Raw genomic sequence first — 72,089 nt, forward strand, 5'->3', positions numbered from 1 at the left:
CAACAAAAGGTAAGGGGTCAAGGTAAGGATCTGGGGAAGGAAAAAGATGAGGTAAGGTAATTGTGGAATGAGGGGAAGAGGAATATGTGGAAGAAATGAATGGAAAGACAGTATCATGAAATAGGACATCCCTAGAGACAAAAATCCTCTTGGTGGCAAGATTAAGCACCTTGAAGCCTTTAACCCCATAAGGATAGCCCAGAAAAACACATGGTAAGGATCTAGGATCAAACTTTGACCTATTGTGAGATAAGGTAGAAGCAAAACAAAGGCATCCAAACACCTTAAGATGATCATAGGAAGGGATTTTGTTGTAAAGTTTCTCAAAGGGAGTTTTGTTGCCAAGGGTAGAAGAGGGCAGCCTATTGATAATATGCACAGCAGTTAGGACACATTCACCCCAAAAGGTAAGAGGCACATTGGACTGGAACTTTAAGGCCCTTGCAATGCTCAATATGTGTTGGTGTTTCCTCTCCACAACTGAATTTTGTTGTGGAGTGGCGACACAAGAGTGCTGATGCAGAATTCCATGCTTAGCATAAATCTCTGGTAGGGTAAATTCCTGAGCATTGTCAGTCCTAATAGCCTTGATTTTAGTGCTAAACTGTGTGGACATCATATTGAAGAAAGAAATTCACAAGGGTCTGGTTTCAGATTTGTTTTTCATGAGGTACACCCATGTGGATCATGTGGCATCATCAACAATGGTAAGGAAATATCTAAAACCATCATGAGTAAACTTAGCAAAGGGACCCCATACATCACAGTGAATAAGATCAAAAGAATTTGCAGACAAATGATTAAAGAAAGGGAATGGAAAACGTTTCTGTTTGGCAATGGGGCAAAGAGTACAAGTTTTATTGCTATGAACATTGCTTACATCAGGTATACAATCATGTAAAGAAAGAAGCTTAGAATCTGAGGCATGTCCTAGTCTAAGATGCCAAAGAAATGGCTTGGTTATGACAGGAACATTAGAAATATTATTGACAAAAGTACCAAAAACAGAATCTAAAATGGAAGAAGCTGCAGAATCAGATTTGCAAGGAGTTGTAGATAGCAAGTAGAGGTTGTTATGAAGTTTACCCACTCCAATCATTTTCCAACAAGAAAGGTCCTGTATAAAACACAAATTGGACAAGAAAATGAAACAGCAAGACAAACTTTTTGTTAATTGGCTCACAGAGATCAGATTGAAAGTGAAGGCAGGAACACATAACACATTCTCAAGTATAAGACTGGCTGTCACTTGAATAGTGCCAATGTGTGTGACAAGAACTCTTTCACCATTAGGTAATTGGACAAAAGATGAGATAGAACTGGTAATTTTAGTGAACAAATTGATAGAATGGACAATGTGATCTGTTGCTCCAGTGTCAAGGACCCAAGTTTGTTTATCAAAGATTGTTTTACTAGCTGGATTATTGGCAAAATGGAATGTTGCATACTCAAGCAGACAGAATCATGAAAAGAGTCACAAGGATTACCTAAAATGGCAGAATTGGCTGTGGCTATAGCATCATTGGAATTACCAGAAGTGGATGCATGAGAATTCAGTAGAGATAGCAACTGTTGATACTGCTCTGAAGTGAAAGGGAAGGGATTGTTCTGCTGCACAAATTCAGATTGACCTTGGATATCATCTACCATAACTTGATTAGCCTTGGCTATCCGTCCATTCTGCTTGTAACTTGGAGGAAATCCAACAAGTTTGTAACACTTTTCCATAATATGTCCAAGCTATCCACAGTGGCTGCATACAGGTCTTCCTTTGCTAGCATTGCCCTTGAAATTTCTACCATTGCTGTTGTTTGAAGAAGAACCTTGATTGAAGACTTGGTTCTTAACAGCAAGTGCAGCTGATTCAATGGAAGGAGTACCATTAAAAGTTGAAAACCTTTGCCTTTCTTCCTGGATTACCAATGAAAAGGCCTTATCTATTGATGGAACAGGCTCCATCATAAGGATTTGAGTCTTGACTTGTGAATAACAATCACTCAATCCATTGAGAAATTGCATTATTGAGTCTTGATGATAAAGCTGTGTAATCTTATCATTTACTCCACAAGTGCATTTGCCACATGAACAGCTTGGCAAGGGCCTGAGATTCAACAGTTGATCCCAAGTAGCTTGAAGATTAGTGAAAAATGTTGTTACTGTAGAATCTCCTTGCATTATACTAGAAATCTGCTTCTGGAGCTGAGAGATTCTTGGTCCATTTGCTTGTTGAAAACGGATCTTGAGTGCATTCCACACTGCACGAGCTGTGTCTCTGTAAATAACACTAGCCTTGATGTGAGGTGAAACAGAATTTAAGATCCAAGATGAGATCATCGAGTTGCATTTCGACCAAGCTTGCTTCTCAAGCGGTGTAATCGCCATTGCAACAGTGATGGAACCATCTACAAAGCCAAGTTTGCTCTTAGCATCCAAAGCCATTATCATTGCTCTAGACCAGGTTGGGTAATTATCCTCAGTCAGGTGTGGAGCAACGAGGATCGCACCAGGAGATTCACCATGATGCAAAAAGAATGGACTGCGAGGATCTTCCATTGGAGAAAGCTCGCGATGTGAAGAAGTAGATGAGGTAGTTTCTGTGTTTGACGCCATTGATAAAGGCTCAAGCTCTGATACCATATAAGAAAATACAGAAACTATAAAGGAGAAGATAATATGCGAGAGAGAGAGAGAATGAAAATAATGATTTCAATTGAATAATGAATCTGTACAAGCTCTGCCCCTAAATACTAAAACAGAGACCTGGAGAAATATCCCAAATCTGTTACAACCAACAAATCTGTTACTGCATGTGTAGGAGTCTGTTATTCCACGTGTGAGCTTCCTCCAACTTAAATACAATGAAAGCTACAGGTAGTTTTATATACAGGAAATACAAAACTACAACATCATCACTACACTAATGTCGTTTATACAGAAAACTTATTTCTTCTTCGTTGCTTAAACTTATTTCTTCTTCTGCTTTATCTCTTTTCTGTCTTTCTGATGTGAGCTGCAATCTTGATAAAGTTGTGGGCTTGTTGATGTGTTGGGGGAGGAGAGATGGAGGAAAGACTGAAAAAAAGTCAAAGTAATTAAGTAAATGTGAATAAAATAAGTAGTTAAGAACAAATGAGGGGGCAAGTTAGTTTCATTTGGAGGGGTCAACTTTTACAACAATTCTGTATAACCTATTTTTTAGCAGCTATAATAAATTTTTAAGCATTTTTGGCGGGGCCATGGCCCACATTGTAAAACGTAGCTCCGTCCCTGAATGAAATGACGATCAAACCAAACTAACAGTACTCCAACTTTGAATTTTTAATGTGAAGAAGGCTTCCTTTTACAGATTAAAAAAATAATGATAAATAAATTTAAAAAAAAAAAAATCAAACAGTTTAGAGCTTTGACCTGACTGACATTTTAGGCTACCATCACATCTTTTGCATGGTACAATAAGATAATTTAGGCCATTCTTATAAGTGTCACTAATAATAAGAAACAGTAACATGATAAAAGCCCCATTAATTTTCATATAAGCAACATGTTATAATGTATACACTAAGAGCAAGCCTGCTAGACCATCTTGCTTTACACACAGAAAATAAGCACAAAAGGACAAGCTCTTAAAGACCCTCATCTATATACACAATCTCACCTAAAATATTTTTACATAAACCATGGCAGCGAGTTCATATCAAAATACAGTGATGGGAGGCCTAAAATATGGGAAATAGGAGTGTTGTTTCTCACTTTTTTCCATTTGTATTTCCCAATCAAGCTTCTTACACCAAATAAGCTTTCTAAGAATGGTTGGTTGAATAGTTTTTTCAACCATCAATCAGCCATCCCCGTCTGTTTTGGAGATTTGGAGCCTTGACCAAGTTTTGGAGATCTAGAGCCTTGTGCTTCTCCCTTCTAGATGGTTTCAAACATAGAGTTATTGGAGTTTTTTTTTAGCTTGGGCTTCAACACCTAGTACTGTATGGACTTAGGACCTGTGGATGGTTTCAAACATCACTACAGGGATAAGCCCAGGTATATCATATTTCGGGTATATACATCTAACTTCTCACAACATGTGGGTCTCATATGTTGTGAGTAGACATGGCAAAACGGGCAGGTCGGGTTGGGTCAATCGGGTCACGGGTCAAAACGGGTCATTTTAAGCGGGTTGAAAACGGGTTCAGGTCAATCGGGTTGTGGGTCGGGTCAGGTTGGGTTGGGTTGACCCGTAATTTTCACATGAAATTTTTTATTTTTATTTTTTTATAAAGAAAACAATATGTATTTGCCATTTGGATAGTTATGCAACATATTACTTGATGTAAAATGCGTTATTTTGAATTCACTGCTTATATCAAGAATAAACTCAGTTAAACTTATTAATACTTATTCAATAATTTTAAAATTATACAAATCCTAACATTGCTATCTAAAACAAAACAACACAAAGATAAGTAAAACAAATATACAAGTTTTATTTTTACACAATATCAACATTCCAAAAAAAAAAAAATTACAAATGACTTATTGGATAACTCATTTGATAAAGAATAAAAACATATAAGAAAGTTACAATTTTAAAAATTAATTTTATAATCTATTATCAATTGTGATTGACACTCTATTTCAATTTGAGATATACATTAAAGTTTGATTGCTTACTTATTTATACCTAGTCTCTTTTATGAAGATCATATCATTGTTAAGCAGCACACACTCTAGGAAATATCATAATTTATTTTGAAAAGCCGTTTATTTTGAACATAAATTGTTAAAAAAATAGATCTAAGCATTCATAATTTATGCTAATTTGATACTTTGGCTTTACTATTTTCACACTTGTGAATGTGTCTCACACATATCTAAAATTTTAAATCTGTTTTTAACTTTATTGTAACCAGATTATCTTGGCATGTACTTTGCTGTTTTAAAAAAATGGTTCGGGTTCGGGTCAGGTCACGGGTCAACCCGTTTTTGCTTCGGGTTAAAAAAATCGGGTTTAGGTCGGGTATTTTTCGGGTCGGGTCAGGTCAGGTCAGAAAATTCTGACCCGTTTTGCCATGTCTAGTTGTGAGAAGCTAAGCAATGCATTCGAAACATAATATCGTTGACCCAAAGTACCTTGGGCTCTTGTCCTATAATATTGGGCTTAGTATCCAAAGCCTTCACAAAAATCCTATTAAGATTTCTAAATAAATGAATTTTTACATGATAGAAGGTAGTATCAAAGTGCTCTACAAGACTACAATCCTTTGCACTCCCCATATACTACGTACCCCATCCAATCTGAAGATAAACTATAATTATAAGTTGCTATGGAGAGCCAACTACCTTGAAATTCTTTGATTTTCTTTGTCAAGGTGGACTAAAAAATTGTTACGAAGAGCCTTTAGCCCTTTACCAACTAAGGATACATATTAAGATGTAAATTGTGATTGATGTCTATACACATAATAAATAAATAAATAAAAAAATGTTGTGATTGATGAAAATTTTGTCAGAAAACTCATTGAAAATAAACTGAAATCCTGCCTGCCCCAAATATAGAATGGGCTCGGTCCTCATAAATGTCAACTCCTTCCAACAAACTGTCCCTCTCAGTTCTTGGACTTTGAAGGCTGGCAAAGAGTGGTCAATTTTTATTTATTTATTTTAGATATATATATTGAAATCTCAATCACTCCCATAACATTCAGTACAGCTCCACGCCCATTAGCATTTCTCTCTCTCTCTCTAGTGAACATCATCAACGCACTACAAGAATTAAAGCCCTTAAAAAAGTGGAAAAAAAAAAGAAAAAAAGAAAAAAAGACATTTAGGTCTAAATCTCATGGCCAACTCTTTTGGTTGTGAACTCTTTTCGTTATTTCTGAGTTCCAATTAAAAAAGAGAGAAAAAAAAAAGGTATTGGCTAAAAAGAGAGAAATAAATAAAAGGAAGGTGGTTCCCATGAGGTCAGTAACTGTGACATATAGCAAAAATGAAAGATATGATTTTAAAGAGCCATGCCTTAGATGTATGCTTTATTTCATTTCAGGTTTCACCCACCAAAAAAGAAAAGGGAATATACTTCTTTTTCTTTTTTGCATTAGGTGCTAAATAAATAAATAAAAATTACATCTTGAAAATTTACACGTTTTTAGTTTCCACCTAATTTTATTTTCCTATATATCAAGCATTTTGTATGCACAGTCTGTTCAATTGGTCAGGGTATTAACTAGTTGATTCTTGTTAAAAACTTAAAAATTCTTAACACTTTTTACGAGCCAAGACATTCGTACAGGTGCTCCCGATGTTTTCAGTAAATAGTTTCTTATTGAACTTATTGATTGCTCCCCCCTCCCAAAAAAGAAGAAGAAAGGAAACAGCATATCTAAATGTAAATGATCCCTGTTTTAATTAACACAAAAATACGTATTTTAATTGAAAATACAAACATGTAAATTTTCAATCCATAAATTTATATTTTATGTATAATTTTAACTACAAAAGATCAAAATTTAAACGTTTGATTGATAACATAACTTTTGATCTTTGATTTTATTGATATTTTGCAATGGATGATATAAGAAGAAAATGCAATACAATAGTAGATTTATCAAAATTCATATTCAATAAAAGAAATATTAGGTAGAGTTGTAGCTTATTCTACAACCAAGTTTGTTACCAAATTTTGTCCAAAGTTTATTTATGTTGGGCCTAGAAAAATTTAGGATGGTCACAAATATTTTTTTAAAGTAAAAAAATAATAAAATTTTTAAAATTTATATATAATAATTATTTTTTTTTAGGTCAGGGTGGTCCTATGATCACCTTGGCATCAATATAGAGCCATCCCTAGTTGTGAGTGTTGATTAATGTCGTTATAATCCATATCATTGATAATGGATATTTTAATTGGCGTGGACAAAGGCATGAAGTTTGTTGAACTGCATTAATTAAATGTCGTTATCTCTTGTTGATGTTTTATTATTAATTTTTATTATTTGTGTGAATGCGCCTTAGCTAGCCCAAAAAAAAAATATTATATATTTTATTATTTGTGTGAATGCGCCTTAGCTAGCCCAAAAAAAAAAAAATATATATATATATATATATATATGTGTGTGTGTAAAAACACATAGATTTTTGTCTCTCAGGTATGCCATTATTTTATTTATTAGTCGAACAATGTGATAGCTACCTGCTATTAACAGGGTTTAAAGGAATACACAAAATCGTAAACTTCAATCTGAACTTGAACTTAAACTTCAAATAAATTTATATAATAATAATAAAAAGGCTAGCGTCATTCACACTTTCTCTGATATCATTGGCAATTGTAACTCTTTTGGTCTTTTGCCAACCCCTTGGAGTTGAAAGCCCAAATTGCCAAATTTTTTTCTTGGGAAAAAACCAAAGTAAACCCTTCTTTCTTCTTTGCTCTTATTTTTATTTTTTGTTTAGCAACCAAAAGTTAATTGTATTGTTTTTTTCTCACAAAATTTTGGAGGATACAAACTCCGTTCTCTAGTGGAGGAAAGGCCAAATTATGTTATTGAATCACAAATTTCTTGATATCAAAGATGAAACTGTAATTTACACAAGTTACAGAGAGTGCAAGTATGATGTAATTATTTAGGCTAAAATGGGCATCTGCTCCTTTCGCCAAAACTTTCCAGTAAAATGCCCACTGTCTGAAACTATTTAAGAATATGCCCCTGTTTTGAAACTCGATTTTCTAAAAATCGAGTTTCAATTTAAAACTCGATTTTTGGACAATTGAATTATAACGAACTGAAAATTAAAAAAAAAAAAAAAATTGTGAGAACTTGAGTTCTAGAATTTTTTTTTTTTTTTTTTTAAGTCCAAGTTCACTATAACTCGATTGTCCAAAAATCAAGTTTTACATTTGAAACTCAATTTTTAGAAAATCGAGTTTCAAAACAAGGGCATATCCCTAAATAGTTTCAGACATGGGGCATTTTGCTAGAAAGTTTATGAGAAATGGGTAAAACCCAATTTTGGCCTAATTTCTTGTCTACCAAGTCCAATTTACAAGATTTAAGAATATAAAATATAATCTTCTCAATCAAAATAATTGAAGGCAGGCATCAACATGATTACAATCACAACAATTTACTCTTTAATTAATTTAAAAACCTATAAACGCATAATCATTCATCTAATCCACATTAGTCACGCATAAAACAACTAGAATCCATCCATATGGTATCTGAGGCATGGTATTAATAAACCCCAGATTAGGGGTGTTCACCAAATTGCATAAACTACACAAACTGCAAAAACCACACCAAAACTACCCACAAAATAGCATAATCGCACCACACCGCAAGTAATAGTGCACCGCACCGCACCGCACCACACCGCATAGTGTAGTGCGGTTTGCAGTTTTATAATAAGAAAACTGCACAAACCGCATTGCCCCGCATCCTCTCTATATATTAATATATTTAATTATTTTTAATATTAAATATATTATTAATAGTTTAATAACCCTAGTTTTCAAAAAAAAAAAAAATTTGATAACCCTAGCAAGTGTTGATTAGGAAAGTCAGCCTAAAATAAAGAAAAACTAGCTCAATAGTTTAGAACTTGGTTCAAAACAAAGGGAAAAATTAGTTTTGAGCTGGGTAGAAAAAGCCCAAAATTTGAAAAATATACCAACTTCAAATCATTCAAATTGTATCTTATACACCGCACTGCATATGTGACCGCAAAAATGAGGTGCGGTGCTGTTATGGTTTTGGCTAAACTTTAAACCGCACCGCACCACACCACACCGCACATGTGACCACAAAAATAAGGTGCGGTGTAATTATGGTTTTAGCTAAACCGCACCGCAAAGTGCGATGCTAAAAATGGCCCAAAACCGCACCACACCGCACCGCGAACACCCCTACCCCAGATAGCTTGCACATGGCCAAAAAGAATACCCCAGATAGCTAGCTCCTCATTTCTAAATTCTAATAATAAGTAATAATGCTAGGGCTACAATTTTTACCACAACTTTGCTACAATTTGTTCATGTTTTGAGTTGTGAGTGGTGGGCCCATATGCACCCACCATTTTTACTCTACCGCTAACAAATTGCTACATTGGCAAGTTATGACAAAAGTTGTGGTCCTAGTATTTTCCCTTAATATAATCGCAAAAAAAAAAAAAAACACAATTACTTAAAAAAAAAAAAAAATGTTTGTGGAGGGTCTGATGAGAACTAATAAAAATTTGTCATATCAATAATTTTAAAATTGTTATAAAATAGTCTGTATGGTTGTAAAATCACTCATTCAAAATTATTAAAAGCTTACTAACTCATTTGTTATGAAATTTATTAAAAATAATAATAAAAATATTACAAATTTTACAACATTAAAATTACAAAATAATCAATTAATTTTTATTTTTATTTTACTGATCAGTGACACTTTAATTTATAAATTTCATGTAAAAAATTAAAATAGTCTTAACATCATCACTTAATAGGTCAGTAACATTACTCAAATCCTAATAGTACAATCATATAATATGTTTTTATCCAACTTTTCCAAGAGTTGACATTAGATTCTCAGATTTTAGGACTCAGATTCTTATTCTCTGAAACAGCACGCGAAAACTCTCTAGGTATCCAAAGTCAGCCCCAACATTAACATTAAAATAGTTCAAAAACATTAAACAATTTTCTATAAAGTACAAACACAAACTTACTTACCCATCTCTAAAGTCAACTCTCTCACTCTCTCTCTCCTCCTCGCCTTTGTCAGAGATTCTTCATCATCTTCATCTTCTCTCTCTATATCACTCAGAACCACGCAATGAACAAACGCATCGAAATCTAAGTATCTAACGGCTAACGCTAGCTAGGTTGAACTTACTTACAAGTTACAACGAGTCCAAGAAAGAGTAACATTATTATATAACGTACAGAGTTATCATGGGAAACAGTGTAGGAAGAGCATGTTACTGTTTCGCTGGTGAAGCAGGAGAGCTCTCAAAGCGCCACAACGACGTCGCTTTGGACCAGCCTGAGCCTCTGGACGAGGTATTGGACTTTGGTCATTCCTTTTGCTACCCAAAACCCGAACACCAACCAAGGCTGTCTGGCTTCTCGGTCTCCTCAATCTCAGAGGAAGACTATTCATCCACAACGACTACGTTTCCAACAATCTCAGGAGCTTTCTGTGAGTGCCAACACGTTCACGCCTTTGTCACCTTTGCTCTTGGACACGTGGGATTCCTCTATTGGTGTCGAGCGTGCCGCATCGTTTGCTAGCACCGCGTCATTCGCTTCCACACCGCTGCAACCAGTGCCTCGGTGCCCCACTTGTGAGACGAGTTCCGGTTCGGGTCCTGGAGAGAGAGGGTTCATGTCGGGACCGATGGAAAGGTTCGTTTCTGGGCCTTTGAATTCGGATCCTATAGAGAAAGGACATGAAAAAAAGGTACAACAAAACATTTTTCCAAATAATGGTAGAGTGAAGTCTAAGAAACGTTTCATTGTTGATTTTAAGGAAGCAATATCCAGGATGTTTCGAACTAAGAAATTGGTTAAAAGAGGTAGTGGTGTTGGAGTTAAGGAACCGAATTTGGATAAGGAGAATGGGAATGTGTGTGTGACTATTGGTGATGTGAGTTGTCGTGGACATGTGTGTACGAAATATAATGATGGTCATCATGAGGTCAGTCCGGATTTTATGGAGAGAGAATCTTCAATGGGCGCAAGGAAAGGCAGGGGAGGATCGAGTTCAGGTTGTGATTTCTGAGGAACGTGGTTGGCTCTTTGTGGGAATTTATGATGGGTTTAATGGTCCTGATGCACCTGAATTTTTTATTACTAATCTTTATTCTGCTGTGCATAATGAGCTTGAGGGGTTGCTTTGGAATAAGAAGGTTGAGTCCACAGATGCAGAAGGTGATCAATCCCAAACGAGGAATTCTGATAAGGATAATGACATTTTAGGAAGTGGGGAAATGGATTTGGATTCTAAATTTCTAATATAAAGAGAGAGCAGGGGAATAGTCGTTCTAAAGGTAGGAGTGGAAGGGTGGGCAGCTTTGATTTTGAACTTGATGATGGGGAAATTATAGAGCGTGAGAGGAAGTTGAAGAAACAGTCAAATCCAGATGGGTTAGCTGGAGTTAATCATTCAGAGGTGTTGAAGGCTCTCTCTGAGGCTTTAAGGAAGACAGAGGATGCTTATTTGGAGAGAGCAGATGAGATGGTGAGCAACAATCCTGAGTTAGCTCTGATGGGTTCATGTATTCTGGTAATGTTGATGAAGGGTGAAGATGTTTACTCGATGAATGTGGGGGATAGTAGGGCTGTGTTAGCTCAGGAGGATGAACTTGATCGCGGGCCAAGGAAAATGCACCAGGACTTGAAACGGATGAATGAGGAAATTTTAAGCAATCAGTACTTATTGGGTGGTGTTGGATTGAGGGGACTAATAAATTCAATTTCCATTCAGCTCACTACGGATCACAGCTCAGATGAGGAAGAGGTAATTTGGTTGTCTGTTAGTAATATGATCCTCTCTTATTATGATTACACTATAGTGTTTGTACTCTCTCTATTTGATGATAGGATTTTTTCATGACTGACAGGCCTTTTTGGTTTTCAGGAAGTTCAAAGAATCAGAAATGACCATCCTGATGATGCTTCTGCCGTTATAAATGATCGGGTGAAAGGTTATTTGAAGGTCACTCGGTCTTTTGGGGCTGGCTTTCTCAAACAGGTATTCTAATTTCTAAGATTATAAATTTGTGAGGGGATTACCTCAACAAGCATGCGAAATACATATATTTTAGCAAATACTAATTGTGTCTAATTTCTGCAGCAGCTTAGTATCTAAAAACTTGAATATCTTTTTGATCATCAAAATTAGAAGCAAATACCATTTACATTAGAAATATGCTAATCAAATGTACCTGGTTTCTAATTTGGGGATATTTAGATAAGAACTCAATTTGAAGCTGTGCCAGTCAAAAGCTGGCAACTTCTATATACTGAGCTTAGAAGCCTCTTCAATTAGCATAAATTTATTCAATTATGGGTTGTTCTGAGTCAGAAATGTGATTGATCTGCAAAGGTCTTATATATTCAATTCTATCTTCACATATTTGTGTAATAGAAGGATCTAGCTTTGGTTTTGATGATCACAAATTCCTCTGGTTTTTTGGCAGCCCAAGTGGAATGATGCACTTTTGGAGATGTTCAGAATCGACTATATTGGCACCTCCCCTTACATTACATGTTGCCCTTCACTCTACCATTATAGACTTGGTCCAAGGGACAGATTCTTGATACTATCCTCTGATGGACTTTACCAATACTTCACCAATGAAGAAGCTGTTGCTCAGGTTGAATCCTTCATTGCTTCATTTCCAGATGGAGATCCTGCCCAACATCTCATTGAAGTAGTATTGTTTCGAGCTGCAAAGAAAGCTGGTAAGGCCTTTTTTTTTTTTTATTGTTATTTATTTATTTGTGTGTGTGTGTGTGTGTGTGTGTGAACAAGAAATAGAAAAAAGACAGGAAAGAATGATAAAAGAGAAACTAACTCTAATGAGCTTGGGATATTGCAGGTATAGACTTCCATGAGTTGCTTGATATTCCACAAGGGGAACGACGTCGATACCATGACGATGTTTCTGTCATTGTTGTCTCATTGGAGGGACGAATATGGCAATATGGCGTTCCTTTGTGTAAATAAAGACATTGAAAGATACAAGAAACAAATACACTTTTTGTAAAGAAGATTGGCAGAGAGAGTTATGCCTACCTTACTTTTTTTTCTTTTTTTTTTCAATCACCATTTTCGCCGTGACGATCATGAAGAAGTGGTCAGGATTGTATAAAGTTGATCTCATTTAGCAAAAAAATGTGAAAGTGCTTCCTATTTTTCCCTTGTTTATTGATAGATCAAAATGTAAATGACATTCTATATAAAGTTTCCATTTTCCTAGAAAGCACGGTATCCCTAAATTGGGTGTGATGATTTAAAATCAAGGAATTCCAAGAATCTTTTTTAGTATAAATTGCTTGATATAAATTTAACAACTCATGATGATTTGAGTTTCATAGATTTCCTTCTCACAGTGATATTTGGATTTGAAATGACATTTTAGAGCATTCACACAAAGGAGGTAAAAGAGCTAAAAAGCTATTTTATACCCCCAAACACTAAAAACCACCCAACATCAATGGCGTTATAGCTAAAACATTTTGCATACATGCTATAGTAATTTGCTACTTGTAGCAACTTATTGTAGCTTGTTGTTATCAATTTTTTATTATACTTTGTCTTCTCTCTCCTTCACATAATCTCCTCTCTCTCTCCAGTCCTAACTCTTTGATTCTCTCACTCACTCTCCTTTCTCTCGATCACTCACTCTCCTTCCTCCTTTGAAACCCCCAAGCTAATTCACCCTAACCCAGCTTGAGCTCCTCCAATGATCTCTCGGTTTTATCAAATTTTTCTTTGCTTCACCATTAATGGCAAATCATCGAGAGCTTCAAGGTTTAGATCTTGTAGTAGAGTCGTGAGCGGTTATTGGAGCGAGAGCTTTCAATTTCGTCTTATGTCGATACATTGGTTGGCATGGTTGTCATTGATGAGATTCATCCTAATCAAGTTCTTTCTCTGTTCCTTGACACCATAAAGTTGTGGATTTCGCAGAAATTATTAGGTATTTTTGATGATAATGATAGTATGCTAGTTGTGATGTTGTGGTTTCAGTGTTTTGTGAGGTTTTGAGTTTAATTCAAATTAGTATTGGCCAAGTTGGTGAGTTTTTTCTACATTTTTTGAATGATATGCCTTTGTTTTATAAAGTGGTGTTGAGTTCGCATGAGATTGACAATGAGTGTGGTTGGGTTTCGGTGGGTGTGGTTGGGTTTTAGTGGGTTTGTGATGGGATTTTGGGTGGTGGGGGTTCTGATTTGTAGGGGTTGTGGCCCTTGTGGGAGGCAGTGATGGTGGTTTTGGGTGGTTATTTTGTTTTGGGTTTGGCAAGTTGTAATTTGGAGGGATTGTGATGGTTGGGTGTTGCAGTTGTGGGTGGTGGTGGCTGTGCGGTGGTTTCCGTGGTCGTAGTAGTGGTTGTGTATGGGTGGTTGTGGTTGTTTATTTTGTTGGATATATTATTTTATTGTGTTGTTTATATTATTTTAATGTGTTGTTGCTAAAATAAAACCATTGATGTTGGGTGTTTTGTAAAGTAAGGTGGTAAAATAGATAAAGTAGGTTTTTGAGGTGTCAAAAGCTAAAATTTGTAGCTCCTTTGAGGTGAATGCTCTTAGAGCATTTGCATTAGCTCGTGCAAAAATTTATGTCTATTTTAGCATAAGAACCTACCTTTTCTATTATATATACTCACTTTTCAAAACATCCCACATCAGATTATCTATTTTATACTACATTTAACAACCATCAGCTACTCTCCTTCATCCTCAAGATATGTTAAATAAAGAATAAACAACTAAATGCAAAATGAATATTATCAGTGTAAATTTACACGGTTATTGTAGTAAACTTGTAAATTTACACAACTATATACGGACTGATGTAGGTCATTTTTAGGAAAAATTGTGTAAATTTTATACATTTTTTTATTATAAATGGATTGGTGTGAATACTCTTACACACTAATAATAACTTCAAATCTATACGGAATTTAAATAATAAATTAGCGATAATGACATTATTATTAACTAGTTTGTATAAATATAATAAAATAATTTATGGTTCTAGCATTATTATTAATTAGTTGCTAACCCGAGCGATGCATAGGAAAGCTATTGAGTGTGACTTATTATTTAATATGAATGTTTTGCAAATATAACTCTTCTAACCTCTTTGGTTACACATTAGGATTCCAATCTTAAAAATTCAATATGAAATATTAAATTACTAATGTTCTTTTTGTTTTAGCATTTACATTTTCTTGGAAAATATCAATCAAACAAAAAATTAAATAAAAATTAGTATTCAATTATCTAATAAATGTTTCAATGTTAAAATATCAATTTGTATTGTTTTTCAGAAATTTTTGTGATGATAGCATTACAAGTGAAGACAGTAGGCCTTGTATTCAAAACAATGCTGTGAATACCGTTTCGGTATGTCTATTAGAACGGAATATTTTGGTATAGGTTTATTTCCGCATACTATTTATGAATTACTGTTATATATATATATATATATATATATATATCAATAAAAAATTATATTACTTATGACTATTATTAAGGCAAATGATATAATTTAATGAATTTTATTTATTACAATGTTTCAAAAAAAAATCATAATAAAGTGATTAGAGTGGTGGTTATTGAGGAAAAAAAATTCACATTTGGGTTTTCTTGTAAATATTCAAATGTATTGGTATATTTATAATTTTATACACCATAAAGCTTCTCCACTCCCAAGTCCAGCCACCTACCCACGCGATACCACATTCCAATACTTTTGGCTTTTTATATTTCCAAGTCTCATTTGGAGTTTTTTGAGACTTGATGAAAAGTTTAGTTTATTTGGGGTTTTAACTTCTTTTTGGTACTATTTACAGGTCCTATTGCATTTTTTGGTATTATTCATGGGTCCTATTGTACTATTCAGCTAGTTTTTAACTTTTTTTTTCTACACCTTCAGTAAAAAGTTTTTAGTTTTAGCTAAATAAGTTGTTTTCAAATGAACCCTTAGTCATCTCACTATACTAGTTTGAAAACTCAACAGACTTACAAAGTTCAGATGCAAGCCTTGAAGAACCAAATTTTTTTAATGTTTGACCATTGATGTGAGGAAAAATAAACATGGAATGAAATCAAGAACATTAATTCAAAAACGGGGAGTGTCTTGCCACTGCTACTGCGGCATCAAGGTAGAGTTGAGAAAGGAGGAGACGATAGAGACTGTGTTTGGAAGAGTTGGGCTTTTTTTTATGCTCCTGATGATAGCTCTTTATCATCAGACAAAGACACCAATTGGTTTTTGGTATAGACGGGGATTAAATTCCAGATCTCTTATTCAACTATCAGAAACTTTACTAGTTGAGCTAACTAGAACCCACTAATATGCCTTGAGTTAAACCATAATTTAGAGCTGAATATTTTAATATAGAAATAGGAGATAGATAAATACAACATATAATACTGTTGGCATTTGAGCACATAGGAAGAACCAAATAACCGCCTGTGTGGGCGGCCCAAAGTTTTAGAGTTTTGGTGTTTATATTATATATTTCAGAAAATATGTAGCTAAAGGCTCAAAAAAACTCATGCATCAATCTCAGTATTTTAACCCACAATTTTAACGTGGGGTTGTTTCCTCGCCAGACCTAGTGATTCTTTTCACTCACTACACAATAAAAAAAAAAAAAAAAAATCAAACCATGTTTTTATTTTTCTCTCCCTTTCTTTCTCTCTCTTCGCTCACTCTCTGCCTCATTTTACACTGCTCCCTAATTTTACACAAAATCCTAATTTTGCACAAACTCTCATTTGACTTTCTTTAGTCCACTTGCGGCTTCATGATTATATTCTAGAGGTCAATAAAAAGCATAAATTCTATAAAATATAAAATAAAAGAGAATCTAAATATATATACATCACAAAAAAAAAAACAAAAACCCAAATATATGAAGTTTTACAATTGCCTTTTTCATATTTTGAAATCATTGCATGATATCTTTATTATCAACCCTACAAGTTACATCTCTTCCAATATATACAACCAAGTAATCATTGATTCACTCATCTCCCATTTGTTTGACTTATTTCAAATTTTTTAAGATCTAAATTGATTTTGTTGTTGAGCTGATTATTATTATTTTTTTTTCCAAATTTTAGATCAAAATGGTTTTTTGTTGGGCTTCTTTATGTATTTGAAAATGCCAAAATATTGTTAAGAAGATCATATTCAAACTTATTTCCACTGGGCTTAAAAAAATTTTAATCATAATTTTAGGGGATCAAAGAAAAATATTATATATAATTTTTTTTCCCCAGTTCAGGAAGTTCTAGGCTTCAAGTGGAACCACCCCTGCTCTAGTCTCAGGTTACATCATCAAAACCCTAAGTTTTGGCCCATAAGTATAAACATCACTACCCTTTAACATTGTGTGTATAACAAACACTACATTTAAATTAAAAACTAAAATTGCTCTAGGCTTTCTTAGCTGTTGTACCTTTTCTTTTTAGGTACAATATTCTTAACCGTTGACCCTGTCCTTTAAATTTAAACCAGTATCAGAGATGACAGAAGATTCATAATTTTTCTCTATACAATATGTATATCAACATCATACCAGACTGGGAAAATCAATCTTTAGAATCTTACTTATTTGGGATTGGAATGGCTGGTGTGATATCAATGATGGTTAGTTCTCCTTAACGACTTATAGTTGTCTAGTGGTCACCCTTGCATATCTTAATTTGTTACCAAATCTACTACAAAATATCAAACCACCTAGATTTTCATATAGAGTTCTTAGCAATACAAAACAAAGCGTCAATCATCTTTATTATTGAGTTAATTTTTTAGGTTCCCCTAAGTTGGGGTTCGCGTGGAACATGCATGGTGATGATCCATCAAAGTTCTGTCGTTATATGTTTAGGTATTTGAGTCTGACACACTATGCGTAAGGCTGCAAGAGAGAAGTTTCGAGTCCATAATCTTTAAGTTAAGAAATGCAACGTAAGACAGTGCAGTTGGGGATGAATGAGTAGTCTAATGAATCCCGCAATGTCTTTGAGACGGTTATTATTTAAAGGGAAAAGTACTTAATAGATGATCTAATGACCTTGATTTAAGAAAATTTTTACAAATTTTTTATGGAGAAATAAAAAACAAATAATTTTTTTAATGACTTTTTATATTTTTTATAAAAGTAGTGTCAAATTTCATAACATAATTTATCAACAATTGCTCTACCGTTAAGTTGTTAACAAGATCTTTATTTAAAATTCAATACTCATACGTATCATGTTTGAAAGCTAAGAGTTAGAGACGTTTTGGACAAGATATATATTCAACCATTGTTTTTTTTAATAACATTTTATATTTTTCATAAAAGCAGTATCAAATTTTTTAAAATAATTTATTAATAATTGTCTTAAAAATACGGTTACCAAGATTCTTATTTAAAACTCAATACCCAAAACATTTCATGTTTGAAAGCTGAGAGTTAGAGACATTTTGGACAAGATATATATTCAGCCACTGTGACACGGTCTGATTTTCAAACAAATATCTAGATATTTTTAAACCAAGTAACAATACAAACAAATGATTAAGACTGGAAAATAACAAAATGATTAGTCTCAAATGAGTTCTCAGGGGACAAATATAAATGGTAGATGAAATGAAAAAAATAAAAATAAAAATAAAAATACTGGTTCGTTTATAGTTTATAGTCAGTTAATAAAGAAAATTAAAAAATCGGCATGAATTAGTAAAAGGAGTTGAAAATACTACTAAAGTGATAAATGAAACTCAAAAGGTTGGTTTCATTGACTTCACACCCTTTAAAACTAATAAAACATCTTACAAAAAGTAAAAAAATTGACATAAAACAATTCCTTAACATGCACCTTATGGTGCCAATTAACATTGCCCTATTAATAATAGATGATAAAGTAATAACATGGTGAGAGCTCGAGAATCAATATAAACCAATAAAATATGTAAACATAATTCCCGTGTCATGTGATTGATTATAAGTAGTAGACAAAAATTAATGGATTCATGTGTTAGTAATAAACAACTATTCACAATATATCATGTCAATTGTGAAAAAAGTTGTTTAATTATTTTTTTTTTAATAAAAAAAATTATAATTATAAAAGAACTCAAATAAGTTGCTAACTTAATTATTCTAAAAAATATTATAGAAATTATCGTGTTAATTATAGTTTAAAAAATATTATAGAAATTATTGTGTTTTTAGTTTTACTTTTATTCATAATAATATTCAACAAAATTATAAGGAATATAAAAAAGAAAGCAATGAAAAGTAAATTAAAAAAAATCAAAATAAAGCAAATGGTACTTGGGAAGAGTTAAAAACAATGAGTATCAAGGTATAGATAGAGCTGGTTAGCTTAAATATGAAAGTAATGAAAATTATAAGGAATATAAAAAAGAAAGCAATGAAAAGTAAATTAAAAAAATCAAAATAAAGCAAATGGTACCTGGGAAGTGTTAAAAACAACGAGTATCAAGGTATAGATAGAGCCGGTTAGCTTAAAAAGAAAGCAATGAAAATTATGTTTATTTTTAGACTTTTTTAAATATATATATATATATATATATATTATCATGTATGGGGCCAAAATAATAAGGTTATTTAAAAATTTTCAAATTATTTAAGTCATTTCCAAAAAAAAAAAAAAATTTTTTTTTGAATTGGTCTTCAAATGGCTATGCCACTGAAGCTAAGAGTTAGAGACTTTGGACAAGATATATATTCAACCATTGTTTGTTTTTTATATGATTTTTTATATTTTTCATAAAAGTAGTTTCAAAATTTTTAAATAATTTATCAATAATTGTCTTAAAAATACTGTTAACGAGATTTTTATTTAAAACTCAATACCCAAAACATTTCATGTTTGAAAGCTGAGAGTTAGAGACATTTTGGACAGAATATATATTCGGCTATGTACTGTGACATGGTTTGATTTTCAAACAAATATCTAGATATTTTTAAACCAAGAAACAATACAAACAAATGATTAAGACTGGAAAATAACAAAATGGCCAGTCTCAAATGAGTTCTTAGGGGACAAATATAAATGGTACATGAAATGAAAAAAAAAATAAATAAAAAATTACTGGTTGGTTTATAGTTTATAGTCAATGATTACTTAATGAAAAATAATAGTACCTAATTGTTGGATTTTCAAAAGTTGGTATATTTTTAGACACACAGATCAGAAACTCCCAGATTCCAGAGACTTTAAATTTTATTACAGGTTGTTGATAGTGGTTTAGATCTCTCAAACATCACGTGAACTGCAAAATCAGTATTCAAGGAATATGCTGGCTTTTGATATGATCCAAACTGTCATCATCAAATGCCTCTACTGTTGGAACTGGTATATATAGATGACGATGGTGGTTTTCACGACAAAAGGACAACCTGTTACAGCTTGATCAGCTGTTTGAACTTAATAGTTTCGGCTGCCATTATTTTGGGATTGGTTTTAATCTATTTACTTCAAATGGAAAAACGTCATTCAGGTTTGAACAATTCCATGTTCCAACTCTTAATTAGCTTAAACAATGCGTTGCTATTTTATTAAGGATGTTAATTTATTCTGCGTTTTGGATGAGAGTTTGGGGAATTATAAGTCCCGTCAACCAAAACCAAACTATATTGGGAATCCATTTTCCATGACTTTCGATCAGAAGTAAAAGAGGATATTTCTTTTACCAAAAAAGGATTGGATGTTGGGAACGCCATTTCCCAGCAATATGCCATGTGTTTGAACTTTGAAAATTTTTTTTTTTTTTTGGGCACAATCTTGGAATAAGACTTGGGTGTGTACACATTGGGATGCTTCAATTTTGAGGACTTCTTCTTTTCTTTTCTTTTTAAATGGAGGTAATCTTTGATTGAAACCAATCCACTTATATTAATCATTTTATTTATCTATATTTATATAAAGTTGAGTATAAATTACGTCTAATATAACTTAAACAATATTACACTATATATTCAATTATTGAATGTGAGTTTTGAAAAATTCATCGTGGGATTAATTTATTTTTTTTCTTACATTCAACATCCTTACAATATTTCAATTTAATATGAGATCGATAATTATCTTATCCATAAAGTGTTTAAATTTTAAAATTTTATATTTTAAAATTATGTAAAAGATAAATTAATGAATCGAATAGAAAAGAACATCTTATTGACATGAAATAAAATTGTAAATCTTCAAAATACTAATCAATAAAAAATTTTGAACGTTACACCGTGTGTAACTTGATCTATCACATTTATATATAATATAAATTAAAAGTCTTTAATTCTTTTGTTGACTTCTTCCACAATTTGCATCATTATTCTAACATAGGTGTGAATAAAATTTGGTTCTTAGAGTTATAAAAAATATTAGACTATGTTAGTTTTTAGAGTTACAGCTCAAATTCTATTTGGATAAATTTTGGAGAAAACAACCTAAAACTAAACAAATTTTGATTAAATTATGTTTGATTTTCTCTAACTAATTAAACAATTTCTAGTTAAATTAGGTACGTTCTTTTTCTATAAATTTTCTAATTAGAATCTTTATTTATTAATACACATTAAAAGATTTTGAATTATATATATATATTAAAAGTTTTTGACTTTTTGTTGATTTTTTCTAATCTTACCACATAAGTTTGTGAAAACCCATATTTTTCCACAACATTACTCTAATATATATTTTTAATTTGATTTTTAAAGTTACAAATAGTTTTAAAATATTTTTTGAACTAATTAGAACGCACCATCTTTTTGATTAAACAACCCAATTGCTAAACTATTAAATTAGGTGCAATCTTCTATAAAAAAATCTTAATTAAATTAGCATGTTCTTTTCTATAGATTATCTAATTCGACTTTTTATTTTTATTGACGTTTATTAATTTAATATGTATCACATATAAATTTTTTTGGTCAAACCTTTCTATGCGTTGGGTGAATTAAAGACTAGTATATTATAAAATAAAAGCATTCCACTTTTTGTTAACATGTTCTAAAGTTGTTACGTAACTTTTGAAAGCCCACATTTTTTCACGTTATTATTTTAATATATATATATATTTTTTAATTTGATTTTTAAAGTTACAAATAATGTTATATTATGTTAGTCTAAAATAATTAGAATTCACCATATTTTTAGATAAAACAACCCAAAACCAAGTAATTCTTATTAAATTAAGTTTGATATTCTCTAAACAAAATTATATCACATATTAGATTCGATTCTTTTTTACAAAGTCTATGATTAAGTTAATTAAATATGTAGTGTTGATGAGGAGAGGCGTATCTATCACGTTTATAAAACATTGAGGGTGGGAATGCCATTTCTCAAAACGTTTTGGGGGAGTGTCATCCCTTTAAACCTCAAACGAGTTTAATACAATTTACCCAAAATTTTTGTGTTGAACCTTCTTGTGCATTACAAAAAATAACAACTGGCTATTACAAAAATAATCAAACCAAACCCACAAGATAAGTCATTTTTCATTACTTTACTTCTACTAATGTTATGTACTTATGTTAGGACTTCCTCTACATTTTTTAATTCCCTCAACTTGAATTAACTCTCTCTTATTGGAGAAAAGTCAACTTGTGAAAAATCAATACATTCCCTTTGAGATAATCGAATTAATTAGGTTGACAGGTAGAATGCACACCCCTAAATAAGGAGGTGGTATTATGTGCAACCATTAAATGCATCCCTCTCATATGGTGATGAATCCAACACTTGTGGGGCACCCTTATGTGAAAAGATGTTGCATGTAACTATTACACAAAATAATAAATGCTAAATAAGACCTAAGAGAAGGAAGAATAATCAACTGGATGTTTGATCAATGGGAAATTTTTTACTTGAGGCTACTATTTGACTTGAGCTTGGTGGAAAATGTATCCTTAATAGTGTGTTGATGGTTTGAGGCGTCGGTAATTCCTCAATTAAGACTCAAAGAGGACTTTCTTTTTTTACGAACTTAACTAACACTACAAAAAAATCGTCCTGTCCCAGCGTTTTTTTCCAATCGCTTTTAAAAACCGCCGTAATAGATAAGCCTATACCAGCACTTTTTGAAAGCACTGGTATAGGAAACCCTATTACGGCAGCTCAAAACCGACGCTTTAAAAATCGCTGCAATAAAAGGCCTATAGCAACGGTTTTCAAAAACGCTGGTATAGGAAGCCTCATTGTGTTGAAATAGGGTCCACCTATTCCAGTGCTTTGGAAGTGCTGGGATAGGTCTCTCCATTCCCTTATGGAAAGGGACCTGTCTCGGCGCTTTTAAAAGTGCTGGAATAGGGTCCACCTATTCCAGTGCTTCAAAAAGCGTTGGGATAGGTCCCTCTCCATAAGGGAATGGAGAGACCTATCCCAGCGCTTTTTGAAGCACTGGAATAGGTTGACCCTATTCCAGCGCTTTTAAAAGCGTGGGATAGGTCTCTCCATTCCCTAATGGAGAAAGACCTATCCTAGCGGTTTTGGAAGCACTGGGATAGGTCTTTCCATTCCCTTATGGAGAGGGACATGTCCTGGCACTTTTAAAAGCGCTGGAATAGGGTCCACCTATTCCAACGCTTCAAAAACCGCTAGGATAGGTCACATATAGGGTTTTTTTTTTTTTTTTAATACAAGATAGAATTTCTACTCTAGCACTTATCAAATGACCAATACTCCCCTAAACCTAGAAAAAGTCCAAAGTACCCTCCAAAACATTGAAAAAGAGCAAAAACACCCCCGATACCTAGAAAAAGACCGATATACCCCCGAAACCTAATAAATGACTGAAATACCCCCAAAACATCAAAAATGACCCAAGCACCCCTAAGACATCGAAAATAACCGAAGTACCCCTTGTGCCTAAAACTAGCCAAAATACCCTCGATTAAATTGAATAAGACCAAAATGAATAAGTCTGGTAAATGACCAAAATGCCCCTAGAAAGACAAAAAATGTCCAAAACACACCTGACACCTAGAAAAGGATTGATACACCCCCGAAACATAAAAAATGACCGAAATACCCCCAAAACATCGAAATGAACGAAATACCTCCTAAAAACAAGAAAATGACAAAAGCACCCCCTATGCCTGAAAAAGGTGGAAAACCCCTTGATTACTTGAATAATACTAGGGGTGGAAAAATCAACCCAAATCCATTTGCCCACCCAAACCCGCCTACTTAAATGAGACCCAAACCCACCCAATTATTAATTGGGTTAATACCCAATTTACATTAATGTTTATTGGGTTTTAAATGGGTACCCAATTAGACCCAATTATGATCCAAGTATCATTTCTACAAATTAACCAACTTTAAAATACCCCAAAACCACTAAAATTACAAAAATACCCCTTAAACCTGAAAATGACCAAAATACCCCCAAAACCCAAAAAATGACCAAAAAAACCCCAAAACCTAAAAATTACCAGAATACCCCCAAAACCTACAAATTACCAAAATACCCCCCAAAACCTAAAAATTACCAAAATACCCCTGAAGTCCCAAAAATGACCAAAATACCCCTAACATACAAAAAATGACTAAAATACCCCTAAAACATAAAAGATGACCAAAATACCCTTGAAACCTAAAAATAACCAAAATACCCCTAAAATCCAAAAAATGACCAAAATACCCCCTTAGGGTGGATTTTGGCAATTTTTTAGGTTTAGGGTGTATTTTTATCGATTTACAGGTTTAAGGGGTATTTTGGTCATTTTTTAGGTTTCGAGGATATTTTGGTCATTTTAAGGTTTAGGGGTTATTTTGGTCATATGTAGGTTTCAGGGGTACTTTGGTCATTTTTTAGGTTTCAGGGGGTATTTCAGTGAATTTTTAGGTTTTCAGGGTATTTCGATCATTTTTTAGGTTTTGATTGTATTTCGATCATTTTTAGGTTTCTTGGTTATTTTGGTCAATTTTCAGGCTTCAGGGTTATTTTGGACATTTTTAAGGTTTCGGGGATATTTTGGTCATTTTTATGTTTCAGGGTTATTTTGGTTAATTTTTAGGCTTCGGGGTTATTTTGGCCATTTTTTAGGTTTCAGAGGTATTTTGGACTTTTTTTTTTTGGGTTTTGGGGGTATTTTGGTCATTTTTGGGTTTCAGAGGTATTTTAGTCATTTTTTGGGTTTAATGGGTATTTTGGTCATTTTTTATGTTTCGGGTGTATTTTGGTCCCTTTTTTTTGTTTCAGGGGTATTTTGGTAATTTTTGGTTTTGGGGTTATTTTGGTCATTTTTTTGGTTTTGGGGGGTATTTTGGTCATTTTAAGGTTTTGGGGGTACTTTGGTCTTTTTTGGGGTTTTTTTGGGTATTTTGGTAAACAAGATTGATTATGTAAACAAGATTCAAGAGCAATGAAATTAATGGTAACTAAGTGTGAAATTTAAACAACATAATTGATGACATAGATCGAGGCTAAACTAAATTGATCGATGCTAAATTGAATTAGTATTACACCTAGAGGCATAAGTAAATTACCAAACCAAACATGTCTAAGTTAAAAAGAAATTAGGGCATTGAATCTAATCTCACTTGCATTAGCATGACAAAAAAACTACAATCAATGCTTAATTTAAACTAAAGGGGAGATTATAAGGATAAATAAGCAAAATTTGAGCATGTTCTTGACAAGGAAGTGAAATTCGTACCGTACTGGCCGGTACAGTCGAAAAAATTCGTACCGGTCACCAAACCGGTACCGAAAACGTCTTAAAATGTACCGATTTAAATACTAGATGTTTCGGTTGATACCGGATGTTTCCATCTGTACCGGCCATTTAGGATGGTTTTTGTGCTTCCGGTCGGTATAAGAAATGCTCTTCAAACCCAGTTGCAAGCGCCTTCAACTTCTTCTTCGTCACTGCGTTATTTTTCTCTTATCCTTTTCGTCGGTGTCAACAACTCTTTGTAACTCTGTCTTCATCATTTCTTTCTTTTAGCTTCTCTTTCTATCTTTTGCTTTCTCTTTTTTACCCCTACTCTTTTATTTCATTGCCTAGCTGTACCCCATGTTTTAAAAAGTAAGTGAAAGTCTACGGTCTACCCACTAAAAAGTTGTTGACAAATCAATGAATTTATGTGGTTTGTCAACCTTCCAGGTGGCAAATATTAAGTTACTAATTATAAGTTTTGATTTATATTATATTTAGTCGTTAATATATATTTATATTGAGTTTTAACACTTGGCTGTAGAAAGTATGATTTTTGGTAGAATAGAATGGTGGAGATATATGTAGTCGACTCTGATTAGTCTGTTGAGGATTTATTGCCGACACTAAAAGTTTTGGGACTAAGGTTTTGTTGTTGTAGTAGTTCATTGGGTATTCCTTGCCTCTCTATTCTCATACTTAGGTAGGCTTAATGGATTAGGTTCATCAAGTACTTGTCTTGAATTGCTAATTGTATGATTGCTTATTAAGCTGCAATTTAAATTTGGGTATGTAATGTGGTTACCCTGAAAATTGTTGTTTAAATGGTGACTGATGTGGGAGTTAAATTTATCTTATAAGTAAGGGGCAAATGGTTTTAAATATGTAGACAACATGTGTCGTTGGGCTTTGGATAATTTAAAATTTTAGTTAGAAATATGGAGATACTACAATAGTTCAATCCGCTCTTATTGTCTTTCTCTCTTCATCATTTCTTTGTTCTTTTCTAGCCCTTTTTTCACCCCTTCTTTTCGCAAATCTCTCACCTTCTTTTAGGGTGAGCTTGGTTCAGTTTTTTGTAAAAGTGCATAATGAAAAAGTTGAGTTTTCAAAAAATGCATAATAAAAAAGTGCATTTTCAAAAAACTGAGTGTTTGGTAAAAGCTGTTAAAAAGTACTTTTTGAAAAAACTGAGTGTTTGGCTAGCACTTATGAAAGTGACAGTTTGAGAGGTAAATTACCAAAAATGACAATGTATATATAAGGGAGTTTATTTCATACCTTTTTTTTTTTTGGATGTGAGTTTGGTTCATACTTAAAAATCAACTACTTCATCATACTTAAATCAATTTTTCTCTTTCTAAAAAAATTCTTTTTTTCTCACCAATATTAGCTAATAATAACCTACCACTTAAGATTTATTGTGAAAGTATTGTGAAAATATTGTGATAAAAATTGATACTGATTTTAATTTTAACGTGCTATTAAAATTATGTTTTTCTCTTTCTAAAAAAATTATTTTTTTCTCACCAATATTAGCTAATAATAACCTACCACTTAAGATTTATTTTGAAAGTATTGTGAAAATATTGTGATAAAAATTGATACTGATTTTAATTTTAACATACTATTAAAATTATTTTTTTCTCTTTCTAAAAAAATTATTTTTTTCTCAACAATATTAGCTAATAATAACCTACCCCTTAAAATTTATTCTGAAAAAATTGTGATAATATTTCATTCTTCTTTTTTCCTTTTTTTCCCCATCTTTTTTTATCCTCCACACACGACATTTCTTTCTCTCTTTTTTTTCCTTTTTTTTTTCCCTCTTTTTTTCTCCTCCACACATGTACCCGTTCTCTTTTCTTTTTTATCCTTCTTTCCTCCTTTTTTCCTCTGCCATTCCTCCAAACTCCAAAACATTCAGAGCTCTCCTTCTTCTTCTTTTTTTTTTTTCTCCCTTTTCTCTTAGCACTTTGTCTGTTGGTTCTTGGCAGTGTTGTTGACGCAGGATTGTGGGAGAGAGGCCCATTGCTAGGCAAAGGAGCATTTGGGTCTGTGTTTTTGGCCAAACCCACATCCAAGTTTCGCTCTTTTCCTTCGTTGATGGCAGTGAAGTCAGCGGATCAGTGTTGCTTGGTGTTTTGTTGATCAAATCTCTACCTTCAAAATGTATTTCTCAGATTAGATTAGACATAAATAGAATTAAAAAAAAAAATTACAGATCAATGCGCGTTGAAGAAGACGAAGAAAGAAGAAGAAGACGAAGAAGATTCACGGATGACTTACCATGGAGAGACTTGTAGCAGCACGGAGAGGGCAGAGCAGAGAAGAGATGAGAGGCGTTGAGCTTCAGAGCTTCAGGCGTTGAGCATTTGAGAATTGAAGCCATTTATCAAGGGTAATTTGGTATTTTTCGGCAAAGCCCAACGGATACCATTCAAAAGCGCATTCGACTTTTTGTTTATGAACCTCCAGAGGTCCATAATTGTCTTGCAAGTTTATGCCTTCGTCCAAAACGCAACTTTTATATAAAAGTTGCATTTCTGCTTCACCAAACGGTGATTTCTGTCCAACTTTTAAACAAACACGCGTTTCAGCCCCTAAAAACTGAAACAAACGAGCACTTAATTGGACTAGGGTTTTTGAGAGAGGAATTTAGTTCATTCTTTTTTCTGTTTTAATTTTCCTATTATATCTCTATATTTTATTCTTAATTCCTATATTTGGATAAGAATATAGTGACCCTTGTTAGGACTGTATATGACTAGACTAGATAAAGTAAATGACCCTTATTAGGACATTTATAAAAAAACCAGACCATAGAATCTGACGCTGATAGTTGTCATTTTAGTTTCATCTAGCATGTAAATTGCACTTATCTATGAGTATGCACTTTCACTGCAGCTTATAATAAAAAATTGTCCTTTAGCTTTTTATAAGTACTAAGATATTCATGCTAGGGCTTTCATTGGAAATATATATGCTGTCCTCCACAGCTCTCTCTTTTATTGTTAAGCGTGTATGTAATGGTACAACAACAATTTTACTTCCACCTCCCCCACAAATAAATTCTGATTAGTTTTCCTTGTTTCAGTAAGGATCCTAACAGTGCTAGGCGTTTTGAAGGGCTTAAAATAGTTGATGTTGGTTGTGGCGGTGGAATTCTCTCAGAGGTATTCTTACAATATTTTGAATGCTAACATGTCTATTTTGGTTGCACATCCTTGTTAGCTACCAGTATCATCCCAGAAGAAATTATGGATAAGGCCTATTTAAAATAACTATCTGTCGAGGCCCTAAAGTTTTTTTAAGATCTATTCCTATATTTCACAATTTTTGGATTTTTTTTTTGCACTCTTTCATTTCTTTGATGTTTTTCAATTTATAATAAAAGCAAAAACGTAATGCTAAAACAATGAAAATAAGCTAAAAAATAATGCATGAATGTATATAAACACTAACTCCTAGGATGAATGATGAACAAGAATGCACATCCTGGGAGAAGAACTAGCAGATCATGGGACAGACACTGATAACCTTCCGAAGGGGCACTCAATGCAAAGGCCATCGAGTGGTTTGTTGAAAAAATCACCGAGTGATGTTTTGGGATGAAAGAGACACCATGATTTTCTAAAAGATTTTTAATGAAACGATATTGAACATCGATGTGCTTGGTCCAAGAATATTGGACAGGGTTCTTGATAATGTTAATGGCACTATTGTCACAATGGATAGTCATAATCATTCAAAGAAGTTGAGTGCAATAATTGCCTACAACAATGTATTATGCTTCAACAGTGGACAAAGATATGGAATTTTGTTTCTTGCCTTCCATATGAAAAAAAGACAAAGATAGAAAGATCACAATAGTGTTTTGCTAAGAAATAAAGCTCTAAGTCCAGAAGAGCACTCTTGTTCATTCAAAATCAAGGCATATTCTTACTCTCAATTAAAATAGAAAATTTCCCGCCAATTTCCATTTGATTTAGTTCCATATTAGATCAAAAATTTCAAGCTACACACCCAACTCGGAGACTTTAAGACACAATCCAAGATCAAGCTTCATAGTCCTTTAGATCATCAAGCATTGCAAAAATCGAATTAGAGAAATTTATAGTATTCCTTTATTGCAAAGAATCATATAGAGAATTATACACAATTTCATATAATGTCAATACAAATTGATTATTTGTTGCACTCTTTTGTTACTGTGTGACTTTTAAACATAAAATTTGTGTGTACAATAACAATGTTGAGATTGCATATCAAAAGATTATATGGTTATGATTTAGTAAGATAACAAACAAAAACAAAATTATTGAAACCATATAAAAACAGCTTTAGCAAAGTCAGGATTTGGCTGGGGGGGGGGGGGGTGGAATTTTTGAATAAAGAACAAAGTTTATAATTATATGTGTGTGTATGCGCACGTGTATGCGTACACACGCACTTATACACATACATTTTTTAAAAAAGAATATACATATACATTGATGTCATTAATAATTACTATATGTATAAATAAAAAATAATTAAATAATAAACATATGAAGTAGTACTAATTTAATTATTTATACATAAAGTTTCATGAACAAAAAAAATTTATCATTTTTCAAATTTAAATGGTAACGATCTTTTATTTGGTATCTTTTTCTCTTCAAACCTTTAATTCCCTTTTATATATTTTGATTCCAAATTATTTGATTCTTGATATATAGAAAAGATCTTCCTATTTTGTTTGTTGATAAATAGAAAAAAAAAATACTAATCAATTTATTATCCCATAAAAAACCGTTCAACAATAAACACATATAAGAGAATATATTTTGTATATACATATATTTTTTTATTAAAAAAAGAATCTATTATAATCTTTTGACTAAGATAGGTAGAATTTTATTTATTTTAAAACTTTTTTTTAATAAATTTTTAGAACAATTATAAATTAAGTGACATCCACATGCTCAAAGTAATAGCCACGTATTAGGCAACCATGACTAAGGCAGGTTGTTTGCATTTGTGTTCTCTATTAACTATTCGCATTGACTCATTATTTGCTCTACATTTTCTAGCAGTTTCAACTCTCAAGCCATTCGCCCAGATGTCCACATGGTATGTTGGGAGGACAAAATCAAGTTTTAGGAGAGAGTTAGAGTTTTTTTTTGTTTGGGGGGGGGGGGGGGGGGCACGTGGGCTTTATATATATATATATATTGTTAGAGATATATTAGCCCATTAGCATAGGCCCAAGCCTAATTCTATTTTGTGTGCAAGCCAAGTCTCCTACTTGTACTAGAAGTCTATTAGTCTAGGGTTTAGTCTACTATATATACACATGTTATGATTCATTGTAACACAGGATTTGTACTACACTCTAATATATTATTAATGTAACCCTTTAGGGTTTCCTCCGTGGATGTAAGCCGTTAGGCTGAACCACGTAACCCTCGTGTGTTATTGTGTTTTATATTTTATGCTTTCGCTTCCGCATCTATACTAGCATATTCAACATGGTGTATCAATGCTAATATTTAACATGGTATCAGAGCCACCTTCCTGTGGTCATGGTTTTCTGTCCTTACGGTATATTTAAGAGCAATCTTTGTCTTCCTCGGTGTTTTTTTTCGCTGCGTTCATCTTTTTTGGCTTTCTACTGCTGCCGTCAAAACTCTCCGGTATAGTCAAGCCACCGTTAGAAGTCGCATCAACACTGCAAGATCATTGCCTTCCTCAAACTACCGTCACAGAGCCAAACTTCATTCAAGGGATCTTCTCAACCTTATCAAATCTCAAGATTTCATCAAGCTTCCATCTTGAGTTTGAGAGGGGGTGTTAGAGATATATTAGCCCATTAGCATAGGCCCAAGCCTAATTCAATTTTGTGTGCAAGCCAAGTCTCCTACTTGTACTAGAAGTCTATTAGTCTAGGGTTTAGTCTACTATATATACACATGTTATGATTCATTGTAACACAGGATTTGTACTACACTCTAATATATTATTAATGTAACCCTTTAGGGTTTCCTCCGTGGATGTAAGCCGTTAGGCTGAACCACGTAACCCTCGTGTGTTATTGTGTTTTATATTTTATGCTTTCGCTTCCGCATCTATACTAGCATATTCAACATGGTGTATCAATGCTAATATTTAACATATATATATATATATATATATGGGCCAAAAGTGATATTTTACCTTCCAAACTTTTTTTTTCTTCTTTTTCTAAACTTCGCCATGATTATATATATATATATATATATATATATCCATTCTTCTTTTTCTAAACTTCACCATGATCGTACCTTCGTTGAGGATCACGAGACCATCAAAGCCGATTGGCAAGTACTAAGTAGCACATTGAATAGAACACGTGAGAAGAAAAAAAATTAATAATCTATATATCTATATATAAAACTGAAATCTTTGACTTTTGTTGACTTCTCTAAAACTTGCCACATCATTATTATTTTATAATTTTTTTTAGTCTTATTTTCTTCTTTTATAATTTCTAAATTGATAAAAATCTTAATTTTCTTCTCCACGCACCGCCACGCGCCACCAGCAGCCCACACGTGCTACACGCGCCAGTCACTATGCCGCCACTCACCTGCACACGCACCACACGCTTGATCCGTTTTGCGTCACCCCACGTTTGCCCTAGGGTGACGTCATTATGCCCATGTCAGCGTCTGCATCACCAGCTTATGCCAGCACCTCACGTCATCAACTTACGTCAGCACACGTCAGTCGTTGACTTGAAATTTGACCATTGACTTTTGACCAAAAATCAAAATTTTTCAATAGGGCTTATCTTGCTTAGTTTTTCGCGTAGATTCCGATTTTGAGTTGAGTTCCCTTTTTTCATTTGAGGTCCCTAAATCCATCTTTTTGGTCATTTTCTTCATTATGGCTCAAGAAAACAAACGAGACATTATACATCCTATCACCGTTATCTTAGATGATCTTACTACCTATCATGCATGGTTTCAGAATATGACTATCTTTCTCAAGGGTCGCAAACTATGGTGGTCTGTAACTAGTTCGATTCCCAAGCCATTGCCAATACCTAAGTCCAAATCTACAATTGATGCCAATGTCTCCAAGACTACTATTGTAGAGGATGATTATAAAGCACACCTAAAGGAATGGGAAAGTATTCAGAGTAAGATCTTGTATTGGTTTATCAATACCTCTGTACCTTCCATTCATAGTCTTCTTCCTCATCTTGGTACTGTTACGGCTGCTTGGATATTTCTGTCCAATCGCTACAATTGCACTAATGATTCAAGCCTGGAATTTCACATTGAATCAAAACTTTATCAAATGCGCCAAGAGATAGGTCAGTCTATATCTGATTATTATTCTCAGACTTCTTCTATATGGGAACAACTCTCTGCTACAGATCCTCCATTACTGTATCCTGAGGACATTGAGTACTTTGCAAAATATCGGGACTGTCATTGATTTATGCATTTCATAATGGGTTTACATGAGGATTTTAAGCCTACTAGGGCTTTTCTGTATAGCCGGTCTCTTACTCCTTCTCTTGATGCTACAGTCAAGGAGCTCATCTCCGAAGAGAACCGTCAGCCTATTTATCACATGTCATCCTCTGAACATGCATTAGCTACACCCTTTCTTCCCCCACAGCCTCCCATTGTTGCAATCATTGCCCTTCCATGATTAATCTCTTAGCGCCCTTCCTCTCAGTCTTTGAAAGGTACTCGCTGTGAGTTTTGCCGTGCCAAGGGCCATGATATCTCTGTTTCTCACAAACTGCAGAAATTCATGCAAGAGCAAAACAAAGCTCCTTCTCTTCGAGCAGCTGCTATGTGTCCCTCAGATCTATCGGTTCCTACAAGTCCATCTTTGGCTTTATCACTTACTACAGCTGATATCGAGGTAGTAATTCAATAGGTTTTATCCTGAACTTCCACTGCCCTTTCTGTCACTTCATGTAACCATTCTTGGTTTGTTGATATTGCATGTTGTAACTATATGACCCCTGATGAATCTCAATTCTCTGATAAGGCACCCTTAGCACATTCTATCTCTATTTATACTACTGATGGAACCCTTATGCCTGTTAGTCATAAAGGAACAGTCTCTACTCCTAGTTTATCCCTTAGTGACACTTTTCATATTCCAAAGTTGTCCCTCAATTTGCTTTCTGTTGGCCAACTTTGTGAATTAAGAGTAGATATTCTTTTTACTAATCATGGTGTGGATGTGCAGGACCTCGAACGGGTCAAGTGCTTGGAACAGGTCGCAAGGTTGGACGTATGTTTGAGGTTCATAACTTGAAGATTCCTTCACAAGTTGTTTCTACTGCTGCTGCTACTACCACCTTTTCACCTAATTTATGGCATGCTCATCTTGGTCATACATCATTATCTCGTCTTCAGTTGTTAGCTTCTCAAGGTCAATTAGGTTTAATTCAGTTTCCAAAATTTGATTGTACTTCCTGTCATTTTGGCAAACAAACAAAATTTCCCTTTAATAATAGTAACTCTTTTTCTTCTACACCTTTGGATCTTATGCATTCTGATATTTGGGGTCAAGCACCGGTTCCCACTGAGGGGGGATCTCAATATTTTGTTATATTTATGGATGATTTTTCTCGATATACTTCACCATAAATCTGAACTTGTGTCCATTTACCAAACATTTCATAAAATGATTGAAACACATTTCAATCATAACATTAAGAGCTTTTGGTCAAATAATGCTCAAAAATATAATGATAAATCTTTCTTGTCCTTTTTAGGTAGCAAAGGTACTCTCCCCCACTGTGCTCTTTATGGCCTCAAGCAGACTCCTTGGGCTTGGTTTGAAAAGTTTAGCTCAGTTGTTACTGGAGATAATTCTGCAGGTATCCACTCTCTTCAGCACTTCCTTAGTCAACATTTTGACATGAAAGATTTGGGCACTCTCAGCTATTTTCTTGGGCTTGAGGTTACCTCATCCTCTAATGGATACTATCTTTCACAAGCTAAATATGCCTTTGACCTTCTCTCCAAAGCCGGTATCACAAACAACAAAACTATTTCCGCTCCCTTGGAATACAATGCCAAGCTCACACCCTTGGATGGTGAACCAATATCAGATGCTATTCGTTATCGTCAGTTGGTTGGTAGTCTAATCTATCTCACTATCACTTGCTCGGATATTTCACATGTCGTGAGTATAGTTAGTAAGTTCATGGATGTCCCTCGTATTGTCCACTATGCTGCTGTTCTTCAGATTCTCTGATGCGTCAAGGGCACACTTTATCATGGTCTTCACTACTCCTCTCGGTCTTCTCTCGAGCTTCATGCTTATTCAGATGCGGATTAAGCAGGTAATCCGACTGATCAATGCTCCATCATAGGTTTTTGTTTCCTGTTGGGTACTTCTCTTGTCTCATGGCGTAGCAAAAAGCAGGACGTGGTTTCCCATTCCAGTACCAAGGCTAAGTATCGTGCTCTTACTGACACCGCCTGTGAGCTTGTCTGGCTTCGATAGCTCTTGGCTAACATGTATGCTCCACAGCCCACTGCCACTCCTCTTTATTGTGATAATCGTAGTGCTATCTACATTTCTCATAACGATATCTTCCATGAACGCACCAAGCACATTGAGATTGACTGCCACATCACTCATCAACATCTCAAGAAAGACAATCTCCAGTTATTCTCCATCTCCTCTGTCACGACTCAAACCTATACTTCAGAATTTAGAGCATGACCGGCATGTTGATATCACGTTTACCTCAATACTAACACGAACCAACTTAAGCTTAAGGTGCTTATCAAAAATTCATTTCTTGTATTCCTGTTTATTTTCTTGCATAAAAGCCATAATATACAAAATTGGTCAAAACTTTGAAACTTCATTTCATTTCGAACTTGCAAGATTACAACTTGGTTGAAACTTAAAGTATTCAAGTAATTATTACATGACAAAACCTTTAGCAAAACTTTTATTTACAAACCTAACCCCAAAGACATAAAACTAGGATTCAAAACAAACTAAGGTTCTAAAGTACATTTGTGCTCAAAAGGATCAAGTATATCTTGATTCCTCCTCTACAACAAAAGAGCTAAATTACTATATAACAAAAACTATATACATTCTAACAAACGAGAATCACAGATTCCTTGCCACCTCTCATACTCTCGCTGCTTCTAGGAAAGAACCTGTGCACTAAAATATAATAGAGTGAGCTGCGAAATCCAGTAAGGTATTAGGCTCCATGGGCATTTAATAAGAATGCATGTAAATCAAATACTTTATGGATATGTCAGTTTCTAATAAATAGTCTTCAATAATACTCATACCCTTCTTAAACTAATTTATGAATTTTCAGGTGAAAATACCTCATCTTGCTTTCATATAATAATAAAAGGCATAATAAGGAACTTAAACATAATTTAGTAACCATATCCTTAAATAGACTATAAAATACTTTATCATAAACTTTCCATCAAACTTATATCACATTCAACATACTTTTCTTATCATCATACTTTTCTTATAATTTCCAAATAACTTAATAGCTCATTTATAATACATAATAGTCAATCCAATTGTAAGTCTGTCACAACTTTGGGAGGCTTCTAGTACAATGTGCTAGGCATCTAGCATTCCCCCCAATACTAGGTAATCCCAGGATCATATCAGAAAGTATCACCCCTTTTGGTGTGATCATATCATCAACCATGGGGTCGGTTGGCATCCTCCACAAGGAGGTTATTCCCAATGAGGGCGGGTACAGCAGAGTCCCCACCACTTATAATGGTCAATTAGAATCTCCATGGAAATACTAATACTATAACCCCTACTAGCTGAGTTCAGATCATAACAATGGAATAACCAAAAACTATATTTTTCTTGATATCTGTGCTTTTACATAATTATTTCATAATAGTAGCATATCCACTTCATTCTTAAATATTATGTTCGTGACATAAGTACTAGCATCAATACACTAAAATTATCATATATATAAGATTGAACAACTCACGAACATATATTTTACTTAAATCATGCTTATATGTAATATATCTAATTAAAAGGTTTTGATGCATAATAATTTTCTAATTAGTCCTTATACTTATCAAACGCACGTATCACACATCTCTTACCTGAAAACAGAAGACGCGAGAGATTTGTTTAAGAGGAGCTCAAGTGTCCACGTTCTCATTTTCATTCTCGTCACTTAAATGAAAGACCAAAACTTATTACTAACAACTCTTCCTAAATATATAAACTTATATATCAATCACAACATAACTCTCAAATTCAAGAAAATCTTAATTCCCATCACATAAAGGTTCCCCAAATACAAGATACATTCATCAAGCACATTATGTACCAAACCATAGAGAAATCAAGGCATAAAAAATTTATTTATGATCTAGACATACCAAAAGATAAGCATATTAAATTATAGCTCAAAACATTCACCCTAACTTTAGAATTAAATCCTCAAAGTCAGGTGTATCGTTTACTGTTTACTGCTCATTTCAGCAGCATATGCTTCATTTGTAAAATACAAATGAGCTATCTAAACACATCCAACCTTCATGTAATTTTATAGTCATTTCTCTGGATGTCTAGTAGATATCATATGAATTTCAAAGTCAAAGCGTAAAACCATGATTTATTAAAAATCATACAAGACAACATGATTTATTAAACCATTATTTTTATATTAGTCCAAATGCTGTGAAACTACTTTCATTAGAACCATATGTGTCTTAGAATTCATAAGAACTACTCCTAGCATCCTAATTCACAGAAATTGATTTAATACAGATTTTTCATGCTGCAAACACCAAATCTGTCACAGTGACAGCTTTAACATACTTTCTTACAAAATCATCAACTAATTGCAATTGGCCTTCATTTTGTGTGGGTATTTTTATACCTATACTATGCATATTAAAATACATGAATAAACATCCAATTGACCATAATATCTTCAATTTTTCAAATTACTAACACAAAACCACAATTTCAACTTCTAACAATAGATTAGAGAACATAGAGGGAAATTGAAGAAAGCAATCACACCATCAAAATACCCAAAATCAAATGAGGTTTTATTTACTTACCCACAAAATTTGAAGTTGAAACTTTAGTGTTAACTTTTTAATTTCTTCTTTAAAGTGATATATATGGTTTTGGTGAGAGAAGGAGGGCTGTTGGTGATAGAGTGAAAGAGAGGTGCTACCGATTCAAGAGCAAAGAAAGAAGAACAAAGAGTATTTTGGTGTAGCAACAAAGAAATTAGGGAGAAAGTTTTAGGTGGGACACGTGTATTGCAAAGGAAAAGTGAGCTGATGACTCACCTTTAAACTTTTTAAAATTTACTTTCCACCCCCCTTAATAGCTTATATTCTAGATAGGCCCAAACAATTATAAAAAAACTTTGTATATTACCTTTATAAAATTCTTTCCATAAAATTAAAAGAGCATATATGTTTTATAACATCAAAATATTAAAGCCTTATGCACTTAAATTAATTAAGATAATACTAAATATATAAACCCATAAAATTAGTAATGCGATTAGGCTGGGATGTTACATCCTCCGCCGACCAACCTGCTGATATTATCACCAAAACTCACCCGCCTGGTCATCTTCGAGATCTGATATCCAAACTCTAGTTGACTTCCTCCTTGCCACCTCGAGTTTGAGGGAGAATGTTAATATATAGCTTAGTTTAACCTAGTCCATCAGGCTTAGTCCAGTATACTGTACTTGTAGTATACTTATATTACTTGTACTTCACACATACTTAGCCTATATAAGACTCTCTATTGTACAATGTTATACACACAGAATATACATCAATATACAGACTATTCAGTCTTTCTCTCTCTCACTTTATATTCTTAACAGTTCATATTCTATCAAATACAATACCTATGGAAAACTATTTTAATTTATAAAATAATTTTACCATTAACTTTTAATTAATAGTTTTTTCATATAAGACTCTCTATTTGTTATTATATATTTTGCATCTCCAAATTAACTTATAGTTTTTTGCACTTTTTATCCACGTTCATTCTTGAGAAAAGAATGAAGAAACTCAATTTGTTTTGGTCTTTGATTCCATGCCTGAATCAAAGAATTGTGGTTTAAAATGGGATTTTGAGTTTCGGTAGTATGTCAGTAACTTGCTTTCTATCAAGTTGCTTTATATGAGATATTGTTTTAGCTACATGTTCTATCTCATAGGACCCATGCGGCATATTTAAATTTGATCTTTGTTTATATAATTTCTTACCAAAATAAGTTTAACTATTTAATAGCCCAAAATAAGTTAAAAGTGAAAGTTCAATTAGTGTATAAAAAACTATGAACGTTTAAACCCCCAATAAACAAATTACCAATTCAAGCTTAATATCAAATAATTAATATGCGGAATATGAATGTAAGCTAAACACAGAATTGATAAACAATCTAAACCAAATAAAATCATATCCATAGCAGAAATTAAATGGCAAAGATTAAGGGAAGAGAGATGCAAACACAAGGACAACACAACGATGTGTTATCGAAGAGGAAACCGAAGCCCTCAGCGTAAAACCTCTCCGCTGCCCTCCAAGCGGTAAATAATCCACTAAAGAATGTAGTTGGGATACATGAACAGCAGAAGACCCTCCAAGCCTAATCTACCCAATGTACCTAAGCCTTCCAAGCTCCTACTCCAACGAGGTTACGCCGAACATATTTCTTCTTTAGCTTACCGGATTCCGCTACTTGACCATAGCATCAACCAATATGAAATTGGTCCCTTCTTAACTGCTTCCCAAACACCAAATGGCCTTCTCACAGATATGGGTATGGTAAGAAAAGGTTTCGGTAATGTACCTCTCAAGGATTTGACAATAGAGAGGAAGAGAGTAGAAGAATTTAAAGAGTCTCTATGTGAAGATTGTGGATGAATCAATCTTATTTTTCTCTAGGGTTTCTCTCTCAAAATTCTCTCTGGAAGCTCTCTATATTTCGTGGGTATAAGGGTCTATATATAGTGGGGTGAGAAAGGAATGCGAAGAGTCAGTTTTTCCCAAACAGGGTGGTCTGGCGACTTGGCCTCACGACTGGACTAAGTCGCGAGTTCAAGTCGCAAGCTAATGACTTGGCCAGCCTGGGACTTTTGTCCTGTAGTGTAACAGCTGGCATGACTCTTCAACTCCCCTGCATGCTTCACACGTGTGCCAGCTTTGGCGGCTTGCCAATCACGAGTCATCCGCGAGTCCCAACCGCGAGTCTCTGCATCTTTGCACAATCTTGAGCATTTATTCACACTCTCTCACTCACTACCCTTACATGATTCCCACCTAAATACAGGGTTACTAATTGTTAAAATACAAGCAAATTTGGCACGGAATAAAGCCAACAAGATAGTTGATAAAATTCAACCTTACAAAAAGATAAGTTTAAAGCCGAACACAGAGTTTGGATTAATATATTTCTCTCTTCTCTTATTCTACTAATGACTGTTAATATATATATATATATATATATATATATCACTTAAAACACAAGTTGCTTGAAGCTAAACTGCTAAAGTGTTACTTGTGACCAAACTTGCTATACAGTAGTTGCTGCTCTTTAAAAGATAAAGCACAAATGAAGAAGCCAATAAACTTTTCTTCGGCTTAACTAATAAAACTTTGTACTCTTTCTTTAAATAACTTTTTTTTTCTTCAATTTCATGCATTTTTGCTTACTACTCCAACTCAAAAATAATGACCTTTTTTTTTTTCCCTAAAACTCATCCAATAGCTATTCTTGTGCATCAGCAACTAGTTCTAACTTATATATGTTACCCAAAAATCTATTAGATATGTAATAAAAGTAGAATTATAGTGTTGGTGCTTTACGCGTGTGCACACACACACACACAAAAGCATCATCGGACACCAATACGAGCTGCAAACGCAAAAACATACTATCGCCAAACGCATAGTTGCACAAGACTTGACAGCCTTTCTTTCACACCAAATGAGCCATTTCCCATTATTTATACTTTGCTTAAAGCTTAATGTTGCTTTCCTGGTGGAATGGATATTCTGTTGTTGAAAATTTTCAGTTTCTTACTTGCATTTTTGCAGTGCCTAGAAAAGGCTGGAAAAACGTTAGAACAAAATGAACCAATAACTGATTCTAAACAGTAAATAACGAGCCTATGTATGACTGCCGAATTTCTTGGACTAAGTTTTGAAACAAGTAAATTATACAAGTGAGAACTTATGACTGATAAAGTTTTTGCATAAAAGTTAGAATACAATGATTAGGTGGAAAACGCCAACTTAGGTCAACTCCTACCCATTTTTTGTTGATAAAAAAAAAAAAAAAAAAAAAAAAAAAAAAAAAAAAAAAAAAGACCTTATGACTAATTCTTAAATAAAAAATAAATAAATAAAAAGAGAGTAGAATTTTGAACCTGACTTGATTTTAAGTTTTCCTCCAAATTGGTTTAGAGAAAAATTCCTCTAATCCACTACATAGTGATTGATAAAACTATTTAAGTATATTTTTAGTGATGTGGCCTATTTAATGAGTTGGTGACATATTTAAATGTAGATGATTTGAATTAATTAGAAAAAATGTGGCGACTTGAACTCTATGTTGTTTGTGTCAGTTAAACAAAAATCATAGGTTGATGCATATTTGGGATTGGATTATAAGCCAACTTAGTGCTTAGTTTTCTTATTATTTGCAGGTCCAAAGTCACCTAACTACTTATTTTATTTAACTTTTATTTATTTTTCCTATTATTTACGGGTTCCACATGAGTCACCTATTTACTTTATTTAACCTATACCTTTTATCCACTTAAAAAATAAAAAAAATAAAAAAAAAAAAAAAAAACTTTTATCCACTAAAAAAAAAATTATACATTTTATCTATAACACTTTTAACAAAAAGCTTTTGAAAAAAAACTAGGTAAGTTTTTCCCGAACTATCCTCCATTATCCAAAGTCAATGGTTGGCAAAAGAAGTCAAAGCTAAATTCTACAAAGGAGTTGCCAAATATAATTGATTTTACTTTCACACGTGTTATTTTTAAGACACAAAGAAACTAAGGTTGGGAAGGTTGTTTCCTTAGAGCAACTGCATCAGTGGTTGCAAAATCTTGCATAATACAAAAAGTGCATCATTTTGCACATTTTAACCAAAAAAATGCCCACATCAGTCAGTATATGCACCACTGCTACAGTAACCGTGCATATATGCATGGTTACTATAGCTCTTCCATTTAATTTTTTAGTATTTGTTTCTCTCTCCTCTCTGTACCTCTAACTCTCACCTCAATCTCTTTTTCTCATTTCATCGCCGACCTAAGCCCTATCACCGATCTGTTGTGGCTGATTTGGGGTTGTTGGGTTTGTTTTTGTGTTATTGCTTGTGGGGAGGTTGGTATCGGTCTCCAATTACCCAACTGATTCGCTCCGAAATCTCGTCAAGATCAGAGGCTAGCAAGCCCTCGCCATCAGTAATTCCAAAACGCCATCAGATTGGTCCCTCAAAGGTGCGATCTTTTTGTCTTTGGAACAACAGGCTAAGATAGGTTTTCATGTTGTGGATTTTCTTCCTTATGATTTTTATGTTAGAAAAACTATTGGGTATTTGTTTGCGACCCAACACGGTGCGAAGAAGATCTTCGACGCTGATGATCGTGGAGATGGATTGATGGGGATTTGGGCAAACATTTTGATGTAGAATTAGTTGGGGAAGATGCTAGGCAAGAGGTTATATTGCAGTATAGAATTAGTTGGGGAAGATGCTAGGCAAGAGGTTATATTGCAGTATAGAATTAGTTGGGGAAGATCCAACTGGTTTTTTTTTTTTTTTTGTTGGATGCTGGTGTCGATCTTGTTGCACAGTGGGAGTTTCTGGATTTCATATGGCTGGGTTGATGATGGTGGTTGCTTGCTTATGGTGGTTGATGATGGTGGCTGTGTGGGTTGTGTTGGGTCTGTGAGAGAAATGTCAGCGATAAAGAAATGAAAATTTTATTGAATTAATGTGTAAAATAGATAATTGATGTGGGTATTTTGTAAAAGTAAGTGTGTAAAATAGAAAAAGTATGTTTTTTCTTGCAAAATAGATGTAAATTTTACACTAATTGATGCGGTTGCTCTTAATCCTTCTTAGATGATTTGGCCATATTACTTAATCATTTTCCTCAAGTCTTCAGGCGCTATAAAAAGAGACGGCGTTAGCTCTATTAGGTTACATTAATCTCCTTAATTACTCCATCATTTTCTTCACTCCAGCTAGCTGCTATAGCCATAACCATTAATTTCCAGTCTCTAAAGTTATACTATTAAGGAAATCCCTACCTTTATCTCTATATTCACCTTCTCTAGGATGGGTGAGAGAATTGAGAGGTTGAAACAAGTTGCTCAATGTGGAGATGTTGAGACATTGTACGTGTTGATTCAAGAGGATGCATTGATCATTTGGACCGCATTGATCATTTTCCTTTTTTTTTATACTCCTCATTTGGACCACATTGATCATTTTCCTTTTTTTGATACTCCTCATTTGGACCACATTGATCATTCTCCTTTTTTTGATAGTCCTTTACACATAGCTGTGTGTAATGGGCACATACCTTTTGCCAAGGAGATGGTGAGATTAAAACGTGAGAAAAAGACTAGTGTTGGTGCTTTACACAACAAAACAAAAAAAAAACAAAAACAAAAACAAAAAACAAAAAACAAAAAAAAAACAAAAAACAAACAAACAAACAAAAAAGCGTCACCAAAAGAGCTGCTAAACGTGAAAACATACTATCGACAAAAGCGCAGCCAAACGCGCAATCTTTCTTTCACACCAAATGTGCCATTTCCCATTATTCATTCTATTTGGATAACGTTTATTGTTAAAAACTGAAAACTGAAAACATTATAACAAAATAATTTTTAAAAAGATTTGTGGGTCCCGTGAACAGTGTACAGGACCCACTATGGAGACGCAAATGCACAACACGTTGTTAAAAACGCTATCCAAACATGCACTTAACATTTCAAAAACCTACTCTATTTATTTTAACAACTCACTTTACAATATACCCAAGATCAAAGGTTTTATTTTTTTACCACTTCATTAATTAAAGATAGTGAGAGAGAGAAGAAAAGATACTGAGAGAAAGTCAGATGAGAAAAAAAGAGGAATAGTGAAAGAGAGAAAAGATATTTTAATTAAAGTAGTATTAAAATATTATTATATTTATGAGATTTGAGTCACAGTGGACTGTCAGATGCTAAAAATTTTAACAATAACACGTAGTGTGCTTTTTTAGAATGAGATTCTAAAAAATAGTATTTTTAGCTTTTGAGAGCTTTAATGTGAATGCTCTAATATTGGTGGAACTTCAGTTTCTTATTACATTCAACTGGGTATAAAACACAGAGCCATCAGTTTTAAGATGGAGGAAAAGAAAAGGCAGGAAAAACGTTAGCAAAAAATGAACCTGTGACTCATTCTAAGCAATAAATAATGAACCTGATAAAGTATTTGCATAAAGGTTAGAACTTAGAACAAAATGAACATGCGACTGATTCTTCAATTTTTTTTTAATTTTTTTATGTAGAATTTTGAAATTTGAACCTATGACTTGATTCCAAATTTCGCCCAAATTGGTAGAGCCAATCTACTACATAATGATTGATAAAACTATTCAAGTATATTTTTACTAATTTGGCCTATTTAATTAGTTATGTGACATATTTAAATGTAAATGATTTTATGAGTTATAACATAATAGGTTGGAGGAGATTCCTCCAAACCAATTTGAAAGAATCTTCTCCAACCCATTACATGATAGTTTATAAGATCTTGTGCATGTATTAATTTACATGATTTATTATATCATTTAAAGTGTTGTTGAATATGAGATTTAAAATTCAAAGCCTACGACACCGAAAACCAATTGGTGTTTTGGCTTAAAAGTAAAGAGTAATGGAAGGAACGACATAAATTAAAATTCTATGGTATCTACCAAATAAAAAATATATCATTAAACACGTCACATAACTATTAAATATGTCATGTGACTAAAAAATATGTGTTGATATTTTTTTTAACTTAATAAGATCCTTCTAAAAAAAAAAAAAAAAAACTTGATACGTAATAATAATTTTTATTATTGTATTTTAATTACTTTTCTAAATCTACATTGGGACTCGAATCCCTGTCATGTTAATTGAGTGACGATGCTCGATCAACTACCTTGACTTCAATTTCTCTAAGGTTTTTGGATTGAGTGCAGCCAAATTTTGTTAAGATAACGTTGCACAAGAGTGAATTTGTTTTGTTTTGTTGAGAATCTTGAGATAACATAAGCAGAAATTTGTTGTGAGGGTAGTGAATGGTAGAAGGTTTATGTCAATAGATAGAATACACAATATAAAGATTTATGTGATTTTATTTTAAGCCTAAGAGCATCTCCAGCAGCTTATCTAAATTTTTGTACTGTTTGAACAGTGAATAGTGATATTTAGTTTTTACCTACCTACTTTTTCAAATACACTTTCCAACAGATTCTTTATCCTTTTCTCCATCTCATTTAAATATTATTTCTTCATTCATTTTTTATTTTTTATTTATTCTTTTTTTAACAACTACACATATTTCAATATTTTTTATTTAATAGCTGAATATTATAATAGAAAAAAACATTTGAAGTGTGAACAGTAATCGCTATAGTGTTCTCTACTCGTAGAGAAGCACTGTAGCAATTCTAATCTAAAAAATGGAGATGGAAAAGTTGTTGGAGTGGGTTTTGGGGGTGTTTTCTCTCTAAAATTGGTTTTAAGGAAGCCATTGGAGATGCTCCAAGTCCACAAGTAACATTTAAGAGATGTTTAATTAATAAAAAGAAAGAGATTAAAAAATAGCGTAAAAATCACATATATATAAAATAAAATAAAAACCCTAAATACACCCCCAAAAAAAAAAAAAACCTCTCTCTATACCACAAGGTAAGAGAGTTTTAATATAGTTGCAAATTTTTTTTTGGTTTTTTTTAATCAATTAGAAAAAATTTGGCAACTTGAACTCTATGTTGTTCATGTCAATTAAAAAAAAGTCATAGAACGGTGCCTATTAGGATTGAATTATAAGCCAATTTATTGTTTATGTTTTCTACTATTTGCGGGTCCTAAAGTCACATACTTATTTTATTTAACTTTTGCTTATTTTTCCTATTATTTACGAGTTCCACATGAATCACTTATTTACTTCATTTAATTTTTTTTCTTTTATCTATGATACTTTCAGCAACAAATTTTTGATAAAAAAAAAAAAATAGATAAATTGTTCCCAAACAAACATAAAGATCAAAACGGCTGATTATTCAAAGTTGGCAAAAAAGTCAAAGCCAGATTCTGCAAAGGAGTTGCCAGGTATAACAAATTTGACTTTAAGACGTCTCTTATTCTAGATACATCAACTACTTTATTTCCCAGAAATAGAAACTAAGGTTGGGAAGGTAGGTTCCTTAATCCTTCTTAGATGACTCTGCAGCCATACGTGATCATTTTCCTCAAGTCTTCAAGCGCTATAAAAAGAGACGGTGTTAGCTCTAGCAGGTTACATTAATCTCCTCAATTACTCCATTTTCTTCACTCCAGCTAGCTGCTATAGCCCATAACCATTAATTTCCACTCTCTAAAGTTATACTATTGAGGAAATCCCTACCTTTATATCTATATTCACGTTCTCTAGGATGGGTGAGAGAATTGAGAGGCTGAAACAAGTTGCTCAATGTGGTGATGTTGACACACTGTACATGTTGATTCAAGAGGATGCATATCTTTTGGACCACATTGATCATTTTCCTTTTTCTGATACTCCTTTACACATAGCTGTGTGTGATGGGCACATACGTTTTGTCATGGAAATGATGAGATTAAAACCGTGTTTTGCTAGAAAGCCAAATCTAGAAGGGTTTAGCCCCATTCACCTTGCATTACTATATAAGCATACCGAAATGGTGAGTCGGCTTCTACAAGTCGATGGAGACCATGTCCGTATCAAAGGAAGAGAGGGTATCACTCCTTTGCATTATGCAGTAGCAGTAGATGATCAACTTGATCTATTGGCTGAATTTCTATCAGTCTGTCCCGATTCTATTGAAGATATGACAACTCGAAATGAGACTGTTTTGCATATAGTTTTAAAATATGATAACTTGGAGGCTTTAAAATTCTTGGTGGAATGGATTAGACAGAAAAGGTCTAAGAATTCCATATTTTGGGAGAGGAAAATCTTGAATTGGAAGAACGAGGAAGGCAACACTGTGTTGCACATTGCAATAATTAAGAATCAACCTGAGGTAAGCTATCTCCATTCCTCAATTATGTACATACTAAAGAAACATCATAAAGCTTGTGTTGTGACATCAAGGAATATGATCTTCTTCATTTCGCTAGGAATGAAGAGAATTCATTTCATGATTATGATTTTATTTTTTATATCAAATAATGTACAGACTACTGCGTCATTTAAAATTTCAAACGACATGATAGTTTGTACACATTTAAATTAGCAACATTTAATTTGAATCATGAAATATTAAAAAGAATCCTACTGCCCAACTGCATGCATGATCATATAGTTAAGAACTAAATGTTTAAAACATGCCAAAAATCCACTATCTTTTTATGATTCACTGGCTTTGTGAAATGTTAGTAATTGAAACATCATGATCTTTGTTTCCTTCTTTAATCATAATTTTAATTTTTTATTTCAAAAAAGAAGCTTAATTATGCACATTTGGTTTATCATAATTAAGGGACAGGTTCAAGGCTCGACTAATTAACATTGATCAAATTATGCACGCTGTGAGGTTGTTATTAAAATCTGGTGTTGATATAAACGCGAAGAATTTAAAGGGTCATACAGCAGGGGACATCTTGGCAGAACAAACACAAGTAGAAAACAACAACGAGAACAGGGTTATGCTACAGCATGCTGGAGCTTTGTTTGCTAATTCATCTCTTATTGATTATAATTATTCACGTTACCTACGTTCCATAGTATCTCTTGAGGAATCACTAATACGCCGCTCTCGTGAATGGAGGATGATATCAGAGGACAAGCGCAATGCACTTCTGGTGGTTAGTACACTACTTATAACAGTGACCTATGAAGGAGTACTCAACCTTCCTGGGGGAATTTGGCAAGAAGACTCCAGTAGAAATGGAACCCATACCCATCGGTCCAATGCCATGAAACCCAACCTAAGTCGTTTCAACGAAAATGCTACTCTTCCCGAAAAGATTGCAGGGACTCCCATTGTCCTTAGGCTTCTTCCTTTTTGGTTGTTCTTAGCTTCAAATTCTGTGACATTTATGTTCTCATACGTAACAATTCTTCTTCTCATTCCATTTGAGTATGATATACTCCGCATAGCCTTTTTCTTCCTCTCTTTTTGCTATTTTGCTTCATTGACAGTCATAGTCCCAAATCCTATTTGGTCTTGTTTTCCTTTTATTTATGTTAGCCTGCTTCTCATTTTCTTATTAACTGCAATATGGTTGATTAAGTCCTGACTCTTAAAACGCTACATGATTCAATGATGACTCATTCATGGAAGAAGAATGGATGGAAAAATAAGCCAAGCTTGGAGGTTTGGAGCTGTATCCTGTATGCATCTGAAACATGTGTGTTAATTTCTGGTGCTTTTAATTTCTAGCTACATGATTCAATGCTGATTCATTCATGGAAGAAGAATTGGTGGAAAAATAAACATCAAACTGTAGATTTAGTTGGATTCTTAGAGAAGCTAATGTTGCGGCCCACACCTTAGCATCTTGGTCACTATGTAACAGACTAACTGCTTTGGTTTAAATTCTGCTCCTCAATCTTTTTTTAATGTCGTATTGTTGGAGCAAGCCAATATTTTGTAATTGATCTGTTTCCTTCTCAATAAAATTCCTTTGCAATTAATCAAAAATAAGCCAAGCTTGTAGACTCTTGGAGCTTTATGCATTTGAAACATGTATGTTGATTTCTAGTGCTTTGAATGGTTTTAGGGTAGTCCTTCCCTGAGTTCTAAGTTGTTCTATGTATATGTAATGTGTTTTTAGTTGGCAAGAAGACTCCAATATACATGAAACCCAACCGAAGTTTCAACAAAAGTGCTCCTCTTCTTGAAAAGATTGCAGGGACTCACATTGGCTTCTTCCTTTTTGGTTGTTCTTGGCTTCAAATTCTGTGACATTTCTGTTCTGATACGTAACAATTCTTCTTCTCATTCCATTCGATTATGATATACTCCGCATAGCCCTTTTCTTCCTCTCTTTTTGCTATTTTGCTTCGTTGACAGTCATAGTCCCGAATCCTTTTTGCTTTTCTTTTCCTTTTATTTATGTTAGCTTGCTTCTCATTTTCTTACTATTATCTGCAATATGGTTGATTAAGTCCATGCACTTAAAACGCTAGCTGCATGGTTCAATGCTGATTCATTCATGGAAGAAGAATTGATGGAAAAATAAGGCAAGCTTGGAGCTGTATCCTATATGCATCTGAAACACGTGTTAATTTTTGGTGCTTTGAATAGTTTAGGGTAGTCCTTACTAAGTTCTGAGTTGTTTCTTCTCCCACTAAGGGTATGTTTGGATACCGCTTATTTTCTGAAACTAAAAAATTATTACTGAAAGTACTGTAGTAAAGGTAAAAGTTAGTTGAAATAGTATAGTGAGGCCATGAATAGTGCCAAAAAATGTAGTGGAGCCCATAAATAGTAGCAAAAATAAGCTGAATAGTGAAATAATTTTAATTTTTCATCTCTACCCATACGCACACTAAGAAATTTTGTGTGTATATATAATGTAAATTGCAATAAAGTAGTTTGATTCCAATCACATTATTTGATTTTTGAATTTGTGATCCAAATGATTTTTTTTTTATGAATAATTCTAGTGATATAACTAATCATACCTAATTTTATAATTTGTTGATTTGTATAATTGTGAATGATCAACATTTTCTGTCTTGTGTGACCCACCACTTTATGTTTTTCACTTACAATCTCACAAGTCAATAAATTATAAAATTGGGAGTAAGAATTGTTGTATCCGTAGGTGAACTATATTTTTCTTGTTCAATGCCACCTATACCTAGCAATCTTCCCCTGTCTCTAAAAAATTTGTACCTGTGTTCATTTATTTATTAAGTACTCCATCAAGACTCAAAACTTACTTTCTCTCTCCTCTCTCTTATGTGTGTTTGTTTAAAAAAAAAACCTTACTTTCTCACCCCTCGTTCATCCAATAATGACCTAACTCAGTGAAAATATTTCTAATTCTCTTAACGAGATCAAGAAAAAAAAAATCTGCAAGCTTAAATAATTTGATATGTATATATATGAAATGGGTTTAAGTTACACCTGATGTAATTCTAGTGTAACTCTACAAGAGTTACACCTTTTATATACCGTAGATTTCTAAGAAATCTAATGGTTAGAAAATCATTATAATCAATGTCATCTTTAAAATTAATTGCTTTTCATATTAGCTAACATAATTAATTTAATAGAATATTATATTATTTTCTTTTCTACTTTCTTTCTCTCTCCTAATTAATTCATCCCTAACCTTGCACAAGTGCCCATTCTCAAAAGTTGCAAATTTTATTTTTCTTGCACAAGAAAGATAGCCTCCTCTTTTCGTCATTCTTTGTTATTGTTAACTAAAATGTATTAGATGCTTCTAAGAATCTTGAACTTAAAATTTTTTTAAAATTAATAAAAATAAAATATGAATATATTGACATCACAAAAAAAAAAAAAAAAAAAACACGTAAATACATAAAGTATAAAATTTTTCATTTTACAGTTTTCATATTTTGAAATCATTGTGTAATAGTTTCATTATCAATGTTATCAATTACATCTTTTTCAATATGCATAACCAATCAATCGTTCATCTACTTCTACTAATCTCCTATTCAATTATCAACATCTTATTTAAATAAATAACAATAAAAACAAAATTTGTTCCAACCAATTTTTGTATTCTTTAAACCAATCAAGATTAAATAGATGCAATGCTCCACTATTTTTATTTTTTTTTTGGTTGGGAAATCATGGCTAAAAGGTACGCAAGAACCTATTTGTAAATATACTCTTCTTATTTCATCCTAATCATCAAGATGAAAATATGAGACATTTTCTTATATCCTAAGATCTGAAAGAAGATTATTCAAGTTAATATGAATTCGCTTAGAAGATTAATCTTGCAATACAAGTGATTTTCTTAACCATGACATTTTTTTTTTTTTGAGAAAGATTCTTAACCATGACATTAATTATATTCAATAAAGTATTCAGACATTATTTTTAGTGCATATATGTATGTACAAAATGAATTACATAAATTCAACAAATCTATACATATATAATAATAGGTAAAGCTAAGAGAAACTCAAATGAGAATTCCAAATTAGATTTTCAATTTTGCGCCATGTGTCCTGAATATTTATTCTTAAAGAGTTTTATTTCTTAATTTTAGAATCAAACGTGGGACCATGTTGTAAATATTCATCCAAATGAGTTATTAAGTACAAAAACCAAAGAGTCTAGAATAAATGAATTGTAAAAAAAAAAAAAAAAAAAAAAAAAAAAAAAAAAAAAAAAAAAAAAAAAAAAGCAACATGGACAATTTATATTTTATACCTAATAATATCCTTACAAAAATTTTTAATGAGTTAACAAAATACAAAAATGACTATCAATAGTATTTAAATTATATATATAAGAATTATATTATGCATCTTGTTGTATACTTTTAAGTGTATGTGTATCCATGCATATGCATGGGGTTACAAACTAGTTCAGTTAAAGACTAAAGCAAGTACTAATAGACTAGATATTTGAAAAATGTGTGTTTTTTTTTTTATAAAAATAAATCGCAATTTTAAAATATGCCTTTTGAAAACACAATTTTAAAAATCACAATTAAACTTTGATAAAATTGCAGTTTGACAATTGAACTATTGACCTAAATTTGTTGTTTCAATGCAAATTACTAAAATTAACCTTCAAGTTCAACAGACCAAAATTTTGGAGAGGTTAAATTTTATTTTGAATGAGTTCAAATTTTTGTTTAGAGTGTTCAAAGTTTGTTTTAGGGTGGTCAAGTTTTTTTTTTTTTTTTTTTTTTTACTATTCTGGGGTGTTCAACAACACATTAATTTTTTTTTTTAGAAGAACTCATATTAATTTAAAATTAATTTTTAAAGGTATTGTGAGTGACCGCTATAAGGGGGTGGGCTATGCTAGTGGTATTGGGCCTCCTGCTGCACTAAGCCCAAGTTTTTTCTGGATAAGAGAGTCGGGACCGGTCCAGCTTCAACTTAAGGTAGTCCGGCTTGTGCACAAACTAAGCCAAGTCTGCCAAAGACATGTTCACAGCAGGCGGAACTGTTTCAGACAAATTGTGGCAGGCAGACATAATAATAATAGAATAAACAGGAAATATCAAGCCACTTAAATGGGGGAAATGACCAAATAGCCCTTAACATCAATTATAATAACAACACTATTTGTTTTCCTTTTATGGAAGAGAAAAAAAAAATAACAGAGAAACATCAAATGTTCACGGGTCAATCGGAATACTGGAGGAGTTTGACCGGAAATTCAATCCGCAAGAGCAGAACCACAAAGGGGAGAACGTCCCTCCTCAAAGCAGTCAATCTCTCAGGAAAGAATTCTGTCGTAGAGATTAACAGCCCTGAGGGAAACGGGCCTGAGTGGTTTTCTACGTAGATACTTTCAAGTTTTTTCTTACAAAGAGCCGAATTTCATGAGGGAGAGAAGGGACTAATCTACCGATGCATACCCACCTTTCTAACTCTCACTATTTCTTTCTTTCTTCTCACTATGTTTTCCTTTTCTATTTCTTTTAAGTTTTCTATTTCCTTCTCTAAGTTCCATTCGTCCTGTTTCTTGTTCACGGCAAGACCCTCCTTTTATAGTGTCTGCCGTGACCCGATTTTATTGTTTTAACTCTTAATTTCCTTTGTCTGGTCTAGGTGTACTAGCCGACCATCACTGTGCCGTCTGTGTGTCGCCCTCCCATCGCCAAACAAGGAAGAGTATTTTGTTTGCTAGTCTGTCGTGGCACCCTTTCCTGCCACGGTCTAGGTTATTTCTCTCTCCCTATCCCTCATGGCATGCACCTAATGGTTCCAACTCAGCTTGCCTCTTTTGGGTAGCAAGCCATCTCAGCAAGACACCTCCCCGAAAGAGCCTGAGTCAGAACCATAAAAATAGATTTTTCCCCTCTCCCCACCACCAACCCATGCCCCATGATCCTCTGACCCCCCCCCCCCCTCCCGACCTCACCATGCTCTGTATTGGCTAGGTACAGGCTGGTGGTGTCTAGGCCTTGCGCGTGCCTTCATTCCATATGTGTCCAAAACTTGCCTGCTGCCCATTCGTCTGCCGTGGTCTGGAAGCTCACCGTTTGTGTTTTTTGACCTCTTATGTGGCCTTTTCTTTGTTTTCCCACTTCATTCAAGAGTTGGGCTTTGTCTGATGATGGGTCTTACATTTGTTTGGCCCACTCCTTGGTTTTCTTTATTTCTTGCAACGTTGTACTGTTATTCCTGTCGTAATAACTTAATCCTGCTGGACCTCTTTTGGGCCAGCCGTTTATTCCTTCTCTCAGTGGCTTGGCGTGACCGCTGTTTTGCTTTTACTTATGGGCTCCTATGTCCCTTTGGGCATCCTTAGCCCGTTTGCTTTCTTTGGGCTTCCTCGGCCCATTTGCTAATTCCACACTTCCATGGGCTTTTTACTAACTTCATTGGGCTTCCCTGACCCAATAACCTTATTCTCATCCTTGGGGTTTATGGGCCTACCATAAATCCCTTACTTTCTTAGTTTGCATTACCTTGGGCCTACGACAGCCCTTTCTCGCTTTTCTACCTCATACACTGCCCATGGGATGCTATTTCTTTCTTTCCAGGCTTCTTTGAGCCCACTTGCCTCTTCAAGACCCATTTGTTTATTTCTTGGGCCTGTGATCCATTATTCCTACCGCTTGGGCTAATGGTTTTGCTGTTTACTTTGTCAATTCTTTATTGCCCTTGTTATTGGGCTAGGCTTGGCTTCTTTAAGGAAAAGCTTCCCTTGGCCTGGCAAACAACCAAGTTCGAATCTCCCAATACTTTCAAATGTTTGACTCCCATTTCGAGAGCCGTGGCAAGCCCGGTTAGGTAGGCTTCGTACTCGGCCGTGTTATTTGAATAGGGGAATTCCAGCTTAAATGACAGCGCCACTACCTTGTCTTCTTCATGATACGAAACTACTCCTACCCCACCGAAATGGGTAGTAGAAGACCCATCGAATTTCATTACCCACTGTTCTCTGACTTCTTCTACCATGGCTACTTCCCCTGGAACTTCATCGTCCAATGGGAATTCTTCCTCTCCTGCAAACTATGTCAATAAATTTGCTATAGCCTGACTTTTCACTACCCTAGGTGTCCCCATTCTTAAGTCGTATTGTGATAATTGTAGCAACCACTGGGATATCCTGCCAAAGAGGATCGGCTGTTGTAACAGAGCTTTAATGGCATAGGACTTAGTCATCAGCCACATTTCGTAGGCCAAGAAATAGTGATGCAACCTCTGCGAAGCGTATACAATGGCCAGGCACGCTCTCTCTGCCCTTGGGTAACGAGTTTCTGCATCTTTTAAGGTGCGGCTGATGTAGTATATTGGCTGCTCAATACCACCTCCATCTTCTTGAGTGATTAGTGCGCCGATGGCATACGAGTTGGTGGCCAAATAGAGTAGCAGTGGTCTCTTATGAATAGGGGCCTGCATCATGGGGAGGTTCATCATTATCTGCTGTAGCCTTTTGAAGGTCGTCTGCTGCGCTTCCCCCCACTCAAAACTTTGCCCCTTTTTTAGCAACTTGGTGAAGGCAGAGGTAATTGATGCCAATCTAGGGATGAATCTCCGGATATAGGAGACTTTTCCTAAGAAGCTCTTCAACTCTTTTACTGTGGCCGGAGGTCTCATAGTTGCTATGGTCGTGGCTTTGGCCGGATCCACGTCTATGCCCCTGCTGTGAACTAGGAAACCTAGGAATTTCCTAGAGGACACCCCAAATGCGCACTTGAGGGGATTCATTCTTAACTTAAAAGCTCTGCATCTTTCGAATACCCTTTTTAACACACAAAAATGCTCTTCTCTCCTCTTTGACTTAACCACTATGTCATCCACATAGTCTTCTAGCTCCTAATGCATCATATCTTGAAATATGGCCGTCATTGCTCGTTGGTAAGTTGCGCCTGCATTTTTTAACCCGAAGGGCATCACAGTGTAGTAAAAATTGCCCATGGGTGTTCTGAAAGTAGTTTTCTCTGCATCCTTTGGTACCATTCTGATCTGGTTGTATCCGCTGAAACCATCCATGAATGAAAACATGGCGCTTCCTGCTGCGGAATCTATTAGTAAATCCATGTTTGGCAATGGGAATTCGTCCTTTGGACAAGCTTTGTTGAGATTTCTGAAATCTACACAGCATCTTATCTGGCTGTTCTTCTTCTTCACTAGTACTATGTTGGATAGCCAGCGAGGATGCTGGATAGGCTTGATGAATCCTGCGGCCAGCAACTTCTGCACCTCTTTGACTATCTGCCCCTCTATTTCTGTGTGAAATATCTTGGCAGGCTGGGCCACCTGCTTGGCCTCTGGGTCCACATTTAATGTATGCGCAACTAGCCTGGGATCCAGCCCTGGCATTTCACTGTAGTCCCAAGCAAAAATGTCTTTGAATTCTTTCAACAACAGTATGAGTTCTGACTTCTCCTTTTCTGTCAGGCTTGCACTAATTGAGATCGGTTTTGGTTCTCGTGAATCAGACCCTAAGTCAACTTCTTCCAACTCTTCCTCTGCCATAACCTAGGTGTCCTTTTCTACCGTAACTGCCTCATCCTTCTCTTCTTCTTTTCCCAAACTTTCTTCAACGACGCAACACGCCAAACTCTCGTGTTGCCCTTTTTGGGTGGGACCCACTTGCATCTCACCCGTAGACCCCACGCACCTTCATAACTTATACACAATCCTGCCATCAAGGCCTCGGACTCTAATGCACTGAGGTGTTTCGTTTAGCTCTGTGGCAGGCGCTTCTTTTCTTTTCTTCTTTCGCGCCAGTAGTTCTCTTAAATCGGGTTCTAGGTCGTCTTGGACATCTTCCCACCTAGGCACGAAGGAACCTCGTGGCTTTGAAATCGAGTTTTCCCTAGATGGAGCCCATTGGTCATAAAACATGGTTTCCACCAAGTGGGCTTCTGCCTGCTCGAACGGCGAAGGGTTTGCAGCTATGCGTATCATTCTGTCATTCAATCTTCCTTTCACACATTGGTGGTAAGTGGATGGGACCAGTCGGTGTTTGTGTAACCAGGGCCTTCCCAAAAGCACATGGTAGGATACTTTCATTCTGACCACGTGGAAACGAGCTAAAGAAGCTATAGGGCCTACTTTCCACCGCAACTGAATGTGGCCTGCGGTGTACTCACTTCTTCCGCCGAACCCCGTTACTTCCATCGGGCATCCTTGGATCTTTCTTTCAGAAATTCCTACTGCTTGCAAGGTGCTCAATGGAATGAGGTTTATGGAAGTACCTGTATCCACCAAGGCCCTCTTGATGGGGATTTGATCTATAGATGCTGCTAAATAGAGAGGCCTCTTGTGATCCGGGTGTCCCACCTCCATATCCTCACTGTTGAACGTGATTTCTGTTGATTCCTGTAGGAGGGCTTTATCTTCTGGCATTTCTGCTGACAGGCACTCCACCCCTGCCCTAGAGGCGATACTTACCAAAGCCTCCGTGGCTATTTTCCTTTCTTTTGCTGTAAGCCCCAACTAGTCAAATAGATTTTTGAACTTGGCACTCTGCTGTAAAGTGGTAATCGCCGCGGCAGGCAGGGCCAAGTTTTCTTCCTCGTCTTCTCCCGGGTCTGCGCATATTACTACTGCTGCTACACCTTTTCCCTTGTGGTTTGGGAGTGGGTTTCTTTGGACTTCCTGCTGAGTTAGCTCCAATGTGCCTTATTTAATCCTGCGGTGCACCAACCTGCGAAGCACCCAGCATTCTGCGGTGGGATGTTGTACATAGTTGTGCAGGCGGTAGAAGCGAAGATCTCTCATTTCTTCCCCCGTGGGCTCTCTCTGGAAACCTGGTTGGGTTTAAAGATCCTGTTCACTATCCACTTGTCAAGTAGTACATCTAGCTCCTTAGGAGTACATGGTAAGGGTGGGGGCGTATCATACTCCCTTCCCTCTATTTTCCTTCTTCGCTCTCCAGTGGACACTGCCATAGCTTGCAGGGCATTTTTTTTGTCTGAACTGGGTTTTACAGATCGAGCTGTCTTTCTAGCTTTCTGCAATAGCTATGCGAACTAGGAAATTTCTAGATTTTCTAGGACAGCTCTGAATTCCTGAATCATGTTAGTCATGCACATTTCCACTAATGTCTTTTCTTCACAGTGGTCGTAGCAGTCAAGTGCTATATCCCTAAACCGTTTGATGTATTCCATCAAATCCTCGCCATTCCTTTGCTTGATCGCTTGCAGAGTTGCGAGCGTTACTATTTCCTCTCCGTGGAAGTACTTAGTGCAAAATACATCCACCATGTCATCCCAAGTTGGGATCGATCCTGGTTTTAAGCCAATGTACCAGGTGTATGCCCGATCACACAGTGACTTTGAAAACTCCCGCAGACATAAGTCTTCGTCTGCTGCGTAAGGGCCAAGGGTATCAATAAATTTGCTCACGTGCTCTACTGCACTTCCCTTCCTGCCATCGTATTGTGCAAAGGCCCTTGGCTCATACCTCTCGGGGTATGGTTTGCTGAGTACCTTTAGAGGGTAAGGAGGACTTCGTGCGTAAAACCTCTCCTTTGGTGTTCTGGCTCTCTCTTGCTCTAGGAGAGTCGCTACTTCAGCCATAGTAATGAAATGCTATTCAGCATTTCGTGGGACACCTCCTGCCAGTGTATCCTCTCTGTCTGCCACATAATCTGGGTCATGTTGGCTGCCTTTTTCCTTTGTTTTGTCTGCTTTCAATTAACGGATCTCTTCCATCATTTGTTGATGTGACTGCTGCAGTGATTGCAATACTTCAATGAAAGTGTTGACATTGTCCGCGGGGACTCTTTTCTGAGGCTGAGGATCAACCCCCGTTCTGTTGGCACCTTCCGTTTGGTTAAGTTGCTGTTGGTTAGGCGTTGTTGGCCTAGATTCGGCTTGCGAGGGTACAACACTCATATTCCGTGTCGTCCTGGACTTTGGTGGCATTGTTTGCGAGGGGCTCTGTTTTCTTTTTTCCTTTTGCCTCTATCTGCTTCCCAACTCCCCAGTAAAGTCACCAATTATAAGGGGGTGGGTTGTGCTAGTGGTATTGGGTCTCCTGTTGCACTAAGCTCAAGTTTTTTTCTGGATAAGAGAGTTGGGACCGGTTCAGCTTCAACTTAAGGTGGTCCGGCTTGTGCGCAAACTAAGCCAAGTCTGCCAAAAACATGTTCACGGCAAGCGGAACTATTTCAAACAAATTGTGGCGGGCAGACATAATAATAATAGAATAAACAGGAAATATCTTGCCACTTAAATGGGGGAAATGACCAAATAGCTCTTAACATCAATTATAATAACAACACTATTTGTTTTCCTTTTATGGAAGAGAAGGAAAATAAAAAATAAAAAATAACAGAGAAACATCAAATGTTCACGGGTCACAAGTCAATCAAATGTTCGCAGGAGCAGAACCACAAAGGGGGGAACGTCCCTCCTCAAAGCAGTCAATCTCTCAGGAAAGAAGCCTGCCATAGAGGTTAACAGCCTTAAGGGAAACGGGCCTGAGTGGTTTTCTACGTAGGTACTTTCAAGTTTTTTCTTACAGAGGGCCGGATTTCATGAGGGAGAGAAGGGATTAATCTACCGGTGCATGCCCACCTTTCTAACTCTCACTATTTCTTTCTTTCTTCTCACTATGTTTTCCTTTTCTATTTCTTTTAAGTTTTCTATTTCCTTCTCTAAGTTCCGTTCGTCTTGTTTCCTGTTCACAGCAAGACCCTCCTTTTGTAGTGCCTACTGTGACCCGATTTTACTGTTTTAACCCTTAATTCCCTTTGTCTAGTATGGGTGTACTGGCCGACCATCACTGTGCCGTCTGTGTGTCGCCCTCCCATCGCCAGACAAGGAAGAGTATTTTGTTTGCTAGTCTGCTGTGGCACCCTTTCCTGCCACGGTCTGGGTTATTTCTCTCTCCCTATCCCTTATGGCATTCACCTAATGGTTTCAACTCAGCTTGCCTCTTTTGGGTAGCAAGCCATCCTAGCAGGACACCTCCCCGAAAAAGCCTGAGCCGGAACCATAAAAATAGATTTTTCCCCTCTCCCCACCACCAAACCATGCCCTCTGATCCTCTGACTCCCCGACCTCACCATGCTCTATATTGGCTGGGTACAGGCTGGTGGTGCCTGGGCCTTGCGCGTGCCTTCATTCCATATGTGTCCAAAACTTGCCTGCAGCCCATTTGTCTGCCGTGGTCTGGAGGCTCGCCGTCCGTGTTTTTTGACCTCTTATGTGGGCTTTTCTTTGTTTTCCCGCTTCATTCAAGAGCTGGGCTTTGTCTGATGATGGGCCTTACATTTCTTTGGCCCACTCCTTGGTTTTCTTTATTTCTTGCAACGTTGTACTGTTATTCCTGCCGTAATAACTTAATCTTGTTGGGCCTCTTTTGGGCCAGCCATTTATTCCTTCTCTCAGTGGCTTGGCGTGGCCGCTTTTTTGCTTTTACTTAGAGGCTCCTATGTCCCTTTGGGCATCCTTGGCCCGTTTGCTTTCTTTGGGCTTCCTCGGCCCATTTGCTAATTCCACACTCCCATGGGCTTTTTACTAAATTCATTGGGCTTCCCTGGCCCAATAACCTTATTCTCATCCTTGGGGTTTATAGGCCTACCATAAATCCCTTACTTTCTTAGTTTGCATTACCTTGGGCCTGCGGCGGCCCTTTCTCGCTTTTCTACCTCATACACTGCCCATAGGATGTTATTTCTTTCTTTCCGGGCTTCTTTGATCCCACTTGCCTCTTCAAAACCCATTTGTTTATTTCTTGGGCCTATGATCCATTATTCCTGCTGCTTGGACTAATGGTTTTGCTGTCTACTTTGTCAATTCTTTGTTGCCCTTGTTATTGGGCTTTCTTTCTCACAAATGGCCCTCAACAACTGCAAAATGGGGTGTCTATAGGAAAGTAAAATTATTTTCACCAAAACAGAGCCGTCCTTGATTACATCGAGTTTACAAATTGATGTATTACCAATCACCAAAATATATTTTAAATATTCATTTATTATAGTTGAAGTCCACCAAGCATTATCACATAAATTACCGTATTAGTTTTGAAGATTTTAAAGTAGTTAAACCTTTGTTTTATATATAAACTAGTCGTCATCCCGTGCGATGCACGGGATAGTTAAACAAAATTTATACACATTCACTTTTATTGGTACACTCATTTGAAAAAAAAAATTCTAACTAATACCCAAATGTAAGAAACGCATTAACTCACTATTTAAAGTAGCCTTCTGAAAAACATGATTGGCTATACAAATCTCATTGTTGTCATGCAAAGGATTTATAAACTATTAATCCCAAAAATATGGGCTTATTCTGTCATTAGAATTTACACATATTGTGCAACTAAGCCTTAATTTCTCAGCAACGGTTAAAAATATAAACTGCAAATATATAAATAAAAACCAACCATGAATATATAAATAAAGACCATGACTTGAGGAGGACGCATTAAACTTCAAATTAGAGTAATAATATCACTTTCTCAATCTTTACTCAGTTGTAAAAATAATATAGAGAAAATTCAAAACATGGAAAGAAAATAAAAATTACAACAATTAATTCCATTATCTTTCATGCAATACTTTGCAATTGTATGGCATTAAGTCAACTAACTCAACTCAATTTAAGTAGTTCTAATAAAGTTGGCTTCTACCATTCTCTATTCTATAGCAATATGAACATATCAGATTTCTTAAACAATTATCGGTATTGCAGTAAAATGATTTATTTGACAATAAGAAACAATCAAGCTCATCCCTTAAAAATTTATCTCTTGCACTTGTATGATATGGTTTTTTCTATTCAAACTTTAAAATAGATTATGTGTCTTACCTGAATGTTTTCCTTGTGGTGAGGACAAATAAAATGAGACAGGTGCTTCATGACCTTCAAAGCAAAAAATCTTTCTTCTAGTTGAATACAAAACTCATCAAGAGGAGTAAGAGAGAGAAATTACTCAATGAAAAACCATGTTGAATGAAAGAAAAGATTTTTGAGCTTCCAAAGATCCACACAAAATTCAGCCATAGGTGCAAAATGCCAAGTTAAGAAATATAAATATTGATCTACAGGTGCAATTTTTTAATAGACAATAGCAATTTCATGGACAATAGAAATTTTTTAATACTTATTGAGAAAAAATATAATCAGAGATTTTTCCTAAATTTTTTTTTGATAAGTAATGTAATTTTTTTCCTAGATTAATGGAATCAGATCACGAACGAAAACCCTAGAAACCAATATCATACTTTCTTTTCTGCTTTAAAAAAAAAAAAAAAACAAATAAGCAAATAATTTTTTGGACCAAATAGAAAAACTATAACCTTGATTTGATTTCTCATTTATCAATGATGGTGATTGGAGAATTATTTAATTTGGTCCATAAGAGTGGCTTGAGTAATTGCCAATAGCAAGTGCCAAAGATAGTGAGTAAATCATATCAAAGAAGGAGAGTATAAACTATTTCACAAAATCAAAGATCTCTTTATATCCCATAAAATTTAAAATATTAAAAAAAAAATCTATTTATAGCTCAAGAAACACAATATACTAAAATTAAAGAGATAGAAAATTTACTGAGTAAAAAATATTATAAATAATTTAAAAGAATTTTGGTTTAAATCTTAAACACTGCAACTCCATAAAATTCACACCAATAATAGTATTTTTATGATTGCATAGTTAGAATTTTGGTTTAATTCTTGAACACTAACTTGGAAATTGATTATATAACTATTAAGTACTAAACAATGTACTACTATGTTTGATCAATAAACAAAACTAACCTTATAAAAACTGAACTTTATAAGTTAAAATCTATTTCGTTTTTTTTTTTTTTTTCTTTCCTGAATTTGATGCAAAGTATGACGTCTTAAAATTAATCTAGTAATACAATTTTTTATTTCACAGTTATTGAAGTGGTTTTTTTAACAATTATTGACCTAACTTACATAACGTGTCGCTTTCGGAATGAAGATTGCCCAGCATGTGGCCGTCCATCTCAACGACTCTAAGTCTGAGTGAGGAATGAACGGATTCATCTGCTCTTTCTGATGTCTCTTTGGTTTTCCCCTTTTGCTACAGAAAGAGTGCATGGCATCTCCATCTATTTATAATTTTATATGGAGACAGGTGGTCTATGACTCTTCGCAAGGACTAATGGATGCATAGCTAATGTACGTGGGTGGTGGGTGAAGGGACCATCCTCCAACCAACTGCCCCTCCCCATAGGGGTAAGGTTGCTAGGGTTTTGAGGTGGGAAGAGAGGAGTTATAACATGAGTCTTTCTCTCTTCTCTTTTGAATCCTTACGTGATTCTTTTTTGTGTTTTAATCCTAACGTGAGTCTCTTTAATATTTTAGTCTACTTAATTGAATCCAAACACGAGTTTTATATATATATATATATATATATATAGATAGATTAATTAATTAGTATTATATTTATTTAAGTAATGCTGACGTGAAAAATTGTGGAGAGGTCAAGAGCTTCGGTTATATATATATATATATATATATATTGACAAGTAGTTAAAATTAGAGTAATAATTTTAACATTATCTATTATTATCCCTATCACATTCAAATGTCAAGCAAAAAAAAAAAAAAAAAAAATACATTCAGATGTGAATTTGGTTGCGTCAGCACTTACTGTTATTGAAAACAAAAATCGTAAAGTGGAAGGCGTCGGCCAGAGCATTATCCTATGCCTTATTTATATAATTATATCTATATCCCCATGCATTGAACCTTGAGCTTCCGGAAATTGACTAATCGCCGCGTCACGTTTGGCCCCACTTCACAGCTCTCTCTTTCCAGCCAATCCAATTCCAAATCCTAAGAAATTCTGAATTACGTTGCGCCCTTTGGTCCTTCGTATCTTTCACTTATTTGGCCACAATGTGTCTAATTGTCTATACAACCAAAGATTGAATAGTTTAAAATGGAAACAGAATTCCAAACCCAAAAAAAAAAAAAAAAAAAAAAAAAAGACCACTATGCTGCACTTGCATCACAATATTACTTACATGAGAACAAATTATGCTATTTATAAACATTTTATGAAGCAATTAAAAAAATAATTGAACCAATTGGAACATACAACCATTTTTCAGAATATTAAATGTTAAGATGATTTCCATATCCAAATTATTTATTAAAAAAATTGAAGCAGTTGAGTGAAATTTTAAAAAAAAAAAATTCAAAATTTCCAAACTTCACCTGTTCAGAAATTTGGGCCAAATTGGCCATTTACCACTTTTCACGGAAATTATTAGAAACATACCACTATTTACAAAATAAGTAGCAATATAACACTTTTTGAAACTCGAGTTTGCTGTTTAAATCAAGTTTTAAACACTCGAGTTTCATAAAAAAAATAAATAAATATTGTGTTGACGTGGATTTTTTTTTTTTTTTTTGAAAAATTGCCACATGGAACTCGATCTTGGTAAACTCAAGTTCCATGCTACACAATAATCGAGCTTACCAAGCTCGTTGTAAATACAAAACTCGAGCATAATGCTCTTTCTTTTTTTTTTTCTTTTTCTTTTTTTTCCTTCCATGGTACTCGATCTTACCAAACTCGAGTTCCTTATAATATGGAACTCGAGTTTGGCAAGCTCAAGTTCCTTATACTTTTTTTTTCCCTATAATCAACAAATAAACATAAACATAAAAGATAAGTAATTTTTTTCATTTGAACGCACAAACATATGTTTTTATTTATTTAAATAGAAGTATTGTAAAATATAGAAATTTTAATTTCAAAATATTAATTTTTAGGCCACTCATACCCCTTATTCATTCATTTTTAACACACTCATCAATTTCTAACTTCTCAGAATACAATGAGAAATTAGAACAACATGTAAAAGAAAAATCTCACTACATTTTTAGCCATGGGCACACGGAAAGAAGTTTAAACTACATATTGTTACTTTATCAATCTTGTTCCAAATTACTGTATGGTCAAATGATTGATAAGGGATATAAAGAAGAACTTACGTCTTACCACGTCTGGATATGTAAGTTCTTGACTTGCAGTGTTTCTAAGAGGAATGTGAAAGATTTTTTCAAGAACTTACATATCCAAACGTGGTAAGACTTAAGTTCTTCTTTATTTGTTGATTATCGGGGAAAAAAAAGTATAAGGAACTCGAGCTTTCCAAACTCGAGTTCCATATTACAAGGAACTCAAGCTTTGTAAGCTCAAGTACCATAGAAGAAAAAAAAAAAAAAAAAAAAAAAAAAAAAAAAAAAGAGCATTACGCTCGAGTTTTGTATTTACAAAGAACTAGAGCTTGGTAAGCTTGAGTATTGTGTTGCATGGAACTTGAGTTTACCAAGATCAAGTTCCATGTGGCATTTTTTCAACAAAAAAAATCCACGTCAGCACAAGTTTTTTTATGAGACTCGAGTGTTTAAAACTCAATTTACACATCAAACTCAAGTTTCATGAACTCGAGTTTCAAAAAAGTGGTATATTGCTGCTTATTTTGCAAACAGTGGTATGTTGCTAATAATTTCCGCGAAAAGTGGTAAATAGCCGAATTGGTCCAGAAATTTGGACCTCTAAAAAAACCCGAAATTTTAATAATAATAAAAAATATTAGAAAGAAATAAGAAAAAACCTATAATAAGTACTAAAATTGTAAGATAGTGTTAATTCTGATCATATTCAGAAAATAATATTAAAATTAAATATACTAACCTTCGAGTTGCAAAGCAAGCAAGGTAAAGATAATTGAGAATGCTGAAGCCACAGTTATACGAATGAATTTTACTTTTTTGTGGGAAAGAGAAGCAAGGAATAAAATTGAATCGGGTTTCGAGGGGAAAGGGCCGTAGGAAGTCGGTGTTTGGAAGGAAGTTCGATTGAATTGGGTTTATTATCTATCCCTGACGGTGATAAGGTTAATTTTGTATATAAGCGGGGTGTTTGGCAAATGAAGAGATCTGGATTTACTGAACTACATTGTTTGGGTTAGGATAAGTCAAAAAAATGACAGTTTAGCCTTAGTTTTTGAAGTATGTAGTCAAATAGTTCATTTTCAAACTATGTGGCAAAATACTCCTGTTTTGGAACTCAAATTAGCATGTGCCTATTTTATTACTTAAATTTTTAAATTTTGTGCAACACTTAAAAGTATGCATAGCTAATGTTGAGTTCAAGTAAGAACTTAACGTCAGTAATATCGAGTTCCAAAATAAAGGGATTTTGCTATATATTTTGAAAAGTGTACTTTTTGGCTACATAATTCATAAATTAAGGCTAAACTGCCCATTTTTTCCAGATAGGCCATAGCCGCCTTTATTTCTCTTCTTTCTTTTCTTTTCTTTTTCTTTTTTTTTTTTAATTAAGTTAGAGCCTTTTTTTTTATTGGGAAAAATTTTGGCTCTTAACATGTTTTGAGTTATCCTCCTTTGATCTATTATATATTAATTGAGCAGATCATTCATGTCTATTCTTCAAGAAAATCTCAGGATTATTTCAAATTACTAATTTGGTCTACGTAAGTTTTTTTTTTTTTTTTTAATTAAAAGTCAAAAAATGTAAGATTAATTTTATTCTCTATTCAATAAATATATATATATATATATATATAAATTAATCTTTCGACAATCAATTATGTTAATTTGGCAAACACATAGACCTAGGGTCCATTGAGTCAGATTAAAAATGATTAAAAACTTTGCATTGGACATGTTGCATTGTTGCCCTTGATTACGGATCCATGTTATTCATGATTGAATATGGCTGTTGAGTCACTCACTCAGAGTATTCACACTAGGCTCAACGGTGTTTAGCTAAATTATTAAAAAATAATAATAAAACTCACTTTTTCTATTTTAACTAGCTATTTTTCTCAAGGACAAAACTATAAGTTATAATACCTTAGGTGCTGTTCCTTAGATTCCCTTCTTAAGATTCAGCCATGTGACTATTTAACTAAAAAATACACTTTCATTCCATGAAAAAAAATTCACATGACAAAATCTTAAAAAGAAAACCTAAGAAACAGCACATAAGTACTGTACCTCTAAGTCTTGCTCTTTTCTCAAACACACCAACATTGGCCTTGATACTATATTTCTAATTTTATGGAAATATTTATTTTTCTCTTCCCTCCCAACTCTAATAGTAAATCACATTCTCTCTCCAATCTCTTCCACCAATTGTAGCAAAAAAACTGTCATCACCTCTCAAGTCTCAACACGGATCAATTTACAAACCATTCAACTTGGAAATAAGATCCACAATCATAAAAAGTTTTTATTGTTCATCTGCATAGATTGTCTAAAAATTTTTCACAGTTCAATTCACTGTTCATCAACACAAATCATCCAAAAATGTTTTCATCACTTCTTAAAACAAATCAATTCACCATTTTTTGCACAATCACAGAGGCACCATTGCATAATCGCACAACCAAACCACACATTGTCACACATCACAATTTTCTCAATCACCATCTCAATCCATAAATTATCCAAATTCAACCACCACCTTGCAAATCCAGCGACCTAGCCATGAACCCGAATTGTGACCCACCTCCACTGTCATCCACCACAAATTGCCACTATAGCTTGGGAGCCCAAACATCAAAGACTCACCAAAATATGGGAGCATCGTAGCCAAATAACAATTCAATTTTGGGAGAATTACAGGTTACCCACATGTGGTTTGCCTTAGATTTAACTTACCCACCCATGGTTTCATTTTTGGCACTTTACCCACCTGTGCTTCACTCCGTTACTATTTCGTAATCCACCTCCCTTTCAAACGTTACTCTAACACATTTTTTATCAAAAACAAAACCCAAAATAAATCAAACACTCCTCTCTCTCCCAAAACACACTCCCATCCACACATGCTCACCAAACTGAGATCCTAGATGCTACAAGGTAGGGAGCTTCAGATAATAGACCGAGAACCATTTGGGGCCATCACAACCACCATCGGAACCCACAACCACCGCAACCTCCATCGAAAACCACAACCATTGCAAGCCCTAATCTACAACCACCACCAAAATCAAATCAATCCACAACCTAAAACTACAAAAATAAAACAAAACCCATGAAGCAAATTTTGAGAGAGAAGAGATGTAGTTCGATTTAAACCTTCGGCATCAATTCCTCGCAAAAATGGTGGTGGTTGATCTGGGTTTGCCGGGCTTTTCACTATTGTGGCAGATCAACCTCCAAAACACCGCCTTCGGCATCGATTCCTCATAAAAACGATGGTGGTAGATCTGGGTTTGCTGGGCTTTTCACTATAGTGGCAGATCGACCTCCAAAATGCTGCCTTCGGCATCGATTCCTCACAAAAATGGTGGTGGTTAATTTGGGTTTGTTGGGTTTTTCACTATGGTGACAGATCGACCTCCAAAACGCCACCACTAGAGAGAGAGAGAGAGAGAACAGGTGAGAGGAAACAATGTTGCTGGGCTTTTGTTTCAGTCTTAAGAGAGAGAGAGCAAATCAACCTCATGTTGCTGGGCTTTTGCTTTTGTTTCATTGAAATGAATGTCTTCTATTAGGTTAACGAATAATGATTATTCCCTCATGCTTTTGTCTTCAATTGGATTAATGTCTTCTATTGCTGTCCTTTTGCTTTTGCAACATAAGGTTTGTGAGGTGGCACAAACCTAACTAGAATTGGTACAAGCTTAAAATGTTGAAAATTCGTACGCGTGGATGTGAGTGTGTTTTGGGAGAGAGAGGAGTGTTTGATCTGTTTTAGGTTTTGTTTTTGATAAAAAAATGTGTTAAGAGTAACATCTGATTGGGAGATGGGTTACGAAATAGTAGCGGAGGGAAGCACAGGTGGGTAAAATGTCATAAATGAAACCACGAGTGAGTAAGTTAAGTTTGAGGCAAATCACAGGTGGGTAAACTATAATTCTCCCGAGAAATTATTATGAGTTGTACAATTATGTCAAATAGTTGGATGGATAAAAGAGATAGAGAAGTGACAAATCTAAATATAAAACAATTATATTTAAAAAAATGTTTGTTACCTTTTTCTTTTTTTTTAATGAACTATCAAGCTTAATGTAAGAAGTTTGTTAAGCATGCTATTTTTTTCAAGATAGATGTGTAAATCCTAGAAGAGGGAAAAAAAATCCTTCAACAAAAAAGTAAAGGGGAAAATGACATTAAATATTTGTGATAATTTGATAGTTACTATTGAAGGTTGATGTGGTACCAAAAAATAGTATCATCTCTAACTCGTCCATAGGAGTCGTCCAAAAGCCAAAGGCCAACCATTTAAGGAGGTCGTCCATAAGCGGAAGGCCGTCCATGGACATAAGTATCATCCATAGGTAAAGTGCTTGGACGATCGTTTGACACTTGGAAAATTCCCAATAATGGATTTACCCGTATGAGTTAAAGGTTTGGACCACGTGGAACTTTGAAACGAGAACAAGGTCCTTATTTATTGCCATAACTTCCTCACAAGTGCTTAACTTCCAGTGGCAGTTGTAGAAGATAAGATTGAAAGTTTTAACTTCTATAGCCGTTGTGGAAGTTACGTCTGAACTTACCAACTTCCACAGATATTGGGGAAGTTACTAAACAAGTAACCGTTCCAAGGCTCTCTATATAAGGGCTCACCCACATCAAATCAAAGTAAGTTTTACATAACTCCTGAAAAGTTGGAACTCTAGAATTTAAGAGAGAAACTAACTTAAGCATCGGAGGGTTTTTGGCCAGTCCACCCCAGTCACCTTTTGATCATGTGTTTTTCTTTTCAGGCCTTCCAAGCAACCATCATTCTATTGAAGCCCGGAGCATTCCGCCTACTGATTTTCTGTGATCATTAAAGGTGAAATTTGAACCATGGATATCATGGATATGGATGACAATTTTGCCCTATCCTGCCTTAGGCCTTGGGCACCCCACTTGATTAAGTTTTTCCCACTCCACAGAGATGGTAAAGTAGGGATAGCCATATTATGGTGGAAGAAAGTAAAAATTATTGTTGAAAAACTGGGTAATGTGTATTTTTTTTTTTTTAATGCATTAGGAGTTTGGATTATTTTATTAGAGCACCCACAGTAGATGTGGGATATGTGCCAAATGCTAAATATTTGGCACATATCTCACACCAAACACAAAAAACAACTCCCATCAGATGTTGCATATGTGCCAAAATACCATTTGTGTCCGTACCGTTGCAAATTTGCAACGGTACGAACAGATGTGGTAAAACGAAATAATGTTTTATATTTGGCTTTCTCTCTCCTTTCACTTCCAGTCTTGATTTCTTCTCTCTCTCTTCTCACATCAAACCCAGCTTCCCTCATCAGAGAAAGAACAAAATGACACTCCGATCAGATCCGAGGAGAAGCAGATTATCTTCATGGGTGAGGCCACTCCGATTGGATCATCGCCATCGTCATCGCCGTCGGAGGCGCAAGCGGCATGGGCAAGGCCACTCCGATCGGATCATCACCATTGTCATCGTCATCGGAGGCGCAAGCGGCATGGGCGAGGCCACTCCGATCATCCATATCGCCATCGCCGTCGTCATCGTCATTCGCTTCGATCTCACTGATCTCTCTCTCTCTCTCTTTTGGTGGTTGGTTGTTTTGATTGTTGGTGGTTGGCTGATTTTGGTTGATGGTGGTAGGTTGATCATGTTGTAGGTGTGAGATTTGGGTTGATATTGGTGTTTGAGTTTGGGTTGACTGGGTTGGCTGATTTTGGTTGATCGAGTTTTGATTGTAGTGTTTGTTTGAGTTTTTTTGTTTTTTTGGTAGCAGTGGCTGATATTGGTGGTCGGTGGTTGATTTGTGGGGGTGGCCGGTGGTTGTGGGCTGTGGCGGTTGATCTGCGATGTGGGTTGTTGTTGTTGTTGTTTTTGTTGATGATAATGGGGGAGGGGATAATATATTATTTTAATGTGTAGTAAATATTATTTTAATGTATAGAATTGAATTATAAAATATCTGATAAATGAGATGTTGCAAAATGATGTGGCAAAATAATAAAGTAGGCATTTGGTGTGGTAAAATGGCATAATTTTTGCACCAGCTACTACGGATGCTCTTATGCATTAAAGTATTAGTGCTAAAGATTTGATTTGTATTATTAAATACTCCTATTAAAATACATAAATATTAAATTTTTTTGATTTTATTGTGATATTGTTATCTTAAACACTTTGGATAAAATAGTATGTATTATTTAATATGATAAATTTATTTGTAATTTCAAATATTTATATTAATCAAACAAGATTTATTAAAGAAAAATGATATGTTTATAATATTTTCACAATATTTTTATAATAAATTCTAAGTGGTAGGTTGTTACTGGTTGTTATTGTTGAGGAAAAAAGTAATATTAATGTTAGGTTCAAATTTGAACCAATAACAACTAATCACTTATAATTTATTGTAAAAATTAGGGCTGTCCAAGGACCCGCCGGAACCGACCCACCCGCTGCCGCCGACCAAACCCGATCCGTCGCCGACCGAACCGACTGCTCCGGCGGTCGGCGACGGATTTTATTCTCCAAAACTAGAGATCAACGAGTCGGAGATCGGATCTCCTCCTCTCAAATCCGAGAAACCCGATCCGACCAACCCATCATATTCCCGGCGAGTTTTGAGATTTTTTTAGGTAGATCCGGCGAGTTTTGAATTTTCTTTGGAAATATTTAAGCTAGATCCGACGAGATTTCGCTAGATCTAGCCAATATCTTGCCGAAAATGGCCAAGATCTCGCTGGATTTGGCGAGATCTGGCCAGATTTCTACCGTTATTCAAAATTTCCTCGCCGAATTCTGCCGTTTTTCATATTTTCTTGGCCGGATTCTCACCGTTTTCCAAATAATCAACCCCGACCAAGACCCGACCACTTTTCGGCAAGAACCGTCCGATCCGATCCGATTTTCTGACTGGTCGAGGGTGGGTCTGAGAAATTGAAACCCGACATTGTCGGGTCGGTCGCGGGTTGGACACAAACCTGACCCGGACCAACCCATGGTCACCCCGGGTAAAAATATAGTATCTTTCTTTATTAAATAATAAATTGCAGCAGTGGGCGGAGAAAATTGACACAGGACAAGACGGTTTCAATGCAGTCCCTGACACATGAAGTGGCAACTGGCAAGTGTCAACTAGTTGTTGAGCTACACAAATTGTTGCCGACGTTAAATGGTATTTACCTAATTAACCACCCCTGACACTGAACTAGTGAAGGGATGAGTGAGTGAGAGAAAGACATAAAAGAGACGTAGCTGGCTCAGTAATCGCCACGTGTAATTTAAGATAAAATTGATTCCTTCCAGACTTTAAAAAAAAAAAAAAAAAAAACTATAAACAAACAATAAAAACAAAAAACCCAAAATTCCACACTTTCTACTCTCAAATCTCAATCAGTCAACCTATTAGGGTTTTCATCAACACACCCACTCTCGCTCTCATCGCAAAAACCCATCGATCGATCCATTCGCTGCTCTCTCGATCTCCCAAAGGTACGTTTCAACCGCACATCTTCTCATCACATCAACACTTCACAATTTCAACACTATACTTCAAATTATATAAATAAAAAATAAAAAACAAGTTTCATTTCTGTTTGGTTGCCGAGAAAACTTGATAAACTGTACTCAAAAATCAAAATATCAGGGTTTTGTAAATGCCTGGATTTTTTTTATCAGTTGGGATCTTAGAAATGACCTTTTTTTTTTTTTTTTTTTTTATAATTATATATAGTTAAGCTTGACTTGACCCGTTGGATTAATCTGAGGTTAACGGGGAACCCAAAATAGTAAAAAATTACTCTGTTTATAGATTTGCCTTTGTTTTTCTTAGCAACCAAACAAGGGTTGTTTGTTGTGTTTTTCTCAGATATTTGATTTTTGTTGGCGGTTGAAAGTGCTGCATTAGATCTTTCAAATTGGGTAACTGTTTCTGTTACTTTGATCATAAGTAGAAATTAATTGGATATTCTGGAATGGATCTGGGTATTTTAAGCTTTTGTTGTTGGCCTTGAAAAATTTAACAAATAAAGCATAAATATTGGGGATTTGCCACTTTTCTGTTGTTTGAATTTTGGTGTAGAATCAAAGGTTGCCTTCTTGTAGTTTAGTCTTTAGTCGAGCATTTATTTCAACGACTAGTATAGTAGTATATTCTTTTATTGGGAAGCTTTTTTTAAGTTGAATGCTTCTATTTTTGTACCACATAGCACTGGGGCATTTTCTTTTGGGAAAATGGGGGCAATTGCGGCAATTTTTAGTAACTGGATTTGGGTTTAACGATT

At 34.7% G+C, this 72,089-nt stretch overlaps 2 protein-coding genes, 1 long non-coding RNA gene and 1 pseudogene across 4 annotated transcripts in view; 3 read left to right on the forward strand and 1 right to left on the reverse strand.

The window, feature by feature from the left end:
* The first annotated feature begins 9,715 nt into the window (after positions 1-9,715).
* On the forward strand, positions 9,716-12,973 carry LOC126693250 (probable protein phosphatase 2C 23; annotated as a pseudogene).
* Positions 12,974-35,264: 22,291 nt separating this feature from the next.
* Positions 35,265-37,651, reverse strand: LOC126690903 (uncharacterized). Its single transcript, XR_007644767.1, has 3 exons — positions 37,512-37,651; positions 36,540-36,612; positions 35,265-35,598 (listed from the first exon to the last, which is right to left on the reverse strand). It is a non-coding gene; the product is annotated as an uncharacterized LOC126690903 (long non-coding RNA).
* Positions 37,652-46,154: 8,503 nt separating this feature from the next.
* Positions 46,155-47,982, forward strand: LOC126691307 (ankyrin repeat-containing protein BDA1-like). Its single transcript, XM_050386360.1, has 2 exons — positions 46,155-46,763; positions 47,314-47,982. The coding sequence occupies exons 1-2, from the start codon at positions 46,155-46,157 to the stop codon at positions 47,980-47,982; spliced, it is 1,278 nt and encodes a 425-aa protein (XP_050242317.1).
* Positions 47,983-71,133: 23,151 nt separating this feature from the next.
* LOC126693251 (probable E3 ubiquitin-protein ligase RHC1A) overlaps positions 71,134-72,089 on the forward strand; it is a 3,994-nt gene continuing 3,038 nt past the window's right edge. The window contains exon 1 of one of the 2 annotated variants that reach the window (XM_050389162.1): positions 71,134-71,298. The gene's annotated coding sequence lies outside the window, so the exon portion shown is untranslated. The remainder of the gene's footprint in view (positions 71,299-72,089) is intronic. The other variant, XM_050389163.1, reaches the window with a different exon arrangement.

This window comes from Quercus robur, chromosome 7 (assembly GCF_932294415.1).
Source record: "Quercus robur chromosome 7, dhQueRobu3.1, whole genome shotgun sequence".
Taxonomy (NCBI): domain Eukaryota; kingdom Viridiplantae; phylum Streptophyta; class Magnoliopsida; order Fagales; family Fagaceae; genus Quercus; species Quercus robur.

Coding starts and splice junctions, on each gene's coding strand:
- LOC126691307 (XM_050386360.1), top strand. CDS start 46,155: ATGGGTGAGAGAATTGAGAGGCTGAAACAAGTTGCTCAATGTGGTGAT. Junction 46,764..47,313: donor TAATTAAGAATCAACCTGAG/GTAAGCTATCTC, acceptor ATAAACGCGAAG/AATTTAAAGGGTCATACAGC.